The sequence below is a fragment of the Lycium barbarum genome, chromosome 4 (assembly GCF_019175385.1).
Source record: "Lycium barbarum isolate Lr01 chromosome 4, ASM1917538v2, whole genome shotgun sequence".
NCBI lineage: Eukaryota > Viridiplantae > Streptophyta > Magnoliopsida > Solanales > Solanaceae > Lycium > Lycium barbarum.
In genome coordinates, this window is record NC_083340.1 from 29,336,024 (window position 1) to 29,408,112 (window position 72,089).

At 36.9% G+C, this 72,089-nt stretch overlaps 2 protein-coding genes across 2 annotated transcripts; one reads left to right on the plus strand and one right to left on the minus strand.

Moving 5' to 3' along the window:
- Window positions 1-5,883: 5,883 nt before the first annotated feature.
- On the minus strand, window positions 5,884-8,905 carry LOC132635745 (probable WRKY transcription factor 40). Its single transcript, XM_060352248.1, has 4 exons — window positions 8,748-8,905; window positions 8,066-8,374; window positions 7,285-7,401; window positions 5,884-6,370 (listed from the first exon to the last, which is right to left on the minus strand). Exons 1-4 carry the CDS (start codon window positions 8,823-8,825, stop codon window positions 6,095-6,097), a joined length of 780 nt encoding a protein of 259 aa, XP_060208231.1. The 5' UTR covers window positions 8,826-8,905; the 3' UTR covers window positions 5,884-6,094.
- Window positions 8,906-28,566: 19,661 nt separating this feature from the next.
- Window positions 28,567-29,139, plus strand: LOC132637351 (uncharacterized). Its single transcript, XM_060354453.1, has one exon. It carries the CDS (start codon window positions 28,567-28,569, stop codon window positions 29,137-29,139), a length of 573 nt encoding a protein of 190 aa, XP_060210436.1.
- The last annotated feature ends 42,950 nt before the right edge of the window (window positions 29,140-72,089 follow it).

The window sequence follows — 72,089 nt, forward strand, 5'->3', positions numbered from 1 at the left end:
ATAAAAGTCATGAATCGCAAAGCTTGATGTCTATAAACAAAACATATACGAAACTTATGGATGAGTGTGCTGAAGAGATTAAATATGGGTCTTTGATCCATGTAAAGCTTAATAATAATTACGTTCTCTTATGGATGAATGTCTTGAAATTGTATTTTGATATCAACAGTTATGTGTTTTAGTTGTTGTAAATAAGCCATTTTCATTATTATTGGCACATATCACAACTTGGAATTTCTAAGTTACTATCTACCAATATACAGAAGTACTCCTATGACAATCTTATAAATATCTCATATTTGACGATACACTTGAACTCCAGTAGAGTTCATAAGAAATTGACAGCTACCAGAAGTGGCTATATATTTCATATGTCTTCATTATTATTGGCACATAACACAACTTGGAGTTTCTAAGTTACTATCTACCAATATACAGAAGTACTCCTATGACAATCTTATAAATATCTCATATTTGAAGATACACATGAGCTCCAGTAGAGTTCATAAGAAATTGACAGCTACTAGAAGTGGCTATATATTTCATATGTCTTCATGGCTTATTATAATTCTCATGTAAGATATGTTAGAGAAAAATTATCTATGTTATGTGTACCCGTGTACCCTCGATTTTCTTCTCAAGTAGCAATATCTTAAAAGAGGCTTTAAGCTATCACAATTTGATGTGGTTAAGGCACATTCAGATGATTATTCCTGAAGCAAAAGAACTTTTGATGAATGTTACAAATACAGGTTCATTCCCAGAAGTGAATGTGATATATTTAGTAAAGATTATAAATACAGACGTGCGATTAGTTGTGAAGTTATCACGACTCATCTCTAGAAGATGTAGAATAATTGAGAAAGAAAATCTAAATAATCTATGTTTACTCCCGAAGTAGTAAACTCAGAAATCTGCTCCTGAAGTAGCAAACTCATAAATCTGCTCCCGAAATAGAAAACTTAGAAATCTACTCCTGAAGTAGCAAATTTTGAACTCTACTATTGTCTTTACATGTCTATTTCATTATTGTTTACGTTTGACACCATCAGTATTTAACTAAGATTCTTTTTATAATACCAACGATATTTAAGCAATATTTGGTAGTACAAAATGAATGATCAAGGGCTCTAGAAGAGCTAACTACTTATCTAGAAGATCATGACACTAGTAGTGACCAAACAATATTTGATTATGGAGAATAAATTTAAGGCTCCTGAAGTACTTATATAGTATTATATTATTCGTTCGTGATTGTATTATATGAAGTTGTTATGATAGAAATACAAGTTGTAGTAAACCCGAAGTTTACTAAAGTAAATGACTATCATATTGTAGCTATTAATGATGGGATGATCAAATATCTACAAAATCATGGTGGGTAATAAATATCTATCTGAAAGGTTACACGCCTTATTTTCCAACGTATACTACAATATAAGCATGATGAAATCACATGTCACGGTAACCAGAAGTTTATCGATGCAAAAAAGAATTCATGTCATAGTAAATCAAAAGTTTACTAAAACAAATAGCACATGTCATGGTAAATCTGAAGTTTACTAGTATAGATAATTTTATCAGTTGGCATGAGCAATTTAGCCATCCCGAATCATACATGAAGTGCAGATTGAGTATTCGACATATATTGAAGAACTAGAAGTTTCTTAAAGAATTTATTTGTGTGCTTGTTCTCATGATAAGTTGATTATATTGGCTAACGTTGGGATTAAATTCCCTAAATTCTGAAAAAATATAGAAGGTGAATATGGGTCCGTTCACCTGTTATGTGATATCTTAAATAGATGCATCAATGAGATGGTCACATGTACGTTGATTGTCAACCTGCAGTTTGACGTTTATAACTTGCTCAAAATAATTGAGTTAAGAGCACAATTTTCAGATTATGTAATCAAGACAATCTGTCTTGATACTGGTTTATATCCAAGCTGGTTTGGCGTTAAATGCCTCCATTAAATAACCAAATCATTGCTTATGAGAACAAATCTTCATCTGCTGGTTTGAGATATGATATATTGTATACAACATCACTTGTATGCTTCATACCAATAGATTATGATAAATTCTCCCCTCACAATTGGTTCAGGGTTAGGAACCAGATATTTCCATTTAACAGTTTTTTATGTGTGGTATATGATTAATTAATCTACCATGATGCACAAAGATGGATTCCCCCAAAGAAGATGCGATATATATTAGTTTTTCTAACATAAGGGGGAGAGAATAAGCAGCTGAGGAATATGTTATGAATTATCATTAGTATGATCCTCATTAAAAGGATAATTCAACTAAAATGCTAGAAGCATTTGCTGACCAAAAATTAATTTCTAATTTCAGCTGCAAAATGCTCCTATTAAATTCATGTCCCTGAAGGACAGAGTCTACAACATGCATGAAGCGTGGTAGACTAATCAGTTCCAAACGCAATAATCATTGAAAAGAAAGAGGAGCAAATGATCAATGATCATTATAAGGAGGCAATGTGCCCTTGAAGAGCCTACGACATAACACTTCATGAAACCTCATGAGAGGTTTAGGTACCTAAAAATAATGGAAGTGATGAGATCTCAATAAGTTATGTCACATTGCGAACCGATACAAATGATATATCGTTGACGATATCTTTGATACAATATAGTGCAATATTGTAAAAGATTGTGAGGATCTGAATTCTACGTATATAAAGCATGCTAACGTAGAAATTATTATTGAGTGAAATGACGCACCTTGGTTAGCGTAAAAGCTTATTGGATCTGCTGTCCGGACACCAGAAGATGTCACATATTTAAATACAAATAGATGTTGTTACAGCCTATATGAATTACTTGACAAAATTATATGAAAATTCTTGAAGAAATTTAAATGCCTGAAGCATATACAAGTTGTATAAATTTGTTCATAATTCTTATATGAATTAAGTTAAGCAAGGTGAACGCGATTTTATCACCTTAATGAATATTTACTGACTAAGGGTACAAATGACTCTATTTATCCTTTTGTCTTTGTGAAAATCAAAATCTATCATATTGTTGGTGTAAGTTGATTACTTGAATATTATTGAAACTCTTGAAGAGTTCTCAAAAGCAGTATATTATCTGTTGAAAGAAGTTGAAATGAGAAACTTGCAGAATATTTTGGTTCTGAAGTGCCATATCTTTATGCAATTGATGCATTTATATATTTCGCTAGGACTCTAAGGGATTATAGTCATATGATGTTGTTCTACATGACAATCAAATCATATAAAGATAACATTTGTTTATAAAGCAATTCAGGAATGCACTTGGAGTGATTTCAACAATATTATATGTTGATACAACTCTATCCAAAGACTGAAGATGTAGCAACATACATACCCCAACTAAATAGTGGATTCATAAAAGGATAGAGCTTATTTCACAAAAGTTGTTCTTCACACACAAGCTCCAGAAGAATGGTGATATCAACGTGCAAGAGATTTGTTCGAGCGATAATATGACTGATTTATTCACCAAGTCTCTACAAACTACAACTTTCAAGAAGATGGTGCACAAGATTGGAATGCGAAAATTCAAGTTTTAGAGTGATGTACCCATCAGGGGGAGTTAATACGTGTTGTACTCTTTTTCCCTTGGCCAAGGTTTTGTCCCAATTGGGTTTTCCTGGTAAGGTTTTTAATGAGGCAACCAAATGACGTATTATTAGAAATGTGTACTCTTTTTCCTTCACTAGAATTTTTCCCATTGGGTTTTTTCTAGTAAGTTTTTAACGAGGCACATTATCTATCAAATAGACATCCAAGGGGGAGTGTTATAAATATTATTTATTATTATGGATGTCTATCTTTAGGAGAAATATTAGGGTTAGTGACTTTGGGATCAAGTCACTTTTTCCCTATAAATATAGAGGTTTTCCTTCATTGTAAATCAATCCCTAACAAGAGAAATAAAAGAATTCCTCTCTTCTCTCTTTGTCTACAATATTGTTATTGCTTGCTTTATTATTTTATAACACATACCCTTTTCTTTCTTTTGAAGTATACAAAGTATTTTACTAATGTAACAAGCCGGCGCTCATTTTTATTATTTGCAATCCAATTCTGTTTTAAGACTTTGATTAAGTTGGTGTTATCTTTTTTATATGGTTCGGAAATCGGTTAAATTAGAGCATTTCAGTTGTTACTGAAATTGCTTTAGTGTTTGTTGCATCATTATCGCGAGCCCAAACACCATGATCGTGAAGGGTTGTGGGAGTTGATTGGTCAAGGGGACGTTGTTCTCTTCACAATTGCAACGCACAGACCGCGAAGGTGGAAGTCAAATATATTGATCCATCGCTAACGCGAAGACCAAGACACGTTCGCGCGGCATTAGGGAAGGGTTGATGAAAGCTAGGGCCTCCACGATCGGGTTGAGCAGGTTGTGACTACAATGGTTTGTCTAAATTGAACTCCATGATCACAAGGCTAGTGTCGGATAAGCCTGTCAAGTGGGCCGGGCCATATAAATGGAGGTCACATGGGGCCGGGCTGAGCCATAGTTAGTGGGCAGGGTGGGTTGGAGGAGGGAAAGGGTTGTCCGGACCAGCCCCCTACCCAGGTAGGGGTACATAGTGGGCTAAGTGGGACAGGCTGGGTTTTAATTAGTGGGCCACGCCGAATTTTAATTATTTTTTAAAAAAAAATCTAATACTAAAATTTATTAAGTTTGATACATTAAAATCTAGTGTTGTCAAGTTTATTTTAACCATGAAGTTCCTTAAATTATACTTTGGCCCTATTTTCAATCTATAAATACTATTCATTTTTCTCCATATTGTCTCACAATTCCCTACTCTCCTCTTTCCCTAAATTTCCTATTCATCTAAATCTCTCTCTCTCTCTTCCAACTTCCAAGTTCAAATTTCAAAATTTAAATTTAATGGATAATAATAATCCTCCTCCTCTTCCTCCAGTCCGAAGATTAAATTCAAGTCCGGTGTAGTTGCATTTTGAGCGAGTAAACGAGGAACATGTTAAATGTCAACATTGTGGTCAAATATATTTCCATAACTCCGAACCGGTTTTTGGGGGTACCGGTCCGTTACGTAGGCACTTGGACAAAAGGCACAAAATTGAACTTTGAAGTTATCTCTTCTTTAAATTTCTCCATCGATGTTAGCGTTTTGAACTTTTCATTTGTAATGAGTTAACTGTTCAAGTTTGTATGTTTTGAATTTGCAATGTTATCAATTTAAGTTTGAAGTTTTATTTTAAATTACTTATGTAGTCTTGTATCACATTCTCAACTTTTTATAATTTTAGCACTTAAATAGCCTTTGAGAGTCTTCATTCCAACAACATATTCAAGATATACACAAATATATCATTAACCTTATATACATAAATATACCACTTAAATAAAAAAAAAAAATTGAAGTGGGCCAGGCCGGGCCCCGGTGGGCCAAACCCGGGCTACCGGGCTAAATGGCATATCCGGCCCAGCCCCCTAATTTTTTCCACTAGCCCAGCCCACCACCCTCTTACCGGATTGGGGGGACGGGCCGGTTATGGGTCGGGTTAGGTGGACAGGTTATGGGCTGGGTTAGGTGAGTCGGTCCCGGGCCGACCCGGCCCAATTGACAGGCTTAGGGTCGGATCGCGTAGAAAGGCGAACTGAGTATAAACTGATAGGGATGAATTTCAGTCCGTATTTCTTGTCAATCTGGGATAATTGGAGATCCTGGTGATTTCTAATGCGATGATTTTCATCTACAAACATAGACTCTTTATTCATCCTTTCATGATTATAACCAATTTTGGCTAGATTTGAACCATAAAAACATGAGATTTCGTAGGTTAAATTGTGGAATTTTATGTGACTACGGCTAATATTTATGAACTAATTGTAACATCTACTCCCAATATTGTCTTAATCATTCTGTATGTTTTATTATAATATTATGAAATAATTATAAGAGTAAAGAAAACATCGCTATCAAAATAGTAAAATTTACATTTCGCTCATTCCAATCTCAATAAAGAAACAGAAGCCGCTTGAGTAACAATAATTTTTCTTTATTTGAAAGTAATTTTCCAGAGATAGCTTGCGTGCCATTAATCATATTCGTAAATTTTTCCAGAGATGGCTGCAGCAACGGCAGCTGTGAAACTAGGATTACTGGTCAATGAAGACGCCATTTGTTCGACTAAATGTTGTTGTAATGAATTTTTGTCAATGTCTTCCATGAATTTGTTCAAAAATCTTGAATCTGTTGTAATACCTTGGTTAATAAATGGAACCGTTACTTCTATTTGGGATGGATGAGGGTGGTTGTGGTCCCCCTCATATGTAGCTATTAAAACTGATGGATCTTCAACACTTCTTTGCACCTATAAATTGAGTTATATATAGTGTTATTTAGTAAAGACATAAGTAAGAATGTAACAAGAAAATGAACTTAGGGTTCAACTTAGTTTCAAAGGTTCGTTCATGAAGTAAGAATTGCCCAAAAGTATATAAGGAGACTAACTCTTCCATCGCCAGTACCTATGTGGGAAATCTAACAGAGTGTGTTCTCTTTAACAATAAACATTTAGATGGGTCATGGGATGGTCTCAAATTTTCATATGAAATCCATGTAGGAAGAGATCTTAGATTCAAATTCCATTACCACCTATTATAACCAAACAACCAAACAAAAAAATCTACTTATTTGGACTATAAGAAAGAATAAACTGCGTGAAAAGTCGTGTTACAATTATTAATTACGTACACACTTCAGTATTATTATCTGATGTGTGTAATGTAAGTGTGAACGTAGGAGGTATGTGCGAGTGATCATTTGGCTATAAATACTATTCGGTGTTTCCAAATTAATATTGAATATTTGAAAAACTTATTTGAGGAATATTTTAAGTAAAATAATTGTTTTCCATCACAAACTTTTTACTATTTTTATATAAAATTCATATTCAAATACAACTCTAATTTCTAAATACTTGTTTTTTACTCAAATTTTAGATATCTTTTTATTGCGGGCTTCAAGCCTTCAACCCAATATTGTCTCAACGCCTAATAACTAAATTCCTCGTTCAAACTATATAAGTGCAAGTATATACGTACAAACGACCGATCCATCGGTCAAGTTATTCTTTCTCTAACTTTGGAAGAAAGAGTTGTGACGCAAGTTATTTTCTCTCAACTTTGGACGGCCCAAATAATAAAATTAAGGTGCAGCCATGTTTCTTTAAATTCTTGCTATTCGTTTAATTAGTTAAAGAAGACTTGCTTGCATGAAACTGACCTTCTTCTTGACTGGACATGTTGGTGCAAATGAACACTTGTAGTAGGCTCTTGGGTAAGGGTTATCTCTTGTCACTTTTTGACCATATTTTCTCCAGTTATATCCATCCTTCACCACCTGTAAACCATAGCAACAAAACAATAAGAACGATATTTTAACAATCAACACCCAAAAAGAAGTTATTAGCGGAGTTTATACTTGAAATTTGTTAATAAAGCTATGTATATCTTTATGTGATACTGTACTTTACGTTCTAACGCATTCCAAAACTCTTGAGACCGTTATTTAACGTCAATATATACTTTCCTTATGTTTTAATAATTCAAAGAATTAAAGCTAATAATATGTCCTCTCCACTAAATTACATCTCAGCTATTATTTTTATATTTTATTCTACTATTTCATAAAATATATATACATACACACAAATAAACAGTAGTACTACAATGTAAATCAGATACCCGTTAAAATGATGTAACATAAAATAGCACAGAGAAGTATATGAGAAAAGGTTAATATTATGAGGTGGATTAACTCTCATGATTGTTGATTATACATACACACAAATAAACAGTAGTACTACAATGTAAATCAGGAGCCCGTTAAAATGATGTAACATAAAATAACACGGAGAGGTATATGAGAAAAAGTTAATATTATGAGGTGGATTAGCTCTCATGATTGTTGATTATACGTTTTGAGATGCCCCTTTGCCTTTAGATCAATATCTTAAGGTTCATCTCTTTAAGATTTAAAAATGTATTTAAAATTGTTGACTTACTGAGGTTTGATCTGAGGGATTAGTTTTAACACAAACAGTTGAAACATTGGTTGTGATTTCTCTTGGACTCTTTGGTGATGCTTCTTCAAAGTCGATGTCTGAATTATTCACACAACACACGTCTTCAGCCTTTCTTTTCCTTGATAATAATAATTTGGAATTATCCTCTTCATGAGTGGAGTAATTTTGCAGCAACTCAATTATGTGAGCTTGCAAGAAATTGTAGTTCTCACATAAATTTTTTAGCATGGTTAATAGCTTCTTATTCTCTTCTCTCATCCTAATCAATTCTTCATCCAACGTCTCACGCTGCATAAAAATTAAATTATTAGTTTAAAATATATCCAAGAAAATGAATTAGTTGTCCACCAAAGAGCGTCTCTTTACAGTAGTAAGCAAAATTTGTGCAGCAACAACAACAAATAGCAATAATAAACATAGAATTTAATGTATTTACATGGACAATATAAAGAACTTCTTTTCGACAAATATCAAAAGCTTTTACGCGATTAGATTACCATTTACTTGTTGTAGCATATCATTACCTTATTTTCAAGATGATGATGATGATGATAATAATAATAAGTAGTAGTAATTAGAAAAGGACAAAAAAAAAAAAACATTTTTGTAAAAGACTGAAATGTAGATCTAAAAATTAAAAAAGAAATGTAGATCTACTTACCGTACTGCTATTGATGTGCAATGAGGGGTTTGTGTTGAGGTCAATAGTAAAAGTTTTGTTTCCCGAATTTGTATCCATTGAATCTAATTTTTCTTTATCCTTATTCTTGGTTGATGATTGGTGTTTCGATGAAAGGAATGAAGAGACAAAAATAAAAAGATGGCTTATTTATAGATTGAGAAAGTCGAAGTAGTTAAATTGATTTTTGGTTTCATCTGGAAGAGAAATTGCAAGGAAATTGAGCGCCATAAATGTATATTATTGGTAATTGCCTATTCAAAGACTCCACTGTCGGAGTGGCCATTTAGAAAAGACTTGTGAAACTGAATTGTACTTTCAAGGAAGTCTATCTTCAAGTCTTGGTCAATTTTCAATTTAATTGATGAAGAATTGCTTCAATACTAGTCCCAAATTATTTGTTTTTCTTCCTAAAAATGTTCCCTTTTCATCCGAACATATTCTCAGTATTATTGTGTGAAACTTCCTTAGACAAGAAAGATTCTTTGTTACTTTTGATTTCCAAGATTAATTAATTTTTCTTATCTCTGAGTTAATATGAGCCTCTTTTTCAAATTTTTTTTTTTAAATTAAACTTTCCATTAACCGCCAAAGTAGAGAATTATAAATCAGTAGCAAGTTATGCACAACTTGCTATCAGTCCAGAAATTAACACAAGAGCTAAGCTAGAATCTAGACTATGAATCTAGGTGGAGCTCTTAACACATAAAACATAAACAATTTCCTTTGTTGCGCTTGCCCAATTCCTGTTTTGTTTCTCAAAGATTCGCATATTCCTCTCAATCCAGATGGCATGAATAACCTCTGTACATAGCATCTTGACATGGGCTGATGTTAGGTTTTTGAGTTTTTTCTTTCTATGTGGAATTGGATTAATAAAACCCAATCCAATTAGATTTTTGGGTTTTCCCTTCCTATGTGAAATTGGATTAATAAAACCCAATCCAATTTGGACCAGGCCAATTTTGCCCAAAATTTCCTCTATATATAGGATCAATTTAGGTCTTATTTTGAGAACACAAGAGTGAATTCATAGCAGCCATATAGAGAGAAAAACATGAGAGAGAAAACAGATTTTCGTCCAGAAATTTCCTGCTACAGCAGTCCGCTTTAAATTGTGTGTCTTGATTCGTTAACCGTTGGATCGTGCTGACATTTGAACTGGGGTTTATCAACATCTGGTTCTTCGATTTCAACGGTGGAGATCGGATTTTGTGGTCTGTAGCTCCAGTTTTCGAGTACGAACAGTAGCTCTGTTTTGGGGGTGATTTCTCTCCTTTCTTCGCTAGTTTTGGTGCTATCTTTTATGTATTGTTGCTCCGTGCTTGGCTTTGTTGTTGTAGCAATTTGGAGAACATTGTTGTAACTCTTGTTGATTTTAGTGGAGCTTTTATGGGCCGGAGGTCCCGTGAATGTTTCCTCTTCACCTTGAAGGGGTTTTACCACGTAAATTTGGTGTCTCTTCCATTCGATTTATTTTTGCTTGCTTTGCTATTTTATTGTTGGTATAGCTGCTGCCTGGATTTTCATTTGTGCTAGTGTTTATTGTTTTCTCTTGGTTCAAATAGTATGAGAAGTTTCGACTTGGGTATTTCTTCCGCTGTTACCTTATCGTGCAATTTGATTATTGCTTGTTTCTTCCCAACACGTGAGCCTTATGTGATCTACCCTTTGACATGCAATCAGCCACTGTTGATGCTGCTCCCAATTTGCTGGAGAATAAGCCTGCAATTGCATCCACTATAACACACTATTTTACAGAGCTCTAGTATAATCACACTGCTAAAAGAGGTGCTCTCTTGTCTCATCCCAGTTCTGACATAGGCAGCATTTAGGTTCCACCTCAATTCCCCATTTCACTGACCTGTCAATAGTTAACAGCTTAACCAACAAGTGCAACCAAGTAATGAGCAAAGCTTTTGGCCTAGCTGCATTTTGAAACATAATGCACTTCCAAGGAACATTAGAGCTGATAGGAAGAGATTGATGATAAACTTGTCTGATCAAACTCTTGCCTGGATTAAACTGCATCTGACCCACTAAATCCCTAGATTCAAACATTTTCCTGATCATCCAACAGGCTTGTTTTGGCACTGGTACACTTTGCAGAGGCTGTTTTTTTTTTTTTTTTTTTTCCTTTTTCGACTTTAGACACTATGTTGTCAAGTTATTCATTTCGTTAGCTTTATCACCTACTTCCAAAAGAATCTAATAATTAGCTTCCTAAAATTTTTAACTCCTGAAATGTATCATTAGTAACATGTTTTAAACAAAATTTAATCTGAAAAATTTTGGAATTATTTTACGCTAAATTAAATCGAAATTGATTGATTTTGAGTTACGTATTGTTGTACTCCTATTAAATTGGGTAATTGTGTTTCAGAAAATTAATAAACTTTTTCAAGAAGGATATAAACGTCAAAGTTTGGAGTACAAGTCATCAAATCATTACAACACTAGAAAAATGCAAGAAAATGTACGAATGATAATTATGAAAGTGTTTTGAGTTTGAAAGAGCCAACTCAAGTTTCACACTTAAGCTTCTGTATACATGAGCTTTCCTTGAATTTACTAAATCTAGTCTATTTTGCAATTACATTTTACGAAGCCATTTGGTCATGATTTCATCTCATGAAATAAAATTATGAGATGAAATCACGTTTGAACATGTCATTTGGATTTTTTAAGTTATAGTTTTTTTACAAACATAAAAATCTCATAAGTTGTGAAAATCATCAAAATTCTCAATTCTTATACAATCTTACCAAATGAGTAAATCATAATTCATAATAAAATTAATACGCTACTAGAAGGCCTTTCTAAAAAATACAATATCAATTGATCAAACTTTAGTTCATTAAAAAGAAAAATTTCACATCAATAATAATGTAACTACTCTTTAATATAATCCTTCCACATGGTAAATATATTTTACCAACTTGTAGATTAATATTTAATATAAATGGTTGGTAGACATGATTGGTAAATAAATCTTTTAGATGGGATAAAATAATCTTAGGATAAGTGGGATAAAAAAGGATATCCCATCTTTTAAGTTGGGATGCATTTTGTACCATGTTTGGTACAAGGTATAAATTTATCCCGGGATAAATTTATACATTCTATCAAACATGGTACAAAAAATTAGTGCTGGAATATCCCAGTTTATACCATACACCAAACGACCCCTAAGGGTATAAAGTGGGATTTACTCCTGACATAATTTGCAAAATTCTTTTTTGAATAATCGACATCAACTGCCTTTTCTTGTTTCTCTTCTTCTATATGAATGTCTCAACAATTTTCTGCACGCGGCACAAAGAAAAAGTACGTGTGAGTGTAAAACTTTTTTTCTTCACATTTATGGTTTTTGCGGCGTAGACATATTACAAACAAATTACGTATTAAATTTCTATTTCAGCGCATATCTGTTAAAAAATAGATTTTGATCTAATTCAACCCAAAAGCTAGATCATGAGGGAAGTTTGCCTAAGTACATATAAGGAAACCACCCATCTCATTAACTATGCGTAAATTTCATAAATGGTCATATAACTATCACATTTTTTCACCAAAGTTACTTAACTATGTTTTCTAACACAAAAGTTACAAAACTTTGAACTTGCTTACACAAAATTACACTTACCAAAAAATCCAACTACCGATGTGTAATGTTTTTTTAGTTTTCAATTTTTAATATAATAAATACAAACTAAATTAAAAAGAACCAATCTGATCTAAAACTATTATGCATATATCAAAATAATAAAAGGGTGAATAAATTTGAAAAAGTTTATCACAAGATTATTATTTCTTATGCAAATAGTTATAACTTTTACTCTTTAAAATTCAATTTCTTACTATCCAACAAAATGTAACACTTTTTAATATATATTGGATAAAAGGGTCAATATGCGTAAGATTGAAAAAAAAAATTGTTTCAAGTAAATTAACCAAATATACTAATATTTATATCAAGCAATATAATATTTACGACGCTAAGTTTTTTCCAAGAACAACTCTCCAAAAATTTTAGTTCTATTGAGCATATAATTAAATAATCAAGGACAAGCTTATCTACGATCATGCCCTCATCCGATGTATTTTGTTTGCGTACCACAATTATGAAAATTTCACCATCTAACCGTTAGCATTATAAGCCACAACATTTTATTTCCACTCATGAAAATGAATCATATAGAAAAAAAAAATTGTGGGGAAAAAAAGAAATTATCAAATTAACTGAGAAAGTTAATCATAGCTGAATGCGCATTTTATCTCCACATATTTTTGGCTTGAGAGCCCTAGAGAGAAGTATAGTATATTTGGTGGAATGATTGATTCTGTTTCTTTAATATTTTAATTTCTGCATATGGATCTTGAGTCGGATCGGTTCTTTTTAATTGATTTTGCAATTATTAGATTAAAATAAAGAAAGATAAAAAATAAAAATAAAAGTATTACCCATGAAAGATACCATTTTAAGTAATTTTAAAGCTTGCTCGTCCAATTTATTAAAATCTTTTTTTCAACAAACTCTATATGTCAATGGTAGTTATAACATGTTAAATCACTTCGACCAGTTTGGAAATAAGTCGATGACATCAAACCAAACTGACATAAGTCGAGCTGATTTAAGTGAACTTACTACAATATCGAGTTGAGTTAAATTACATCTACATAATCAGGTCGATGGTGAAAATGATTTCACTGAAATGTTAACTATTTTAGTCCTCTTCAATTTATTTTCACCATCCGTTCTTTTCTCTACTTGCAAACTTTAGTCAATCTAGTAATTATTACACGTTTAATAATCAACCATAAAATAATAAATATTATGAAGAATAATCTTATCTAATCGGTTTAGAACTTGAAGAAATTGACCTATACATTAATTTGTAATTGAATCAGTTTGGACTTAAGAATTAGCTCATTTTCAATGTAGCTTGATGACTTAAAAAGCAATTCAGGATTTTTGTAACTTTAAAACAGCGTCAGCATGCACGTTTAACTAATTGCAACTGTATTATTTACTTAATAATATTGGGGAAATAATCCTCCATTAAGGTAAATTTAGGAAAAGAAAAGAAACCAAGTAAACAATAAACAACTTAGCCCCACATGACTCATAAACGAGAGTTGGAAAAGATACAAATTTTATTGTGAGATGGTAAGTATTTCTTTATAAATAATCAAAAGTTTTGGTTCAAATCTTAAGAATATAATATCTTCTATAGAAAAATAGTTAATATAATATCTTCTATAGAAAAATAGTTAATTACAAAATACGATTTTCTGAATTAGACGAACTTGAAAAATAAATATTGAATACGGGTCAGGAAAGAAGTTGGTAAAGATGCAATTTTTTGTGCGGAGTGCCCTTCAAATGCATTGGTTTTTAATTTTTGTTCCTCAAATTAGTGGTCTTTAATTTTTGCCCATTTCGCCTAATATCATGAGGTTTGAGGTTCGAACCCGGCTCAGTAAAAAAAAAAGACAATTTCGCAAAGCAGAATCTGGAGTAAAGTTAGGCTTGTTCGCAAAGTTAGGACTTAAAGTAGAGTTTTGGCATATCTGAAGGCAAAACTATATACCTTAAGGTAGAGTTTGAGTCAAATTCTACCGGATCAGGTAGAGTTTTGAGGCGACAACTGAAGGTAATAAAATTCTGTCTACAAGCAGTTTGGATTCCGCCTGACAGAGTTTTGCAAGCAAAATGCTTTCTGAAGAAACTCTACCTAACTAATTTTTTAAATTTTTAACTAAGCAATGATTCAAACCTGAAATTAAAGAATTCTAGTAAAGAGCAAAAATTAAAGACCATCCCAAAATTAGGACATTCCTGCGAATTGTCCGAAAAGATGTGAAAAGTTCGTGGCAGCCCAACATTTCGAACTCAAATTGTTAGTCAACTACGATTAGATTTTCATGCCACAACATGCTGATGTGTACAAGTACTTGATTGATGGCAATAGTGATAGCAGACACCGCTGACGTTTCATTTTTTGCATCATTGATATGACGTAAACATTGCCGTAATGTAAATGTAATCCTTGGCCCTCTTCTTCTTCTCTTCAAAGTCCTTTCTCGTCGTTTATTAGAAAAAAGGCAAAAAGTATTAAAGTTTTTAATTTATGTGACATTCTTTTTCTTTTAATCACTAAAAAAAATGATATATTGTTATATTTAATAATAATTTAATTTTAATTTTACCTTTTTGCAAGTAATAAAATGATTTCTAATCACATAAATTTTTATAATTTATTTTAGATCACGAATTCCAAAGATCTTTCTTTATATCTTAAATTTTGTGCCTAGTCAAATACCTTCGTATAAAATGAAACAGAGGGAGTAGTAAAAATATCGTTGTGTTTAATAAATTAGCTAATATAATTAATGGAACTAGCCAGTACACTTTCTTTTGTGGGAAAAGGGTCATATTTACCCCTCTATTATTGAAAAAAGGTTTAATATTACCCTCCGTTATATAATCGATCCATATTATACTATCGATCCATAAATGCCCTGAAAGTTATAAAAGTCGCTTAAATTTTTCCTTCCTTTATTAACCCCATCCGTTTTAGCCAAATGACATGCCAACCACCAAATCAACCATTCATTTTCCACCACTACACAGAATCACCAAAACCTTCACCATATATACCGCCACCACTGACGTACTCAAACCATCTACCATTATTAAGATATTTCTTATAAATTCACATGTTCTCCAATCAAAAATAGAAATAAAAGGAGATGATTTTATAACTTTTTTTATAAAAATGGGAAAAGGGTCAAAAATACCCCGAATTATTCGAAATAGGTCAATTTACCCTCCATCACGTTTTTGGCTAAAAAGTACCTTCCAACTAGCTAAGTAGCTCAAAAATACTCTTTCTACTAACGGTTGCTCCAAAAAAAAAAAAAAAAATGAGACAGTTTTGCCCTTATTCCTTTTTTTTTTTGGGAGATGTGGGGGTGTTGAATGTGTGACAGATATAATAACAACATAAGAATATTAGTATAAAAACTTCCTATTTTTAACAAATAAAAATGATGACATAGAATATTTTTTTCTTTGGGACGAGTTATTTTTCTAAACATGATATCGTGTACCTTTTTCTTACATAACTATTTAAAATTTATTTTTATACATTAATAATAATGGATTTATTTTACTAACTCTAAGAATGATATGATGAAACAAATCAAATTCAAATACGTTAGTATGCTAGATTACTTATCAAAATGAACTTTTAAGTCATCCCAAGTTTCAATGGAGGGCTGGTATAATAGTTTTGAAAGGAAACGATAGAGTAAATATTTAGTTGAATAATTAATATTGCAATTTATACTTTATATAAAATACATTGTATAAAAATTGTAATTTAAAATAGTTAAAGTAATCTCATAATCTCCGATATAAGTTTTTGCTCAAGTCCTTACAAGAGTACTTGTCCCAAACTTTAAACGGAAAAGGGCCAAAACCCCTGAACTTTGGGAAATAGTTCATTTATACCCTTCGTTATACTTTAGAGCCAATTATACCCTTACCGTTATACTATGGGGTCAATTATAGCCTTATGTCTAACAGCTGCCACGTGGCATCATCTTAGCCGTTCAAAATAATTTTTTTCCCACTAAAATAACCCAACCCGACCTGAATTGTTTTTTCTTTCCAGCCAAGGGGTATTGGGTTGGGTCCGTATCAGTTTGGTTGGAAAAAAAAATTCGGGTCGGGTTGGGTTATTTTAGTGGGTAAAAAATTATTTGAGGGGAAAATAATTTCGAAGGGCTGGGATGATGCCACGTGGCAGCTGTTAGACGTAAGGGTATAATTGACCCCATAGTATAACGGTAAGGGTATAATTGGCCCTAAAGTATAACGAAGGGTATGGATGAACTATTTTCCAAAGTTCAGGGGTAATTTTGGCCCTTTTCCGAACTTTAAATGGAGGGGAAAACTGGCCCTTTTTTCCTTGTTTTGGAGCAACTTTTAGTAGGAAGGGCATCTTTGAGAAAAAAATGTAACATCGATGGCATTTTTGAGCCAAGAACTTAACGGAGGGAAAAATGAACTTATTTCAAATAAGAGTCGTCCATCTCCTTTTATACTTCTCTTGCTAATTTCTAGGGGTAGATGATTACGCTGGTGGTGATGGTCTATGGTTAAGGTGTTGGTGATTCTGGATAATGGTGGAAGAAGAAGGATTGGTTTGGTAAGTTAACATGCTATTTTGGTTAAAATAAATGGGGTTAACAGAAGAATGACAAACTTGAGACACTTTATAACTTTAAGGGCATACACATAGACCGATAGTATAACATTAAGGGCGTATATGGACTGATAGTATAATATTAAGGGAATATATGTATACTATAACACTAAAAGTATATATGGACCAATAGTATAACGGTGGACAACATTAAACCTTTTTCAAAAGGAGGTGGACAAATCTGACCCTTTTCCCTTCTTTTGTTGAGGTTAACCCCTAATCTTTTAATTTTTTGAAATAAACCCTTTCACCTTAATTTTAAACTGAACAGAAAAATTAACCCTCTATAGCAATTATTTTTGGTTTCAAAATATTTAAATATTTTATATATAATTATATTCATATCACCAATAAGCTACTTAAGCTTAATTTTGTTACTGGATATTTCTAAAATACTTGACAGATGTAATTTTTATTTTTTTTTCAGATTAGAGAAAATTTTAGTGCAAGAAAGACACAAAAGCACGCAAGGTAGTCTAACTACTATTACTAGTTAAAACGTAGATTGTCATATTGTAATAATACGCGCCCATCTATCCAATTTAGTTTACCAGCTGTTACAAAGATTTTTAAACTATAATATTTGATCACTCATTTTGAGTATTTACGTCCCAATTTATATTTTGAGCTTCGCATATGTTGTTTTGTTTTACCATTTGAAACTTATTAATGTGATTCGGATTTAGACTCGAGGGTTTCGAGTGAGTTTGGAACAAACTGAAATAAATAAGCAATTACACATTGCTTTTGTGCTAATGCAACGCTGTCGTGATCGATCACCGGTTGCGATCGTGAAAGGAGAGTTTCTAAGAAGACTCCGATGCAGAAATATAGTACTTCAAGATCAATTATGCGTCCAAGAACTTCGATCCGAACGCCTGCGCCGCCTTCGCTATCGGATGAACTCCTTTTGATACCCTAGCTTAAAAAAAAAAAAAGAAAAAAAAAGAGCAGAACAACCTCAAGAGTCAAAAAGTAAAGTGAAAGAAATAGTATCAAACATGAAATTTGTGCCACGTACAATTGCAAAGACAATTCAACGGTAGTTTAAATTCGTTGTCAAGCTTTTTTCTAATATGTTAAGTTTGAATCGCTATGTGTTTTCCTCATTGTTTGTTGAAATCGTGTCCGGTTGTGATAGTTAAGAATTTTCTAAAGAGCCTTTGAAAAAGACAAAGTCACAGTAGTTGGATCTTCTCTGACACCAGTGTGCAAGTGATGTAGAAGAGTGACGTGGATATTGAATACGTCATCATATGCGTACCTTCTAGCTCATGTCCTTTGTTTCCTTTTGTTGCTGGATAATACTACAAGTCTATAGTATTTCTAGGTCCCTTTTGGATATGAATTGAAATCAGGTTGATTTAAAATTAAAGCTTTAATTTATTTGGATATGTAGTTTCGATTTTCTAAATTGTATTTTTTCTCATAAACATGAAAATCACAAGTTGTGAAAACTATAAAAAAATTCTCAATTTTTATACAATATTACCAATGAGCAAACCGTAGTTCATAATACAACATCTATTGATCGAGTTTTAGTTTAATAAAAAAAAATTGAAATAATTATACTGTAACTACTCTTTAATATAATCCTCCCACATAATACGGACAATCTCTTCATATTGAGCATGCATTTCCAATCAGATGACCGAGAAGATGAACCAACATTGTTACTTTGAGTCAAGTTTTACATTAAAAAAAAATATCTACCATTTTAAAACAAAATATAAACTTATGAGTCAAGTTTTATATTTTTTATAAAAAAAATTGAAATCACAATTTGGATCCCAAATCCTACTTTATGGAGAATTTGAAATTTAAAATCATGATATGAAGTTAAAGTTGAAATTTTATAAAAAATTCATAAATAAACACTGATTTAAAATTAAAATATGAAATCATGTTTTCAAATCCTACGACCAAAACACCAACCTAAAGTAAATTTGAAATTAAGTTTGTATATTCGAAGAAGGGTGACATTAGTATAGTGACGTTTCCTTGGGACATGATGACATGCCAGTCTTTTTATAATGTCCGTCCATTACAATTTGTTGTTGTAAATACTTGTTGGTACGGAATATTTATATTAGTTACCAAATCATATTATTTAATCGTAACAGTATAAAATAAATGGTAAACTACATATTATTTTATCATGATTATGAATAAATGTGTAAATGAAAAATATATGTATTTTACATTAATTAATGTAATGTAATTCCCTAAGTTTTTACCATTTTTTTATTTGATGAAATAACTGCAAAAGCTTGTTGCTAATAGCGCTATCTCAACATTAACATATATATATTAGGCTTTTGGTTTTAAATAAGCCCAGATGATGTTTAATTTTGTTCTAATTAAGAAGCTCAAAGCAGCTCCTTCTATAATCCATGTCTTTCAACCCCTCAATACTCTAAATAATATGAATTGATCATAAAACTTACCTTATATGGTGTAGGAATAAGCCTTGAGTGGTATTACTCTTTTTGCACCAAAACCCTAGTTCACTTCTATTGATATTCCTTGGCTTGGATGAACTTTAATGTGCTTCTTACACTTAATTTTGTGGGTTTGATGAAGTGGATCTTTAGTTTCACTTGGATTCTTTCATATGAAGTGTTTGGAAGGTTCTAGAGAACTCTTGAGTCGTGGAGGAGAAATGAGAATGAAAATAATGAACTTGGGTCTCTTATTTAAAAACTTAAAATCTGATCCGTCAAGCAATTCTACGCCAATTTTGACGGGCCGTCAAAATGGCCCGTAGAACTGCCCAGTCAAATATGGGTCACTGTGACCATTTGACGGAGCGTCAAAATTTTGACGGGCCGTCAAAATTTCTGCGGGCCGTCAAATGGTCCGTAGAAATTTTCTGCCAGACAGTCTGGCGTAGAATGGCCATAACCTTTGATACCGATATCATGTGAGGGCCCACAACCTATGGTTGGAAAGCTCTTTCAATTATCTACAACTTTCATTCTTAGAGTTTTTCCAAATTCCAAACTTATAATGGCGTTTTGGGCCCCACAAGTCAGATCATCCGAAAATGTTTTCTTAAATCGCCCTTTTGGATGGCTTATGCTCATATTTGGCTTATGGGTCCTTCTTATAACTTGCTCAACTTTCCACGTACTACTCATATATCTCTTCATATGTCCTTTATAAAACTTCTACTTGTGGGCCCCACCTGGCTTACAGCAACGAGGGCTTTTCGGCAAATGACATATGAACCAATTCAACCCATATGGTTTGCCAAATGTCATATGTATGTCATTATTACACTCTTATACTATAACTTTTCTCCTTAATCCTCGCATAACTTTGCTCTTCCTCCAGCCCATACTAAGTTGGCTACGACCTTGGTAGCGCGAAATTTTTCAAGGTGTAACAAGTATACTATCCGGGGCAAATCTACATAGAGCGGACGGGATTCATCCGAACCCCCGTAGTTAGGAAATTACACTAAATACATAGGGTCAAACTTTTATTTTATGTGTGTATATTAAAATTTGGAACCTCCTTAACACAAATCAAAAGCTTAGCTCAGTGGTAAAGAGGGTTCAATTTTTTTTGTGGCGTAAGTCATCGACAACCCCTTAAAGTAGTCCACGTAATTCACTTAGACACCTCAATTGACCCTTGCTCCTATTAGACATTTCAACCTTCAAAAATTTGTTCTTATCAAGTACAAAATGACAATCAGTCCTATTAGTTTGTGATATCATTTTTAATAAGCTTAGTGAGTTTGGATTTTAATTTGAGTTTGATCGGGGGTAGCCGGAAATGGATGGACAGAGATGGTCCACAAACTTGTGGTGGTGGAATGGTAGCAGGAACGCGGCAAAATTATAAAGGAAAATAAGGAAAAAGTTTAATTCAGAAATCAGTTTTGTGTAAACAATCAAAGAAAAAAAAAAGCAAAAGAACAAAAAGAGGAGAAGTTTAATGCCGGAAGGGATCTGTTGAACGGATGAGATGACTGGTGCGGGCAGTGGGAGATTAGTTTTCTTCCAAAGTTAATTTTTTTCTTGTCTAATTTTTTAATTAAAGTCATGTGTCAAAAAAAAAAAAAAAGGATCTAACCATTTGCATGATTTTTCATTATTATTTATGACTTGTTTACGCGTCGAAGGGAAGTGAGGAACACTTTTTTCACCACATCAGCATTTTGTGTTTAGTAGATACACGGTTTGAATAGTTTAGGTGTTCAATAGGTACTAGTTCTAGTTGAGGTTTCTAAGTAAATTCTAGGTACTAGTTCTAGACACGTAGTTCGACTCTCACTGACAATAATTTCTTTTAATTTTTAATCACAAAAATTTTTGTCTACGCCACTATATATTATATATACTATTCCGTTAGTAAGCACGTGAAAAATGAAGTATCATATATTTTTAAAGATCCTAGCAGGTATGGAAATGGAAATCAAATCAAAGTCCTTACTCAGAACGGATTATTCAAATTGTGTCTTTCAAACAATAACCCCAATAATACGAAATTTATATCCAACTCAAATAATATGAAAAGATGTTGTAAATATCCTACAAAATATTGTATGAATAATAGAGGAGAAATATACATATATTCTTTTATATAATTTTCTTAAAGCCCCGTTTGTCCATAGATACCAAAAAAAAAAATCACTTTTTTTTTTGAAATTTTGGAGTTGTATTTGGCCATGGTTTTTGAAATTGTAGTTTTTGGTGAAATGTAATTGTAAAAAAGTGAAAATTTTTGGAAAATAAGTTTTTTGAGTTTTTGGTATTCCGGAATACAATTTCAAATTATATTCGGAATTCTCATGGCCAAACGTTGATTCCGGAAAAAAGTAAAAAAAAATTCCGAAATAAAGTGAATAATTTTTATGGCCAAACCGGGGTTAAGTATTTCGGCACAAGAGCTTAACACATATACACTTTTCACCTTGTAAGACAAGCAAAAATGACCAGATTCTTAGCACAATTTTTTCAGAGAGCACATCGTGCTTGTTAATCATGAAAAGACATTAATCTCAACAAGCTTCTTACTTTTGATGATCACAAACAAATGTACTTGTATTCTTTTTTTTCTTTATCACAAAAAACGACGTTGTTCATATTTCACACATACAAGTCGATTTCATTTATTTAGAAAATAGTAGAAATTTTAATGTTTTCAAATATTTTTGGCACAAGTACATCCCAAAATTTTCTCTCTTCTTTACATCATCCAAAAGTTACAAAGATGAATTTGATAGATATCCATGAGATAAGTAATGCAATGCTCATGGCTGCTAAGGCAACAACACAAACACAAATAAGACATGTTAATTAAGCATTTGTGTTATGTGCATTTTGAACATTTTACTCTTGTTCGTACATTTCCGAGACTCGGAGCGAGTCTAGTGAGAATTTAAAAATTCAGAATTCTAAAGAAAAGGCATTTGATTGTAAATGTGCACTTGAGTGACAACTTGTTTTATTTCTGTTGGGGGGTTGAATTAGTAAATTAGACCTCCGTTGCGAATTTCGAGGCCATGGGTGAGTCCGTAGCATGTTTTTACATATATGTGCATGTCTAGTTTGTGTATGTAGGGCCTCAAATTGATGTTGGGATTTTGGGTGGAAACTAAGTGAAAACCCAGAGCTTATTGGTTCTGATGCGACTGCTGCAGTGGATGGGACCACCAGGTTCACCTCAGATGAAATTTGTCCTCCCTTATTTATATGTAAAAAGAATTGCGCGACTTGATGTCCCAAGGAAGGATACGCAGGAAGCCCCTATCGGGTCTGGTCACGGGTAGGTTTTAAGTTAGGAAGTCTTATTTTGTGTAAACCGAACTACGAATGGGCCTAATTTCCCGGGAGGGATACATAGACAGTCTACGTAAGACTCGGTCCGTATATATTATAAATATTATTCCTCCACTTAACAAAGCCAAAATACCTGAAACTCGGTACAAGTGATCAATCAAGCATTTAAGTCAAACATATGATTATTTATGTGGTACGTGTTTTAACTACCAATTATGTGCGATATTCTACTTATCTTTAATTGCCTAATAAACTAATATTGTTTGCTTTTGAGTTATTCTTTTCTTATAGAAGAGAAAGTTGATTTGTGTTCACACTGGCATACTTCACATGATCAAAAGCTGCAATAGCATCCCTACCCCTACAAGATCTAGGCAAAGCGAAAATGACTGTACTTTCGAGAATAAGCTAGACTGCTCCAACTGGCATCGCTCTTAGGGATTCACCTCTTCGAGAATTACTTGAGTTCTCACCTACTGAGGATGTTATGAAGATGATGTTTGACAAAATCGCCGACCTTTAAGAAGAAGTAGCGCGGAACAAAGTCGTTAATGCTTCCCGAGAAGCACCTATTGAAACAAGAAGGCCTCCGCCGCCTTTTCCGTCTCTAAGCTCACCACTACCTGATCACTTTCCCACTCAGTCCACTGTAACCACTCTATCATTTACCCTGAATGCGGTCACTGATGGACACATTGGTACCTCGTACCATACTCCACCACCACTTAACAATACCTAAATTTCCGGAACCACTCACTCCGTTCCCTCTTACCCAGCGCCACAAAATATCCATCCCGGCATCACTATACAACCAAGTATCGTCTCACTACCGACTGCCAAGACTACACATATCCACTAAAATCGCGTTACACACCTAACAGTTTCCTGCCACACACTCGTCACCCCAAACACTTTCTCCCCTGATCACTAAGAAATTGATCACTACGAAGAGATGGAAAAGGCATGGAATGCCGAGCTAGAAAAACATGAAGAAAGGCTCGAAAAAAAGATGACTGCAATGTTGGAACGGTCCATGGGAACTACTCTCACTGGCACAGGCTTAAGCCATGTCGATCTATCCATGCATCCAAATTTGGACTTGTGGAAGGTTTCAAGGTGCCTCGTTTTGAATTGTTCAATAGAACGGGTAACCCCAAAGCCCATTAGCGGGCCTATTGTGACCAACTAGTCGGTGTCCGAGATAATCAGGCGCACATTATGAGGCTATTCAGCCGGAGTTTGACTGAAGAAGCCTCCAAGTGGTTCACAACGTAAGACATACGCCGCTGGGTCACATGGAAAGACATGGCTGCGACCTTCATGGAAAGATTCCGTTTTAATATGGAAACAGTATCGGACCGGTACTACTTGGAGAAAGTAAAAAATAAATCCACCAAAAACTTCCGCGAATATGCAAGTAGGTGGAGAATGGAAGCCGCCCAAGTACAACCACCACTGGGGAAGAAGAATTAGTCTCGGTTTTCATCCGTTCTCAAGAAACGTATTTCTATGACCGAATGTTGTCAATGGCGGGCAGGGCATTTTCTGAACTCGTCAAAATAGGAGAGGCCATAGAGGATGGTCTCAAAACAGGACGGATCATAAGCGTAGCTAAAAAAGCTGCTGAATCAAGCTCGACCGGGTTTGTAATAAAGTAGAAGGAAGACGTGGCAATCATCTTCCATACTTCTAGCCCTAGATCCAAAAGAAGGCAAGAATTTCATTTCCCGACGATAGTTTATGCTTCACCACCTCCAAACACCTACATACCCGCCCAATATAATATGGTGCTCGTATATTACACGCAACCGACGTTCCAAACACCACCCCCAAATTACCAAGCCCTACAAAGTACCTTCCAAACACCACCCTCAAATTACCCATCTCCACAAAATACCTTCCAAACCCTACCACCTCACCAAACTCCTGCGCCCGTTTACCGACCTATACAAAGTAATCCATCCGCTAATTACCAAATATAACCACCACCAAATGCCTACAACGCACCATATCAGAACTTTGAGAAAAATCCTACCTGCATGTTCACTCCGTTAATGGAAATACAAACAGATCTTTTCAAAAAGGTTGAGCGCCTCCGGAATGATTCAAACGCTTCCTCTGAATATCATTGATCCAAAGAACCGGGTCTACCGAGCTGATCAAACATGTGCCTACCATTCCAACGGAGTAGGACGTAGTACAGAGGATTGGATTAATCTAAAGTACAAGATACAAGATATGATTGACAGAAAGGAGATCGTGCTCCAAACAGCTCCGCCCAATGTGAAAACCAATCCTCTACCTAACCAAGAAAACAACGTGATTCATATGATTAAAAGAGAAGAGGACTGGGTCGCAGGCAGGCCCGTAATCCTAGATTTCATGGAAGAACTCGAGCGCACAATGGCGTCACTTTCTCTACAGGAACGTCCACAATTTAAGGTATTAATCCCTGTGTCGATTGTTGCGTACGTGGCTCAAGTAACAACGACACCTCCACAAAAAGAGTTTGTGGTACAAGTAGCTACTGCTCATGGTATTACAAGGTCGGAAGGATGTTATGCTCTCCCGAAGATCTAGCCCAAGGGGCACCTCGAAAAGAGGGAAATCAAAGGAGTGCAATTACTTAAGGTGAAGCCAAGGACTTCTAGCATCGAATACAGCCAAAAGAATACTATATTGTGGAGCACTTGAAGAAAAGACCGACTCAAATCTCGGTATTAGCACTCTTGCTAAGTTCACCCCGACACCGCTTGGCCTTGATAAAGGTGTTTGAGGAAGCCAACGTCCTGGCTGGGACAAGCACAGAAAATTCGGCAGAAATGGTCGCCCATGTTATGGAGGAACATCAGATTGCCTTCATATCACTGTCATGTGTCCCAAAAAAAATAGTCACGCGGGCTCTGATCTATAATGGGGCTGGACTAAATGTTTGTCCCAAGTCTACTTTGGTACAGTTGGGATATAACCTCTGAAAGGTTCACCAAAGCCGCACCAATATACGAGCATTTGACGGAGGCCGATGCGATGCCACCGGAGAAGTTGACCTTAATATCCAAATAGGTCTGGAAGAGTTCATTACTAAGTTCCAAGTTATGGAAATACCCGCCAATTTAAATTTGCTCTTGCGAAGGCCGTGGATCCACATGATAGGAGCTGGCCATCTTCGCTCCATTAGTCTCTGAAATTTGTCTGGGAAGGCCATGAAGTGGTGATCCACGGGAAAGGAAGTATGCATAATTACCCAGATAATTCCGTGTCTATTATAGAGGAAGCACCCAAAGGAATGGACTTCTATGTGACGGAGCTAGTGGTAGCTGCCCACAAGATAGACTCCCCAGAGGTCCCCATGCCTGCGGTTTATAAAATGATTGCTTCAACTATGCTCCAAAAGGGGTTCGAACCCGAAAAAGGTCTAGGAAAGAGTTTACATGGCATCACTGAGCCGATTCCCATTCCCTAAGACAATTTTCATTTTAGACTCGGTTATATCCCAATTGAAGATGAAATACCTACCAAAAAGAGACAGGATGTTATGGATCTCTGCAAGCCTATTCCAGATCTGTATCAGTCATGTTCGGTTAGAATGCCTATGCCGGTTGATGTATACATAGAAGAGGGGATAGGGATGCTATTCCAAGAGGAAGATTTCTCGGTAATTCTGGAGGAATGTGCAGAAGCTCCCACTATCCGAGATGCTGATCTGGGCGAGCAGCTGTCCAATTGGACCTCTACCCCGCTTTTATCTCTTTGATAGAGAAATGATGAATTTATTTTTTTGAACATGGAGAGAATCGGTTGAGGCTCGATTGCTCACCTTTTTATCATTTTATGTACCTCGTAATGTTTCCAAAAACGAAAATAGTTTGATGTTGATCCAAGCTAGGACCACAGTTTGTACTTTTAAAATCAAATCAATGAAAGCCTCAGTTTCATCAAAAATGATTTTTATTACTCACTTTGCATGCATGTTTTATACTAACCTTGCTTTGCCCTGAATTTTCAGTAATAAAAAAAATAAAGAAACCCTAAGTGTCATGACATGTTGCGAAACGAATGAGTCGGGTAGTATAGAAGAAGAGGAGTACGAGGAATATGAAGAAGAAACAATGCTACCCGAGGGTCTTGTGGAAGAAGTAGAGTACTTAGAGAATGAACAGAAACCAAACATGGATAAAACAGAAGCAATCAATCTAGGTGACGAAGAGAACGTTACGAAAACTAGGATAAGTGCGCACCTGGAAGCACCACAAAAGGAGGAATTGATAACCCTACTGAAAGAATATGTGGATATTTTCACATGGTCATATGGTGACATGCCGGGATTAAGCACTAACGTAGTGTCCTACCAATTGCCCATTGATGCGGGCTTCGCTCCCGTGAAATACAAAACCCTACAATTCAAATCGGACTTCAGTATTCGCATGGAGGATGAGGTAAAAAATCAAATCAAATCAGGGGTGGTAGAAGTAACCTCGTACCCCACGTAGTTTGCCAACATAGTGTCGGTACCTAAAAAAGACGGGAGATACGGATATGTGTGGATTATCGAGACCTCAAAAAAGCTAGTCCAAAGGATAACTTTCCGCTGCCAAATATCCACATACTCATAGATAACGGTGCTAAGCAAGAGCTACAGTCATTTATGGAATGTTTCAACGGCTATCACTAAATCCTGATGAACAAAGAAGATACGGAAAAAATAGCTTTCATCACTCCATGTGGAGTGTATCAGTACCGGGTAATGCTATTTGGCCTCAAGAATGCAGGCGCAACTTACATGAGAGCTATGACTACTATCTTCCCTGACATGATTCATAAAGAGATTGAAGTGTACATGGATGATGTCATCATCAAGTGGAAGGAAAGTTCGGAGCATACTACATATCTGAGAAAATTCTTCGACAGGCTCCAAAAGTTCAACCTGAAACTAAACCTGGCTAAATGTGAATTTGGAGTACCTGCCAAAAAATATCTAGGATTCATAGTCAGCCGAAGGGACATAGAGATAGATACAACCAAGATTAAAGCGATCCAAGAACTACCTCCTCCCAAAATAAAAAAGGAAGTCATGAGTTTCCTGGGAAGACTAAACCGCATTGGACAATTCATAGCTCAGTCCACCATAATTGTGGAGCCTATAATTAAGCTCCTAAAGAAAGACGCACCCACAAAATGGACAGAAGAATGTCAAGAGGCATTTTACTATTAAGAGATACCTGTCCAATCATGTCTGTTGCCGAAAATGCTTTCGAGTACGTGTTAGGATAACACTATGAAGCAAGAAATTCACCGCTTGCGAGGCGAGATACACACTGGTAGAGAAAACCTGTTGCGCCTTGACTTGGGTGGCCCAGAAGCTGAGGCATTACTTGTCTTCATATACCACTCACCTCATATCGAAGATGGATCCTTTGAGGTATATCTTTCGCCAGCCCATGCCCAACGGGAAATTGGCCAAACGGCAAATGCTATTAAGTGAATTTTATATTATGTATATAGCACAAAAGGCCCTTTAAAGGACAAGCTTTGACCAACCTGCTAGCTGAAAGTCCAGTGGACGAGGATCTTGAACCCCTTCGCACTCCCTTCCCAGACGAATGAGTACTAGCCATAGAAGAGGAAATGGTGGAGCCATACATAGGTTGGAGATTGTTCCTCGACAGAGTAGTCAATTCTAAGGGTTCCGGGATCAGAGCGGTTCTAATATCAAAAAATGGGTAATACTACCCAATGGCCGCAAAGCTCAAATTCTGTTGTACCAACAACTTGGCTGAATACGAAGCTTGCATTCTAGGCCTCAGGATGGCACTGGCCATGGATATAAATGAATTATTGGTCATCGGAGATTTTGACTTACTGATCCACCAAGTACAAGGCGAAAGGGCCACTAAAAATGACAAAATCCTGCCATATGTAAATTTGGCACAAGGGTTGTGCAAGAAACTCAAAAAAGTTGAGTTCCGAAACACCCCAAGAGTTCAGAATGAGTTTGCTGATGCATTGACCACATTAACATTAATTATCCAGCACCCCGAAAATAGTCACATTGACCCGTTTGAGATAAGTCTGAAAGAAGAACATGCCTACTGTTCCCACGTGGAAGTAGAGCCAGATGGCAAGCCATGGTACAATGACATCAAGATGTATTTGGAGAAACAGGAATATCCCGAGGGTGTCACAAGTGGGAAAAAGAAAACCCTCAGGATGATAGCTAATGGTTTCTTTCTAAACAAAGAAGTGTTGTACAAACGGACGCTGGATTTGAGTTTACTTCGATGCGTGGACGCCATTAAAGCCACATAACTCTTGGAAGAAGTACATGCTAGGACTTGTGGACCCCATATGAATGGATTCATGCTAGCCTAGAAAATCCTCCGAGCCGGATACTACCAGATGACGATGGAAAATTATTGCTAAAAATTTATGCAAAAGTGCCATCAGTGCCAAATTCATGGCGATTTAATCAAAGTTCTGCCGAGTGAGCTCAATGCTATGAGTTCACCATAGACCTTCGTGGCTTGGGGAATGAATGTCATTGGACCCATCGAACCCTCCGCTTAAAATGGACATCGATTCATTCTAGTATTTATTGATTACTTCACAAAGTGGGTAGAAGTAACGTCACATAAATCTATGACAAAGAAAGTGGTGGCTAACTTTGTGAGGAACAATATCCTATGCCGATTCGACATACTTGAGTTCATCATAACTGACAATGGAGCAAATTTGAATAGCCACTTGATGAAAGACATCTTTGGGAAATTCAAAATCACTCATAGAAATTTAACAGGTTACTGGTCGGAGATGAATAGAACCATAGAAGCAGCCAACAAGAATGTCAAGAGGATATTGAGAAAGATGACAGATAACTACAAAGGGTGGCATGAACAATTGTTATACGCTTTATTGGGATACCGTACCATGACCTGGACTTCAACAGGGGCAACTATGTACTTACTAGTTTATGGCACTGAAGCAGTCATACAGGCCGTGGTCAAGATACCGTCATTAAGAATCATTCAAGAGGTAGAATTGGACAATACAGAATGGGTCCAAACTCAATATGAATAACTGGATTTAATTGATGAGAAGAGTATGGTCGTCGTATTCCATGGCCAACTATACTGACAAAAGATGGCGAGAGCCTTCAACAAACATGTTAGAACTCGAGTTTTTCAAATCGGGCAAATGGTGCTCAAAAGAATTTTCCCACACCAGGACAAATACAAAGGGAAATTTTCCCCCAACTGGAAAGGCCCCTACGTGGTCCGCGAAGTACTCTCCAGAGGAGCAGTAGTACTAGGTGAAATGGATGGGCAAGAGTGGCCCAAACCAATCAACTCAAACGCAATCAAACGCTACTACGCGTGAAGACAAGTTTTAATTGTAATAGTATCTTTTGCTTGTAATCATTATTTTATTCTCTTGTATTAGTTATTTCTTTTGCTTGTAATCGTTTTGTAATAGATAGAAAAAACAAAAACAACTATCGTAATATGAACTACGCAACGACCTGACTTCCCCATAGTGGGATACGTAGGCACTTCATTTGGGACCCGATCGCATTATTAGTAAAACCAAAAATTATTTATTCCAAACTACGTTACACCTGATTCCTGCTGTGACAGGATGCGTAGGCACTCTTTGAGCTCAGTCGCACCAAAAGAAAATCCCAAGAAACCCTTAGGAAGCCTCAGAGATAAGACTTCGAGAGGAATGCAAACATTGCCACACCTAACTGGGGTAGAATTTTTGAGAGGGTCTCAAAAATTCGTGCTGCCATCCCGCTTTAAGAGTCAGCCTACCCAGAGTCTCAAGCTAGGGCAGAAATTTTGAGAGGACCTTTTCAACACTAAACTAAGGCATAAATTTCAAGGAAACCTTAAAATTTTCTACATCTTAAAAGATTCGGCACGAGAGTTCGCCAGATAAATTTAAACTGGGATAGAATTTTTGAGAGGATTTCAAAATTCTGTACAATGAAAATGAGAAAGCCTCAACCAGCAAACAATATGAAAAGACTGCTCCTCAGTCAAAAGCACATGTCATGACAACTAATTTTTCAGCTTTAAAAACAACGAATTTATTCATAAGTAGATAATTCCGTACTAATTTTTACAAAAATTATTTTCCTGCATAATGAAAAATAAATTCATCTTTCAAACACCGAGCCCGAGGGGGTTTTTGAGTCCAAGAAAAAAAAAAGATGCAGCAGCCCCAACAACACGAATCAACTTTAGTAGGGAACTAACCCTTTTTCTGATGCAGGTTCCCCAGGTCGTCAAGAGAACGACCTATATTTGTAAAATCGTTTCATGTGCAGGTAAAATGGTTCACTAGAAGAGATTGGGGCCACTACCAAAGATTGGGTTTTCAAAAACTGTAAGCTAAGAGGGCTATAAAGGATTTGAATGCCACAAGGGCAAACATCTAGCCGCGAGGGCTGTAAAGATTTGAATGCCACAAGGGCAAACATCTGGCCACGAGGGCTGTTGAAGGACGTAAATGCCATAAGGGCAAATATCCGACCAAGAGGGTCATCGCAAAGCAATACGACATGTTTGACCACGAGGGTCACAATTTCCATAAAGGATGAAAGAAAGACGATTTAGCCGAATGGGCCATATCTGTGATTGCATCATGTTTTCTTAGCTGCCATAAGGGCCATTACATATTTGTTTTGTTGCCATGAGGGCCAATCATATTTTCTTATTTGCCATGAGGGCCATTGCATATTTTTCTTGTTTCCATGAGGGCCATTGCATATTTTTCTTGTTGTCATGAGGGCCATTATATTTCTTATTTGCCATGAGGGTCATTACATATTTTTCTTGTTGCCATGACGGCCATTCATATTTTCTTATTTTCCATGAGGGCCATTTGCATATTTCCTTTATGTTACTGTGAGCGCCATTCATATTTTCTTATTTGCCATGAGGGCCATTTGCATATTTCTTTTCTGTTGCTGTAAGGGCCATTCATATTTTTTTATTTGCCATGAAGGCCATTTTCATATTTCTTTTCTGTTGCCGTGAGGGCCATTCATATTTTCTTATTTGCCATGAGAGCCATTTGCATATTTCTTTTTGTTGCCGTGAGGGCCATTTTATACAAACATGCCGATAGGGCCATTCATGCATACAAATTATCAAATATAATCAATGGATCAAAGCAATGTAAAACCAGTTAGATGATCGCAGTATTCGCTCCAAGGGTAAAGAGATGTAAAATCGGTCAGATGACTGCAGTGTTCGCTACAAAGATTAAAACGATGTAAATTCGGTCGGATGGCCGCAATATTCCTCACTAAAATCAACCAATGTTACTCAGCAGGTGGAAGCAGATTTACAGCCGCCAGATGGAGCAAGCTGATCAAATCAAATCCAAATATATGCAGAGCAAATGTGGAACTTTTTCTTACGCAGCCTGTCGAGATAGGGTGCCCATGAGAGTCAAGCTCTCAGGACAAGACTTGGAAGATCACTCCACTCCATACTTAGCCACCTAAATGTGTTTACTTGCTTATTTGCCTTATTTGATTTATTTGCTTTTCTTTAATTTTTTTGTGATCGATCAGGTACACACCGGCACACACACAAAGGCATTCCCGCATAAGGGATATCCTTTCCCTCCAATCGAGTCGAACTACAAGTGGTCTGATTTCTCATGTAACCTGAGATATGTAGGAAACCCAGAAATCAAGGTCCGGCTATATATTTATAAAACACATAAAATTGAGAGGTAATATGGAGATGGGTCAGTCAAAAATCAGGGTTAATTAAATTTCGTTGCTCAGAGATGGTCCTGCCATACCCGAACACCGATGAGGCAATTGTTGACACCTAATTTTTTACCTCCTATAATTTATTTAAATTTCCCATAGTCTTTGGATGTCAAACGGAGTAAAGTATGTGTTGTTCTGCAAGTTGAAATGATTTTATAAAACTATCTAGGTAATATTTTGCCATATGTTTTTTGGCAAAATAACTTCTATAATACTATGAATCATTTGGAAATTAATTTACATATTTTACAACAATTATGATACATTTGCTAAACTTAATCAGGGCAATAGTTTAAAATAATTTTTTATTTAATTGTTTAAATTATCAAAAATCAATTAGCATGCATTTTACTCTGTTTAATTCAAGGAATTTGACTAATTAAACGAATTAATAATTTACCCCTCAATTCTTAATTTTGCATGTTCAATTTATTAGAATTTATCATAATTAATTGAGTGTTTAATTGTGATTAATTTCATAATAGTATTTATTATGTGTGACCAATAGTGGCTACAATTGAAATGATCAATCGATGGTTAACTCTGACTCTGATTGAAATAGGCAATTCTCATGGTTTAAGTCGGTTGAGGCCATTATTGCAAACCTGGCCCTTAATTGTTTGATTAATTTTTGTTTTGGCCATAATTGAAACAACCAAATTCATGGTTGAAATTTAATTAAGGTCATTAATGCATGATTAGATTTAATTGTTTAATTGAGCGGAATGTGGCCATAATTGAAATTTCCTATTACATAGGTCAAAGTCAATTAAGGCTACATTCGCCATTTAAATTCTCTGCTTAATTAACCATAATTCTTAATTGGTTGATTAGTCTTAAGTTGACCATAATTGAGGTTTAAATTAATTAATCTTTTCTTAATTATGGTCATTTGTTAAAATAATTATCGATTTCCTGTGTATATACGCATAAATACACGGATATACATGTGTATACATGTATATCACGTGTATATATACATATATGAGAGACCTCCTCCTTTTCTTTTAATTTCAGCCAAGGTCCAGCCCAATACAAGGCCAGACCAGGCTTAGTTAGTAATTAAAGAGGGGTGTTATATCCCGCCTCTTCCCATTTTCACACCAAATGACCCCTTAGGGGCTTCTGCCTCTCTTCTCTATCTCAAAAACCCTAAAAGCTCCGCACTCCCCTTCCCTCTCTTTGACGTCATCAATGCTAAAAATTGTAAAAAGATGGGCCCACGTCGTTGTTTTAGCTGTTGTGTGGTCAAGAATGGAAAGAGAATTAAATGCTCTCTCATTTCTCAACCATTTCCACCGATACTCAACCCAAACAAGGTATTAACCTTCCTTTTTTCTTACTTTTCTGTGAATCAATGGTCAAAAGCTCTGTAAAACTTTCATTGGTTTTGTTTGCACTTGTTTGAAATTGAGGGTTTGATTGGTTCATGAAGAACCAAGCGGATTTACCTAAGGATGTTGAAATCCGACCTTCCTTTGCCTATTTACATCGATTGTGGACCGTAGCTTACATTATTGTGAGATGCAATTCTCAAAATTGCAACAATCCCACATCGAAATTTATCTAGGGTTTCAAAGATTTGGGAACCCCTAATCCACATTCAACACACACCGAATATGACCATATATTCATAAAAACTCGAAATACCTATGTTTTTAGCGCTTTGCTTTAAAAACTTTAATAGTTTGAGTAGTTAAATTTTAAAGTACTTTTTGTGTTCTTGTGTGGGTTTTGTGGCTGAGTTGAGGAGAAAGGAGATTAAGAGTTGTCCAAGTTCGAGTCTCGACTTAAGGTTGCGCCAAAGAAAGGTAAACGCCCTACCCTTTTTCTGTCTAGTTCTATTTAATCTCTGTTTGTTTGTTTTGTTGCTATTTTGGTTTATTTGTGTTTAGTTTAGCATATGGTTACTGTTAGTAGTTAGTTTAATATGATTTAGCATGCTTTGTGTATTTGCTGTTGGTTATTCTTTGATAGAGCTTAGTATGGCTTAATGATCTTGTAGGTTGATTTGCATGGTTAAGTTATTGATATCTAGCATGTTAGGTTTATTTTGAGATGCTGTGGATATGGTTAGACTGAAAATATGCTAATAAGGTCTATGATTAAGGTTATAAGAATGGTTAAAAGTCTTCTGCATGCTAGTTAAGTAAACTTATTACTAAGATGCTTTCTTTAAATAGTCTTATGGTTGATTAATTAGAATATGCGTGATTTGAGAGCCCTGTTGGTATCTGTTAGCATGTTTGTTAGATCCCATGTTTTCATGCATTGGAAAGCATACGAGTTAAATGATATTAGTAACGGAATCGAGGTTATCCCCCAAGCTTATAGGTAGTTAGAGTGATGGTACAGATGTGTTGTAAATATTAGAAGTTAAACAATCAAAGAAAATAAGCTTCGTTGAGGTTTGAAATTTATTTGAATGAAATACCGTCCAAGCTATAATACCCGTATTTTTGGACTAGGAAATTGAACCGTCCAACATGAGCGATTTTACGGAGGACGTAGGATTTGGTCATATTCAAGTATGCAAATTAAGAGCTCGGTATATCCAAGGATGAGGTCCTGAAATAATTTAGGACTTAACAAGTGTGACGACGGTGATCGAAAATGATATTTGGTGTATGTGTAAACAGGCTATGGACTAAAGTCCTACCACATGATTATGGTAATAAATATATGATATGTGTTAAAAGTGGTTCATGTTTAAGTGGACTGAGATCAAGAAATTAGTTATGTGGGTAATTGATTAATAGTGGAATAAAGTGGGAGAGTATGGAATTAATTGTGGTGTTAATAAAAAAAATTAGTGAGCTAATGTTGGCAATGGGCTGCCACGTGGCACCACGTAGGCTGCCACGTGGCATCAATTGGTCCAAATAATAACATTAACGTGCCAAGTAAATGGATGAATCAAGGGTCACCTAAAGGGAGGTTCTTACACGTATGTAAAGCACACTTTCCACATTTGAATGTTAACATTCATTGTTGCAAGAATTCATTTGATTTAGTTCAACTGTGTGTTAACATAAGAAATCAATTCGGTCAAATTTTACTTGGAGGAAAACGTTCACAAGGGTATTAGACATTCAGGAACATATTCGTTGAAGATATATGTACATTCTCAGCAACGCCATTCAATCGTGTTACGGGTTTTGCTCACCACTTTGATCTCTTTGTACCACTTTATCGTATTGTTAGACCCGGACTTTCTTCAAAGTGAAGTAAAGAGGAAGGAGAGGAGTTTTTGGAAAATAAGGTGAGAATTCTCCTCTACTAGATATATTTAAATTCGTCCAGGTCATAGTTAAATTGAGAGACGGGAGTTACAGAATTAATTGCGGGAAATCGGATAAATTGTTATTGTCATCATGTGAACTGTTTGGTGGTTGTTATAAATTGTTTGGTGTGCGGGAATATCGTGGGATTGGCTGTTATTGTTGTTATGTTTGTTGTTATACTATGTATATACGGAAATAAGGAAGTGTATACAAGCATCGGTGTAGGAATTTGTATTGGGCTGTTTTGGAAGTGATTTAGGAATGGAATTGATTCTATTTGAATATGTATTTGTTAATATTGTTATTGGTATTGTGATTAATATTTTGGCTAAATTGTGGGAATTGATGAAATAAACCCGAACTTGAGAATAAAATCGTCACTTGGAAAGAGTTGAGTTGGTGGGCTATTTTCTCATTATAATCATATGATATAAGGATAGAATTTGTCGTAAACAACTTCCTTATCTTATTGAGAATGTTATTAAGTTAAGAAAGAAGCATGCAAAAGGTGACGTAGGTTGTACAGATCCTACTTCAAGCTTGACGATCATTATAAAGTATTATGAGGTCATTATGGATATATACATGTTGTGTTGTGGAGATCTATTTTTGTCATTTTGGCTGTTATTGTGATATATGGAATTAGGGAAAAGCTACCTGTTTCGTTTTAGGATCAAATTATCAATTGATATACACGACATACGAAAGCTATCTAAAGTCTTACATGTATTTCCTTGTTATAGGATTAGCATCAGCATTACGACGAGTTCGTTTTGGGTTATATTGGCAGCCAAAGGTATGTAAAGCTAAACCTTCTTTCTTTTTGTCATGATCTTATGAAACGAACAGATGACGTGTATATGATTCCAAAGAAGCTCCATTCTTAGAGGCACTAGGATGGCTAATGTCTTTGATTTCCAGAACCTTTTTCATTATGTCTTGATATGTGTCTATGATTTCAGGCGTCCTATTTTGATATGATCCATAGTAACATTCGAAGGGTACTTGATATGACTATTGTCTAGATTTTCAAATGATGGTTCATTTTGATTATTCTATTGAGTCTCAGATATGATTTAGTATGCATATGGTTGCTCACTACTCTGCTCATGCATGCCTCAATATATCTTTCACTGAGTCCCGGGCCAGGATACGTTTTCGTGCACAGTTTCACTGCATTGTTCACCGAGTCCCTCACTAGAGGCCCGGGATACGGTATATATATATATATATATATATATATATGATAAGATGATGTGATGATATCATCATATGATGATGTGATTATGGCGCCAAGGATGACTTTATTCATCGAGTCCCATAATGGGCCTGGTATGATATATGATATTGATATGCATGATTTACATTTCATAAGGCAAATGCATTGGTATTTTTAATGTCTTACTTGTCTCCTGTGACCTCTATTTCAGTTATGATCCTCTTTACTGTATCACATGCTTTATATACTCAGTACATATTCCGTAATGACCCCCTTTCTTCGGGGGACTACGTTTCGTGCCCGCAGGTACAAATACTCGATTTGGTGATCCTCCAGCTTAGGATTTGTACTCAGCTGTCTTGGAAAGCTCCATTGTTCCGGAGCCTAGACTTTTAGTACAGATCTTTCGATAAATATGTATATATGTTTATCCAGGGGTACGGCGGGGCCCTGTCCCGTCACATTTCACCATTGATACTCTTAGAGGTCAGTAGACATGCGTGTGGGTTGTATATAAGTTCTGTTCAGCTATGTCTATACGATGTGCTTTGGATATGTTCGGCTGTAGTGGCAGCCTTGTCGGCTTGCGTATGGTATTGATATGTCGTGACAGCCTTGTCGGCTTGCGTATGGTATTGACATGTAATGCCAGCCTTGTCGTCTTGCGTATCATACTATATTTTGATTAGTTGTGACTCTTCAGGAGACAGGTTATCTGGATACATATATATGATGACGTTATCAACCTTTGGAGTTCTTTTGCAAGTTTCCATATTGTTCTTAAATTCGGTTGACTATATCTAACAGGTATGTGTACGGGTGTCCAGCTTGGGCACTAGTCATGGCCCACGGGATTGGGTCGTGACAAAAGTGGTATCAGAACAGTTCATCCTCGGAGTGTCTACAGACCGTGTCTAGTACAGTCTTGTTTATCGGTGTGTTGTGCACCACATCTATAAAAGGAAGCTACAGGACATTTAGGATGTTACCTTTCTTTCTTACTCTAGATCGTGCGATAGAGCCAAGAGATAGGAAATGATATCCTTTATATACTGACCTTTGATTTCAGTAGGAGAGTGGTGTTGACAAGAGAAGGTAAATAATGCTACTGGGAGTTACAGAGGTAAGATATTTCATCGAGGTTATGTTATCAGAAGTTGTATATACAGAATGGCAAACTGGCCATCATCAAGGTGAGTTATTGTAAGTATAGTAAGAAAATGGATTGAATGTACATATATTGTTGATAAGTTCAGTTATAAGGTGTGAACAGAAAAAGCTGAACGAATCTGTAAAAAGATAAGTAAGCAGGGTACATGTCAGATACGGTATGAATGTTGCAGGTATGATTGAAACCTGTAGTTAAAGATTGAAAGGGAAAGTACACAGGAAAGTGTAACAGGTACAGTTCGAGTTGGACATACGAGGTAAGTTCGTCATTTTCATACTGATATAGATATGGAGAGCCCTGTGCGGCTACGATACGATATAATATATACATATATATGTTGGCCCTGTGAGGCATTGTTGGTATTTCCTGCGTGTAGGTTTTGGGATAGTAAGAAATACAGAGGAAACTCTGCCAAAAAATTTTCTGGAAATAGAACGGGAATGAGATATAAGTTCGTAATATGTCTTGAGAGGTCATGACAACAGTAATGATAAGATTTGACTAAGTTACAAGTACGTCTGACTTCGAGAAATAAAGTTAATGGTTGAATTGATGGTAATAGTAATTATGAGGTCGATATCAATATGGAAAAAGGGAAATACTAGGATAATTTAGAAGGGCCTGTGATAACAAAAGATGATTTAGAAAAGGCTGGCAAGTCTTAATAGGGTGTTATATTGAGATATCAACTGAATTGATCAGCAGGGACAAATTATGCCGAGTTTATAGTTAAAAGGAGTAATAATGTGATTGAGACAAGAGTACAGAAGAGAAAGAATTGTGATGAATACGAATGTATTGATAAGACAGCCTGTAAGGTATTAAGGCTAAGATTAATCAGAAAGGGAAAAAGGTTAAGTACGCCTACTCCACGGAATGAAATTAAACCATAGTGAGAATCGTGAATCTTTAAGATTAAGAAGTGTTACTCTATAGGATTGATTACGAACAGGAGATAATGTGAATATAATAAGGATGGTGATGAAAATGAGTAAAGCCTAGCGAGGAAGTGACTAAAAGATATGACGTGATTTATGTGATTAAAGTATTAAGGCTAATGTGAAATGGAAAGGCAAGGTATAGAACGAATGGGAAAGACTTATAAAGTTCTATAGGGAAAGTTCGAAATAAAGATTATGCGATAACGGAAATGAAAGCGAGCACAAGAGAAGAAGGAATTAATTAAAAAGAAGGAAATAAGAAGAAAGTGAGATGATAGTGCAGTAATAGGTTATGACATGTATAGCCAAGAACTCGAGTAATATAAGTGACGGAACTATGAAAGACCGAGTTATAGAAGGATGAGCAATGAGGTAAAATGGGTGCCAGAAAATGACTGGGATGATAAGAATAAATAGGGATGAACGAAATACGTTATGAAAATGAGAAAGGGATTATGCAGAAGTAGTGTTCTCCGGAGGATACAGAGGTAGCATGAGATTCCTCGTGCATAGAATAAAAGATGGACATAGACTGGAGGAATGGTAAGGAAATACTAAAGAAATAGACGTAATTAATTGAGTACGAGTGTAAAAATTAAAGGGAAATACATAGTTACCAACTTAAGGGTGTAGTACGACGACAAGGTGGTAAGATTAGACCATTATTAATACAAACTTGATATGATTTTGAGTAAGTTAGAAGTCAGCGTTGGGTACACAACAAGGGTAAAAGGGCATAAGGCATAAAGGGGTACTGCGTGTATATGACTCCACCTCGGAAATAGTGAAATCCTTAAAGGATAAGGACTATAGGCCTGAGGAACAAATGAGGTATTGTGAATTTATTAGAGGAAATAGATGATATAGGTTGGGGTAAAGATAATGTTACAAGAGAGCTTTGGACACTTATCATCAGAATATAAGTGCTTCTTAATTGAGAATTTGGGACGACTGCAAGTACTAAATAATTATTGAATGGAGTAAGTAGAATGTGGCCTTGCATGAGTTGCTACATTGGTTGTATTACTCGATTACGGATTATCAGATGAGATTTTGTACTATACATAGAAAGGTTCTCGTCGCTTTGAGATTTTGAGAAGGTTTCGTTTGTGGATAATCAAAGTTATAAATTATAAAGAAAGACGTGGGAATGGTGCAGTATACCAAGTGAATTGGAAAAAGGATCGGGTGAACTTGAGATTAGAAATAGGGACGTAGAGCGGAATATAAATAGATAATGGTATAAGTACGCCCTTAAGGGGGGAAACTGGTGAGAGAAATGCAAGTATAAGATAGAAACAATTGACACTGCAACATATTTGATATGGATGCTTAAACTTCAAGTGAGATCCCTTGCTGAAACAAGTTAGTAAGATCTGAAGGCCAGCGATAAACGGATAGCAGTTAGGATAGTAGTTGAGACGAGACCAAGGATCATTTGTGAAGATCTTGTATGATATGACATTAGGAAGTAGGTGAATGGTAAAAGAAAGAGTACGACAAGAGAATGGTAACGAGTAACTCAAGAGATATTATAAAGGATAGCCACGCTATACGGGGTTAAAGGCTAAGATGTTCGTAATAGAGTTGTTCGCTAATGATATTACGACTTATAAGTAGTAAGGAGAAGGGATAGAGAATCTCCTATAGTAAAATACGAGAAAATCAAAGGGTAAATGAAGGAAGGGAAAGGAATATGACAAGATAAGCTCCAAGCGAGCTTTAGTACGGATGAGTTATATAAAGCATAATGAACCAGGAAATGGATAACTAAGATTGGATATATTTTATACAAGTTGTACAAGAATAGTTATGCAACTTACGGATGTTTGTATGCTAAGAATGAGACCAAGTGAGCACTTGATAAGAAGAGTAAGGATTTAGTAGTATCAGTGTGGTTATGATATTTGGGGTACATTAAGGAAGGATGCAAAGATGGTTTAAGCTAAATTACCAATAAAGGATTAGTATGGAGGGCAAATACGACATAGCCATAGTTGGGCCCTGATACTGATTGAAAGATACAAGAGGAGAAGGCGAGGTTAATCATGAAGACTAGTAAGACAATGCTAAGGTATTCTGGGGCTAGTTTGAGAACCCACGTATATTCATGTAAGATTGCAACATGATGCGTGATAGGAAAACTAAGAGCAAAATCTGAAAGAAGAGGCAATAGAAGAATTCAAATTAGAGATAAAGAAACGACACGAGATGATATGTCTAAAGTATTACAAGTTGGATCAAGGGAAATTGCGAAGTGGTAGAAGCAAGACGAACAGAACGAGTTGGTTACTAGAAGACAGTGAATTTATGTGTCCAATCTAGAACTCTTTTAGAATTATACCAGTTAATAATAGACAGATCATAGAGCAGCTATGTAAAGTTATAATATGAGGAAACCCCCGCGCTACTTGATAGCTAACTCTAAGGATTGAGATTAAGAGCAAAAAAGTAGAGTGACAGTTAAAGTCTTTAAGAGAAGTCGAGGAGTAATACATGAGGCTGAAGATTCCAGACAGTAAAGCAATGTAAGATTATTGAAGTAAAATAATGTAAATTTCATTTTATCCGTAGAGTCTGTGGAGGGTCTACATGTTACCAAAGGTATGAAATACTCCAGGGATTGTAAAGTCTGATAAATCGATGAGGGACGTCTACGCGTGAGAGGTAAGATGAAGTGAACGATATGTCTTAAAGGGTAACTATAGAAGAAGAAGGAGTCGAGTTAAGACTAAGTGCACCAGGGAAAGTAACATTTCAGTGGAAGAGCTCACAATACAACCGTCAATCAACTGCGAAATGAAAAGGAGAGTAAAGACAACGACGTGGAATTACCATCTCGAGAGGCAAGAGCAAGAACAAATATTATGAAAATGGTTACTGAGAGAACTGGAATACATGATAATATAGTGAAAGGATCGACTAATAAAATAGGCATGTGAAGGGCATAATTCAGTAAAAGAACGTTTAAGGAAGTATTGGGAGTGCAAAACTAATTTAACATTCGAGGACGAATGTTCTAAAGGGGGGAAGGATGTTAGATCCCGTGTTTTCATGCGTTGGAAAGCATGCGAGTTAAATAATATTAGTAACGGAAACGAGGTTATCCCCCAAGCTTATAGGTAGTTAGAGTGATGGTACAGATGTGTTGTAAATATTAGAAATTAAACAATCAAAGAAAATAAGCTTTGTCGAGGTTTGAAATTTATTTGAATGAAATACAGTCCAAGCTATAATACCCCGTATTTTTGGACTAGGAAATTGAACCATCCAACATGAGGGATTTTACGGAGGACGTAGGATTTGGTCATATTCAAGTATGCAAATTAAGAGCTCGGTGTATCCAAGGATGAGGTCCTGAAATAATTTAGGACTTAACAAGTGTGACGACGGTGATCGGAAATGATATTTGGTGTATGTGTAAATAGGCTATGGACTAAAGTCCTACCACATGATTATGGTAATAAATATATGAGATGTGTTAAAACTGGTTCATGTTTAAGTGGACTGAGATCAAAAAATTAGTTATCTGGGTAATTGATTAATAGTGGAATAAAGTGGGAGAGTATGGAATTAATTGTGGTGTTAATAAAAAAAATTAGTGAGCTAATGTTGGCAATGGGCTGCCACGTGGCACCACGTAGGCTGCCACGTGGCATCAATTGGTCCAAATAATAACATTAACGTGCCAAGTAAATGGATGAATCAAGGGTCACCTAAAGGGAGGTTCTTACACGTATGTAAAGCACACTTTCCACATTTGAATGTTAACATTCATTGTTGCAAGAATTCATTTGATTTAGTTCAACTGTGTGTTAACATAAGAAATCAATTCGGTCAAATTGTACTTGGAGGAAAACGTTCACAAGGGTATTAGACATTCAGGAACATATTCGTTGAAGATATATGTACATTCTCAGCAACGCCATTCAATTGTATTACGGGTTTTGCACACCGCTTTGATCTCGTTGTACCACTTTATCGTAATTTTAGACCCGGACTTTCTTCAAAATGAAGTAAAGAGGAAGGAGAGGATTTTTTGGAAAATAAGTTAATAATTCTCCTCTACTAGATATATTTAAATTCGTCCAGGTCATAGTTAAATTGAGAGACGGGAATTATAGAATTAATTGCGGGAAATCGGATAAATTGTTATTGTCATCATGTGGACTGTTTGGTGGTTGTTATAAATTGTTTGGTGTGCGGGAATATTGTGGGATTGGCTGTGGTCGTTGTTGTTATGTTTGTTGTTATACTATGTATATACGGAAATAAGGAAGTGTATACAAACATCGGTGTAGGAATTTGTATTAGGTTGTTTTGGAAGTGATTTAGGAATGGAATTGATTCTATTTGAATATGTATTTGTTAATGTTGTTATTGGTATTGTGATTGATATTTTGGCTAAATTGTGGGAATTGATGAAATAAACCCGAACTTGAGAATAAAATCGTCACTTGCAAAGAGTTGAGTTGGTGGGCTGTTTTTTCGTTATAATCATATGATATAAGGATATAATTTGTCGTAAACAACTTCCTTATCTTATTGAGAATGTTATTAAGCTAAGAAAGAAGCATGCAAAAGGTGACGTGGGTTGTACATATCCTACTTCAAGCTTAACGATCATTATAAAGTATTATGAGGTCATTATGGATATATACATGTTGTGTTGTGGAGATCTATTTTTGTCATTTTGGCTGTTATTATGATATATGGAATTGGGGAAAAGCTACCTGTTTCGTTTTAGGATCAAATTATCAATTGATATACAGGATATACGAAAGCCATCTAAAGTTGTACATGTATTTCCTTGTTATAGGATTAGCATCAGCATTAAGACGAGTTAGTTTTGGGTTATATTGGCAACCAATGGTATGTAAAGCTAACCCTTCTTTCTTTTTCGCATGATCTTATGAAACGAACAACCGACGTATATATGATTCCAAAGAAGCTCCATTCTTAGAGACACTAGGATGACTAATGTCTTTGATTTCCATAACCTATTTCATTATGTCTTGATACGTGTCTATGATTTCAGGCGTCCTATTTTGATATGATCCATAGTAACATTCGAAGGGTACTTGATATGACTATTGTCTTGATTTTTAAATGATGGTTCATTTTGATTATTCTATTGAGTCTCAGATATGATTTAGTATGCATATGGTTGCTTACTACTCTGCTCGTGCATGCCACAATATATCTTTCACTGAGTCCCGTGCCAGGATATGATGATGTGATTATGGCGCCAAGGATGACTTTATTCACTGAGTCCCATAATGGGCCGGGTATGATATATGATATTGATATGCATGATTTACATTTCATAAGGCAAATGTATTGGTATTTTGAATGTCATACTTGTCTCCCGTGACCTCTATTTCAGTTATGATCCTCTTTACTGTATCACATGCTTTATATACTCAGTACATATTCTGTACTGACCCTCTTTCTTCGGGGGGCTGCGTTTCGTGCCCGCAGGTACAGATACTCGATTTGGTGATCCTCTAGCTTAGGATTTCTACTCAGCTGTCTTGGAAAGTTCCATTGTTCTGGAGCCTAGACTTTTGGTACAAATCTTTCGATGAATATGTATATATGTTTATCCAGGGGTACGGCGGGGCCCTGTCCCGTCACATTTCACTATTGATACTCTTAGAGGTCTGTAGACATGTGTATGGGTTGTGTATAAGTTATGTTCAGCTATGTGTATACGATGTGCTTTGGATATGTTCGGCTGTAATGGCAGCCTTATCGGTTTGCGTATGGTATTGATATATCGTGACAGCCTTGTCGGCTTGCGTATGGTATTGACATGTAATGGCAGCCTTGTCGGCTTGCGTATCATACTATATTTTGATTAGTTGTGACTCCTCAGGAGACCGGTTATCTAGATACATATATATGATGACGTTATCAACCTTTGGAGTTCTTTTGCAAGTTTCCATATTGTTCTTAAATTCGGTTGACTATATCTACCAGTTATGTATACGAGTGTCCAGCTTGGGCACTAGTCATGGCCCATGGGGTTGGGTCGCGACAATGTTTAACCCTTAATTGATTATTGATGGATAGGTTTAACTTTAAGCGTGTGTTGGGACTGATTTCACGTTAATAGGTTTAACTATAAAAACTGATGTCATTTTGAAATGTCTTGAATGCTGTCTATATGTCCCCACTATCAAACATGATGTTTAATTGCATTAAGGTTGTTTGGGTTTGTCTAGGCTTAAACTGTATTCACAAAGACTGGAATGACATTTGACCATATTCATTAAGTAAACAAGACCATTTGTATGTTCTCCTAATGACTCTGCTCAAACTATGAAGCTTGTGCAATTAGCTTGCTTTTAGTTTTAGTATTATAGATCTCATAATATGTTTAATAAGGTTTAACAACATTTTAGATTCAGTTTCAATATCTTTTAAATGTTCGTTAGTGTTCTGTTTAATCCTGTAGGGATGTTTGAGGTTCCCTATTGATAAAACATGCTAATTGTATGTTATATGATCACTCCCTGCTAAGTTTGAGTATGTTTAAACTCACTTAAAAACACTGTAAGAATCATATGAGTATACATCCCTATATAATATTTGTTTGAACCTGTCACACCCCAATCCTGATAGGGTATGATGGGCACCCGACCCCTTACTCGGAGCCGAGCGAACCCGCTGGTCCTTGTTATGTTCATAACCTCACTGGACTCTTAAATCACGAAATGAAATGCATAATGAAAACTTGTCGAAAACATTCTTTTTGTCGTTCTCAAATCAAGTAAAATCTGTAATCGTATGAAATTTGTAACATAATGCATAATGGTACGTTGGCTTGCAGAGCCGCTTACAAGACTGACATGCTATATACGTGACTCTGTCTGCAAAGTCTCTAAGATGCTATATACCACAACATAGATACTCTGACTCGGCAACACTCCGGAAGGAAATGGAGCTCGCCAATCCAGGTGGAATATCTTCTAGCAATATCCTCTACTCATCTGTATACACCTGCGTGGCATGAAACGCAACGTCCACAAGAAGGGACGTCAGTACGAGCAATGTATTGAGTATGTAAGGCATGAATGATAACATGATAATATGGACAGAACATGAACAACAACATAATAAGGAAATATGGAAGATATAAGAAAAGGTATGACTGTAACTGCTTGCCTCTTAAGGCGGAATCATGCATGCTCACTTTTACCTTCATGCATACATAAACTGTCTGAATCAAATAACATCATTAGCCCGCGTCCGGGGTAGTCACCTCACGCGGCCCACTAGTGGTGCTGCCCGTGCCATATAGACACGGTGTAATCATCCATAAGCCGCCCGCCTTAGCGGTGCTGCCCGGCCGTATAGGCGCGGTGTAATCATCCATAAGCCGCCCGCCTTAGCGGTGCTGCTCGGCCGTATAGGCACGGTGTAATCATCCATAAGCATGCATAAGAGCCCAATCAAAAGCTATAACTCCATCGGAGTGACGTAAGGTCGGTAACCTCCGATTACATTATGGAATAATCATGATCGTTATGTCTTAACTTGAAGGGACTAGTATTATAAGGCAAGACTATCAATGAAAAATATCATCAAGAGAAAACATAGAATAAGATCATAACTCTCATAAGGCGTCAATTCATATACTTTGAAGTCTTTAGAAAATAGAGTCATAATCAAGGAATAAAATTGAGGATCAAGAGATAGCTCAATATTCTCATATTCATATTGAATCCACAACTTGAGACTTTCAAACATGAAATTATTCTTATCATAATCATCGTATACATATTCTCATCTTTGATATCATCGTTGTCATTACAAAAACATGTCCGTCGTTGTGGGCATAAAGGCTTACAAAATCATAAACCTTTGTTTTGGAAAAAATACGGACATTTTGAAAAACATTTATGGGTTATCAGGAAGGGAATCATGCCTTGGAATTATAAACATCTAACTTTTGGAAATAAGAAAGATATGGAAACATTTATGAAGCCATAACATCGGAATCATGCCTTTGAAAGAAAGGGATGAGCCTTAACATACCTGTTCAATCTCCTATTGGCTATGCTTATGCGTCTGAGATCGTAAGTCTACATTTAAGAGGATTTATACCAACGTTAGCCTCTTCACCGTACACTTATTCCAAGTTTCACACCAAACTATTCTATATTCTGCCAAAAATCGAGCAGCATCTCCCTTGTTTATATGCCTAGCCCGAATTCTCAATTCAATAACCAACAACAATCACAACAATACCAACATTAACAATAAGATTACCCACTCCAAAATATTTCATAAACATCTCATATGGTGTTTGTCCTATATTTTCATCACAGAATCATTTTATAACAATTTTACAGCTCCTTCTCCGTAAATAAATTAAGATTAACGTTAATAGCAAGAGATTAATACCTTTATCTCGATAATAATGCTATATATTCACTCCTCCACCTTGACCTTAAGCAACAGTGCATTAATACACAATTTTGTAGTTGTAACTAGACGCCGTCTGGACCGAAATTTGAGAATTATACCTGGTTTAGGCTAAAATTTGGTTTGGGAAGTTGGGGAGAACTCTACAGAATTTTGGAGAGGTTTTTTGTGAAGAAAATGGGGGCTTGGACCCTTTAAATAGAGCTCCAGAATCTGCCTGCACCGACCCTGAAATCGTTCAGCGCGATCACGCCACCTTTGGGCGCGTTCGCGCTGGCTTACTTTTTTCTGCTGGACCTTCGTTCAGTAAAAAATGTCATAACTCTTGATCCCGATATCGTGTGAGGGATCACGACCTATGGTTGGAAAGCTCTTTCCATTATCTACAACTTTTATTCTTGGCGTTTTTTCAAATTCTAAATTTATAATATCGTTTTGGCCCCTCCAAGTCGGATTATCCGAAAACGTTTCCTTAAATCGTCCTTTTAGAGGGCTTATGCCCATTTTTGGCTTATGGGTCCTTCTTAGGACTTGCTCAACTTTCCATGTACTACTCGTATGTCTCCTCATATGTCCTTTATGAAATTCCGATATGTGGGCCCCACTTAGCTTGCAGCAACGAGGGCTTTTCATCAAGTGCCATATGAACCAATTCACCCCATATGGTCTCCAAATGTCATATATATGTTACCATTACATTCTTATAATATAACATCCATCCTGACTCTGAGCCTCAACTTTTGTTCAGCGCGTTCGCGCCTCGTAGTGGCGCGTTTGCGCTGTATTGGCCCCTTGGCCTTCTGCGCATTCGCGCCACTCCCTGGCGCGTTCGCGCTGACTATTTTCCTGGTTTTCCAGACCGACTTGTAACGTCCATATCTCCTTACCCCGATGTCCGATTGAGGAGCGGTTTGTTGCGTTTGAAACTAGACTTCTCGAACTGCACTTTGAACTTTTGTTTTACTTCAAAACTCTTAATATACTAGAACATATTCTTTCTTCCATTTAGACCAAAATTTCCATACCAAACCTCGCCCAACTTTCCTTCAAGGCCTCGGAAGCTCAATCTCCTTAGTTTACTGGTTTTCTAATCTTCCTATAACCTGTTACGCGAACTCGCAGTCTTATAATCATAACACGAGCACCTGTGATCTTGTATCTTCTCGACAATAACTCCGATGTTTGCAATTGAATAGCTAATACCTCACGAATCTCAACGTACAGAAGTTACGGGGTGTAACAGAACCTGTATGAATGGTGGGGCTGTTGTATCTTGTTAATATGTTAGAACTGGAATGCCAAATACGCATGTTCACCAAATTAAATGCCATATCTGATGTCTGCTTGTTTATGCTTATATTCACAATGCCATGTCTACTAGTTGTAACAATACATGCTACTGCCCTCTCTATGTGTCTGTTAAGTTGAGATTGAGATAAATATTGAGTCACATATATGGTTTGAAATTCAGTGCATGAGCCTAAGTATTGAAAGTTTAAATTAAAAAGAGGTTGGCACTTAGTATATGGATGATTATGAGAGTGACTTACCTAGGACTAAAGGAGAAGGGAATACAACTTTGAATTTTCGGCTAACTCGGTTTAATTCCCCTATTCCAGGTTGTTGAGGTTCCCTCATAAGAGTCCACATCCTATGGGACCTTCCAATATTAAAAACAAGTGAAATTTATGTGTATTTGTATCCAGGATTCCTATTTCTTAGGCTCAGATAAGTAAACATGTGTTCTCCCAAAAAATGCTCCAGTTTCTGTTGATTTTGAACTTGTGAACACAATATATATTGATTAGTTCCCTTGTATATTACTTACCCTTGCTTTGATTCTATTTGTTTCTGCCTAAATGAAATCTCAAGTGTTTAAATGCCTTGGTATGACTTCTTTGCTGGTTTTTTCTTTAATTTGTTGGTTTTCTTCATGCTATGCAAAAGGGATATACCCAGATATACATGGTATATCCAATTCTGTATATTCACAAGTGTATATAAGTTGGTATAAATGGGGTATATCAATCATATAAATCTGTTAGTGTTAACTGTTGTTGAGTCTGTTTGGTTTTTAGGCCTGTTTCTTTCCATCTAGTTGTTGGGCCTCCTTTTATGTGCTAAGTGTAATTTGTACTTGGCCAATCTGTTTGATCCTATAAAAAAAAACAATTTGGGCCTTGAACTTTCCTTGTTGTTATTTGATTTGGGCCTAAGATTTTTCTCAAAATGTTTCTACTTTCTTTTGTTGTATATGTCTACTTGGTCTATGCCCTTAATTTACTTAAGCATGAATATTTATGCGTTAGTTTTAAATACTTAGACCTTTACTAATCCTTATCCCCTTTATGTTCAATGTGATTCAATCCCAGGCCATTTGGGTTGTTTCCTTGCATCAAACCTGTTGGGCCAAAACAGAGGCCCAACATCATTTTCTTGATCGAGTCTGATTAGACAATGACAGGGAAGCTAATATATTGAACGCCCAACCATGGGTAAAAATGGTGAAGGCCCAACTATTGGTGAAAATAGTAACTAGTGGGCTTAGGTAGGCCCACCAGCCTAACTTTTCTCTTTTTACCCATTTTTTGTATGTATGTATGTGTAAACACCTGAAAAACATATTGAAACCCTATGGATGTTAGAACTTAGGAAAACACTTAGTATTATAAGAAAGTTGCTCAAAAAATGCTTTTCAAACTCACCTAATCTAACACTAGCCTGAAATTGGTATTGATTAGTTTTCTTTAAGTTTGAAACTAGTTTAAATATGGTTGATTCTAAATAACTTCTAAAAATTAGAACTAAATGGTATTTTTGGGCCTTCCGCCCTTGTAAAAAATCTGAAAATAAAAGGATGAGTTTTGGGCCTCAAGCCTGTTGCAATGTGTTGCAATTACTTTTTCAGAACTCGGTATAATCTGGATTGAATCGAAAAATATTAGTTTAAGGACTGCTTAGGTTTATAATGTAACAACCCATTTGGTCGTTATAGTCTTTCGATAATTTCGCCCCTTCCCGAGCATTGATTAGCTCATTTTTGAACCGAGAGGACGGTTGACATGCTTCCCGAGGTGTCTAGACTAGATTCGGGCGACTTTTTGTGAAATATGAGCTTTAAGAGAAAAAGAGTTAACCCAAAGTTGACTTTTGGGTAAACGGATCTTTTTCGAAAATCCGTCGATTGGTTCCCATTTTTCGAAAACGGATGGTCGTTTAGAACTTGTGTGCACATCTGGTTTGCTTCCCAACACACTCGGATACATTTTGGGACTTGGGTTGGGAAATTAAAAATGAGATATTGGGGTTGACTCAGTCAACGATACCTCCGTTGGAAATTTCGAGGCCACGAGTGCGTTCGTAGCGTGTTTTTATATGAGTCTGTGTATGTGGTTTATGAACAGATGGCCTTGGGAGTGGTTCGGGATTTCGATTGGGATTTAGAAAATTTATTAGGCTCTGGTACCTGGTGTTCGCATTGGCAACACCAGTGCCGTCCCAGCGGTGCCGCTATTGCGGCGGGATGACCGCTGGGGCGGCCAATTGTTACTGGCCCAGACCATCCCAACAATATGTAGGGGCGCTGGGGCGGTGTTGCTATTGCGGCCTTAGTCTATCATTTATTCCCATTACGAAAATTGAGCTCTTGGGGACTGTTTTAGAAGATTATTGGAGAAAACTCTTCGTGATCCCTACGAAGGCTGATAGGATCAGGCGTTTTGTTGGTAGGCTCGTAGGCTCTCTACAGATTCCTTATATTCAGATGGAGTCCATGGGGGCTTATTTCCAAGTCCATCATCGAGCATGCTTCTATGGTTGAGGGTGCTAAGGCTCGTGCATTTGGTTGTGGTGACAAGAGACCGCATCAGATTGGGAATTATGGTGGTTCTACTTCGAGGGGCGCCGGTCAGTTTTCTAGGCCGCATCAGCCATATTCCAGTCGTCATGTACATTCATCTTTACAGGCTTCCCCCAGTGAGCCACCCAAGCAGAGAGCTTCTGAGAGTTCATTTCCAGACCAATAGAAAGGGTTGTTTCCTTCGGGTCTTTAGCTTCAGTTTATCAGCCTTCGTCCCCTCTGATTTGTTTTTCTTGTGGAGAGGTTGGTCATACTGCCAAGAGGTGCTTCCAACCTAGACGAGATTATCAGCCACAGAGGACTCTGACACCTTCTAGTAGTGAGGTGGTGCTTCTCAGAAGGGTGGTGTCACGACCTGACACCGTGGGCCATGACTAGTGTCCGAGCTGGACACCCATATGTAGTTGTTAGACATAATCAGACTGACACTATAGACAGCATGGGAGCTGTCATAGACCAGAAGGTTCTCGATCAATCACAACGTAATAAAATCCGCAAGCCGACGGGGCTGCCACTATATATCATTATAACACGCAAGCCGACAAGGCAGCCACAACAAACAGAAACATCCACAAGAACTATATAGACATAGCTGATCGTAATCTATACACAACCCACACACATGTCTACAGACCTCCAAGAGTATCAATAGTGAAATATGACGGGACAGGGCCCCGTCGTACCCCTGGACAAATATATATAGACATCAGAAGGTCTGTACCAAAAATCTAGGCTCCGGAACAACGGAGCTCACCAAGACAGTTGAATGGAAATCCTAAGTTGGGGGATCACCGAATCGAGCGTCTGTACCTGCGGGCATGAAACGCAGCCCCCCGAAGAAAGGGGGTCAGTACGGAATATGTATTGAGTATATAAAGCATGAAATACAGTAAAAGGGATCATAACTGAAATAGGGGGTACAGGAAACAAGTATAACATCCAGAATACCAAAACACTTGCCTTTTGAAACATATATCATGCATGTCAATATCATGTATCATACCCGGCCCATTATGGGACTCGGTGAATAAGGTCGCCACATACTATCCTTGGCGCCATAAACACATCATAACACCATCACATCATAACATCATCACATCATAACACCATTATATATATATATATATATATATATATATATATATATATATCATATCTCGGCCCTCTAGTGAGGGACTCGGTGAACAATGCAGTAAAACTGTGCACGAAAACGTATCCTGACCCGGGACTCAGTGAAAGACACATTGAGGCATGCACGAGTAGAGTAGTGAGCAACCATATGCAAATTAAATCATATTTGAGACTCAATAGTATAAGCAAAACGAACTATCATTTGAAAATCAAGACAATAGTCATATCGAGTACCTTTCGAATATCGCTATGGTCTATATCAAATAGAACTTCTGGAATCGCATACACATATCAAGACATAATAAAATAGCTTCTGGAAATCAAGAACATTAGCCATCCTAGTGGCTCTTATAATAGGAACTTCTTTGGAATCATATACACATCGTCTGTTTTTTTCATAAAGATCATGCCAAAAGAAAGAAAGGATGACTTTACATACCTTTAACGCTTATCCGTAACACAATATGTATACGATGCCCGAAGTGTCTCAACCTATATTAAGACATCAAGAGCTATGGTTAAGCTACAGGAAGGTTCAAAACGTATCCCAACGTTAGTAGTTTATTTCTAGAAAATTAGACGACGTTTCCCTTATATTCAAACCAACCACATAACAACCAAGTCAATATCAACAACCACACGTGCAAGTACTATATCAAGACCAATCAAGACAAGATTCGAGAATACTCCGAACAGCCCACACGACGTTCCAATCGGCCCACATATTACATCATTCGATAATAAGCTACATACGATTACGACCTATTCAGGTTATCCTTAATGGTCTATGGTCATAACATTTTATCGAAACAATCTTATAACAGCCCAACCAACACAACAAGACAATGTATAATTTTAACTATACTTAATCTTCCAATTCAACAAGAATAACAACCTTAAGATCACCATAAATCCTTTCAACAACCCATAAAACAAATACAATTCCGACTTTAACCATTTCATTCCTTCATTCTCATCATATAATTCATGATAACAACAACCACAATGCTAATTAGGATATATTCACCATTTCCAAATAAAACACGTAGGAAAGAGGATTGAATCTTACCTTAAGCTATAACGACACAACGTTGCTTGAAATTTGAGGACCCGATCAACAAATGTTATTTTTTTGCTGCCCCAATGATCCAATTTACGTTGCTATCACCTTGAATATTTACCACAACTTGAAACCTTAATTTTTCTCCATCAACACCTCAAGTTCGGCTAGGAGTAGCCATGGCCGAGAGCCTCCCTCTCACTAAATCATCACCTCTCTCTATAACTTGTCTTTGTGGAAGATGAAATGAATGTAAGATTAAATGTATTAATCATCAATCCACTATTTATATAGTTTCCAAGGGCTGGACACGTGCCCCACTTATGGTATGGGCCAATCAAATTTGGCCATGCCATGGTGGGGTCCACTTGGCCCACAAATTGCCTAATTAATGATAATTAGCCTCTAATCTCCACTTAATAATCTAATCATGGTTAATTAATCCCTAATATCCACTAATATTTCTATACCAAATAAAATTTATAAGCAATCCGTGCATTAATTTAAAAATCGGGGATTAAAAGTTCCTATTTCATTTCCAAAAATAATACCGTTCTTAACTTATATCGATTAGCTTGCGAATAATTCGATGTATAAAAATTACGGGATATAACAGGCGGCGCTCAGTCAGGCCTCGGTGGTTCTCAGGGTTCCAGAGGTGGGTCCCAATGTACTAGAGGGGGATCTATGATTGGATATGATGGGGTCCGTTATTACTCATTTTCGGGTAGACCCGAGGCAGAGGCCTCAGATGTTATGATTTCAAGTGCCATTTTTATCTGTCGTAGAGCAACATCTGTGTTATTTGATCCTGGATCCATCTATTCATATGTATCTGCATATCAAGCCGTTGGTTGGGATTTGCCTTGTGATCGCATAGATATACTTGTTCATGTGTCTACTCTGGTTGGAGATTCTGTGATCGTTGATCGAGTCTTCCAGTCTTGTTTGGTTACTTTTATGGGGTTTGACACTTGGGTGGATTTGATGATTCTCGGTATGGTAGACTTTGATATTACATTGGGGATGTCCTAGCTTTCTCCTTATCACGCGATCTTGGACTGTTAGGCCAAGACAGTCACCTTATCCGTGTCGGATATTCCCAGGCTCGAGTGGAGGGGCACTCCTAGTCCCGCTCCGAAGAAGATTTTTTCCTTCCTCCAGGCGAAGAAGTTAGTCAGTAAGGGGTGTTTAGCCTATTTGGCTCATGCTCGTGATACGACTATTGCATCTCCACCCTTTGAGTCTATTCCTATAGTGAGCGAGTTCACGGAAGTATTCCCATCAGTTCTGCCAGGTATGCCACCCGATTGTGACATTGATTTCTGAGTTGAAAGAGCTTAAGGAGCAGTTACAGGATTTATTGAGCAAGGGGTTCATTAGACTGAGCGTCTCCCCTTGAGGTGCTCTTGTGTTATTTGTGAAGAAGAAAGATGGGACCATGAGGATGTGCATTGATTATCACCAGCTGAACAAGGTTACTATTCAGAACAAGTGCCCTATGCCTCATATTGATGATCTGTTTGACCAGCTTCAGGGTGCTTCGGTATTTTTTAAGATTGATTTGCATTCAAGTTACCACCAGTTGAAGATCAGAGCGGAGGAATTATGACTTTGATGAATTGCATTATTGATGATATCTTGGTGTATTCTAAGAGTAGAAAGAAGCATGAGAGCCATCTTTGTTCTGTTCTTGGGCTGTTGAAGAAGCATAGCCTGTTTGCTAAATTTTCTAAGTGTGAGTTCTGGTTGGAGTCTGTGGAATTCTTGTGCCATGTTATGTCTAAGGATGGCATTATGGTTGAACCACAGAAGATTGACGCTGTGAGGGGTTGGGCAAGGCCCACTACTATTATTGAGATTAGTAGTTTTGTGGGTTTGGCCAGCTATTACCATCGCTTTGTGAAAGGTTTTGCTGCTATCGCTTCATCTTTGACCAGATTGACTCAGAAGGATGGTCCCTTCCAGTAGTCAGATGATTATTGTTGACACCCAATTTTGTCCCTCCTTTATTCCAATTTATTTCGTTGGGCTTCTAAATTTATTAACAATCTAAATACTTTAGTTTCACCACTATTTTTTATTGCTACTACTATTAATATTGTTATCCTTTTATTACTTTCATCCTCACTATTTTACTATCAACATTACTAGCATTATTTTATCACAATTTTTAATGGTTCGTCAGCATTTCATTTTCGAATTTGTACTCGTTAAATTAATTATAAGTCAATACTTTGGTAAGTCCTTTACTTTCTACATATTAATTTCACATAGTATATATTGTACTAGTTATTAAGCTAGCAACCCGAACCATAAGAAGTAGCCCAATTAGTGTGAGACCAGTCCATTTGGTCCATCTAATTACCCCAAAATTATTCAACAACCCAGCCCATACTTTCTTTAACCCGACCAGCCCACTTCTCTATACAATCCAATATTTTCCAACCCTAATCAGAAGAAACAACGATGTCGCACCCCCTTTTGCCCTTCTCTTTCTCTCCCTCCACAATTTGTTTTTACGATACATCTCTCTTTAACCACGAACAGTCGTGTGTACCCCATTTTTACACAAAAACTCATCTGTTTTACCTGCGGTGTTCTGTCGTTGAAAGGGAAAAGGCTTTCCCATTCTTGCTTCGAGACGCAGCGTAATCCTCAAAGACCAGAGTGGTCGAACCATTTTGGTGGAATACTCGAGTCAAAATCACGTGAAGAAGCCCCAACGTTCAGATTAGCACGGGTTTTTGACTCGACTTTGAATCTTCGTTTCAAATCCCGCCCAATTTTGAACCCAGCAAACCCTAAGATCATCCTATAAATACTCGCTTCTTGATTCATTCGGGGAGTTTCTTTGGAGCTGCCTCAATCCCCTGAAAATATCAATCAGTCTCATTGTTTCTTGATATTGATTTGAAATACAAAACATTTTTGGTTTGTTTTGCTCTGTTACTATTTCGAATCCGAGTGCATGCAAACTCGGAGATATTAATATTCGAGTGTGGATCCAAGACCCCGCACCCTGATCACTACACCACGAACAGGTAAAATCTGATGCTATTTCGACTTATTGTTTTGTTAGAATTCTGTTAGTATAGAAAATCATGTTTTAATGTTTTGTTATTACCATTTATGATTCAAAAAACATGTTTGCATTTCTTATTTTGTGTAGCTGTTATAGCTGACTAATGGCCTAATTAAATCTTGAGTCTGGTTTATGTATAAAGGTGAAAAGCGATGCAAATAGATTTCATGAACTCATGTATGTAGCATTGTCCATCTTGTTTTTTTTTTTAAATGTGTATAAGCAATTTGGTAATGAATTAAAACTGGTATTATATGTCTTTGAATAAAGATAAAACATTGCAAGTTCTCCTTACATGGCCTTACAGTTTAAAATTTTGTGATAAATTGTCTGTTCCTATGAAAAGAGTTTAGGATATGATGTGTTGGCCTTGGGAAATGCCTATAGTGAAGAGATTTCACTCTTTTCAAACAAAAGAGCTAATTTGGTTCTGTCTTTAAACAATTAAGTTGTGAGTGAATTTTAAACCTGTTTAGACTATTTGGTTGTGTATGACTAGGTCCTGAACAGTTTTTTTTGTAAAACTAAAGAAAGGAATCTACAGACAATCTTGTTGTTGTTGTGAATTGGCTTTGAAGTCTGTAGTTAATTTGGTTCTGTCCATATATGTGACTTGTTTCTCTGTTGAATGTATCCCATGCTCAGTCTTGTGTAGATGTTCTAAGAATGCTTTCACACTCTGTGTAATCTTGTGTATGGAGTCTGACCTTGAGAGTAAATGTTTGAGATGCTTCGATGTCAAGATGTTCTGTATGGATCTGTCTTCACCTAAGTCTATATCTTAGATTTTAGATGGCAGGGGTCCTATCTCTTTTATTTATTTCTCAATATAATTGAAAGTTTGTTTAGCTCAAGACAGAGGTCTAGTGATTGTTTAACACATGCCCTTTTTAGCATTATATGGGGTTTACCTGAAATAAAATGGGGATTAGTTTAGTAATCATAAATAGGATAGGCTTGGAGGATTAACTTAGTGCCCATTTAATAGCAACTTAGGATGTATGATAGGTTTACTCAGTTAATTGTTCTTTAAGTTTCTTCATAATGAGTGTATCCTTAGCTAAATGACTTTGTGGATTAACAACTCTCAGTTTAGCTCAAGTGTTGATTAGTTAAAACTTCAGTTTATTTCAAAAAGAAGTAAATAACTACTAGTCCTATTCAAGATTTCCTAAAGTTAAGCTCTAATTCCTTTTTATTTTGGTGAATGTTATGGAAAACTATGTGTGATTCTCTATATTAGTTTGATGGTTCAGTGTGTCTAATGTTAAAAATCTTAAAATAGTGACTGTTTTCCTGGGATGTGATCTATGAAATTATGCCACCTTCAAACAATTTTTCTCTCTAAATTTGTTCAGTCAAAGGTAAATAAGAATGACTAAATGTGTTCATCCCAACTTCAATTTGTTTGTGATCTGTTGGGATCATGTTAAGTGATTAACAAATCACCTTGGAGTTTAGACAGTTAATGGTGTTTTCGATCCTTTTGATTATGTTCTTTTCCCTGAAATATTAAAGGTGTGAACAGAGGCCTATCTTCTAGTGTTTGAATCGGTAAAATTAAGAGTATGCTAAAAGATAGGGGAATCTGCTTTTGTTATAATCTGCATTCAGTTTCAATCACATGCACTCCTATCTGAAGCTCAATGTTGAATTTTGAAATCTTTTCCATAAACTTAAGGTTTTATTCATTCATATCTGAAGCTTAAAGATTGAATCTTTAAACCATTAACATGGGTATTAATGAGCAAAGATGGAAAATCTCTTTCCACAAATCTCCATCAAAATACCCTCCTATTCTTATAGAAATACCTACTTCTCTATAACAGATATGAAAAATGTAATAGTTCATATCTTTACCCGGTCTATTGTCTGCATACATTTTCCTTGTCTATCTTTACAGTTCAATTGTTTGCATACATTTCCCTTGTCTATTTTTACCTATTTTCTCACTCGATCATGTCCCATAAGTTTTGCATTTTCATATCTGTTATAGTTGGTCGTATCTGGTATCAGAATCTGTTTGAGTATACAAAATATATGCTAAGGTCTTCATATATATTCTTATATGAAAATCATGGTATGGTTTACTGCTTGGTTCTTTAATACCTTTTGACAGTAAGATTTCTCTCTAAGTTCGTCATTTCTTTCATTGTTAGACATGTACACCGGAGCCGAAGAGTTTCATTTTGAGACTCAATGATACCAGTTACGAAAGCCCGCACATCATTCATTATCTTTTCTCTTACTCTCTTGAGCGAAAAATTGCAGAACATTGTCATCTGGCGAAAGCCAAAATGGCGCTTATCATTTACATCACTTTGGCCTACTCATTACAGTGTTTAAAATTTCCTCTGTGACTAATCTTTTATTCTGTTTTGTGATTGATTGTTAAGATCTACGCTAATTTATAATTTATAATTAAGTTTCCTTTAAGGTTTCACTTTAGCTAATAATAGACTAATTAGTTCTTACATGTGATATGTCATTAGACGTAAGGGACTTGAAACCAGTAATCAAGTTATGTCTATCTAGCAATATTTGGACGATAGGCAAATCATATTTTTCAAGATCCGAACATAAAACAAGAGTCTAAAACTTTTCCCAGTTCTTTTCTATTTAGGTCCGCTTCAAATTGTTCTAGTTATGAATTTGGTCTTTGGAATTTGAAACAGTGGCATCGTCTTGTCACGTGCTCTTTAAAAATAAACAAATTCTTCAGGTTTTGGTCGTTAGTTACAATTGCCTACAAATCAACTTTTGCAAACTCAAAGGATTTGACCTTTTACAATTTGAAACCAACTCTCTAAAGTTTCTTTTAGTAGTGTCTTAGTTGCTTTACACTTTAAATTTATTTTTTAAAATTCTAATTAATTAAGATAAGTCCGGTCGGTTAACCATTGTTAATGGATCTTAAAGGATGCCTAATACCTTCCTTTTAGATTAGTTGAACCCTTACCTAGATCTTTTGGTTTAGTAGACTTTAAAATAGAGTTAACTTTAGAAAATAACTTTAATTAATCTTAGGTGCCCTAATTCACCATAAATAATTAGGTGGTGACTCCCTAATTTTAATTAACCCCAGAATTACCGGAATGTTATAAATCATTTTGACTCCGATTAAAATGGGGTATAACAATTGTGACGCGAGCTTTCAAAAGCTCAAGCTTCTTTTGACTTCAGCCCCGATCTTAGCATTACCCGTGGAGGGTAAGGATTTTTCGATCTATTGTGATGCCTTCCGCGTGGGTTTAGGTGCTGCGTTGATGCAAAAGGGTAAATTGATAGCTTTTGCTTCCCGTCAGTTGAAGATTCATGAGAAGAATTACCCTACCCATGATTTAGAGTGATTGGTTGTGGTCTTTTCTTTGAAGATTTAGAGGCATTATTTGTACGATGGCAATTGTGAGGTTTTCACCGATCACCGTAGTCTTCAACATATGTTTACCCAAAGAGATCTTAATTCCAGACAGCACCAATGGATGGAGCTCCTGAAGGACTATGAGATCTCTATTCTGTACCATCCCGATAAGGCCAATGTGATGGATGATGGTTTGAGTCGCAAGGCAGTGAGCATGAGAAGTTTAGCTCGATTGATTGTCTCCGAGCATCCGTTGGCCATGGAGGTTCAGACTCTGGCCAACAGTTTCGTTCGCCTTGATATTTCAGCTCGAGGCAGGATTTTAGCTTGTGTAGAGGCGAGGTCGTCTTTATTGGATAGGATCAAAACTTACTAGTTTGAGGATGCTCAGTTGAGCAACATTCGAGATGGAGTTTTGAGGGGTGAGGCCAAGGAGGCCCTGATTGATTCTGAGGGCATTTTGAGGATTAGAGGACGTGTGTACGTTCCTCGTGTTGGTGATTTGATTAAGTTGATATTGTCTAAGGCTCATTGCTCTCATTATTCCATTCATCCGGGGGCGACTAAGATGTATCGTGATTTGAGACAGCACTATTGGTGGCATCAGATGAAGACATTTATAATTAATTTCATGGCTAAGTGTGGTAATTGTCAACACGAAAAATATGAGCACCAACGATCCGGTGGTATGCTTCAGAGGGTGCCCATTCCCGAGTGAAAGTGGGAGAGGATTACCGTGGATTTTGTTGTGGGTCTTCCGAAGACCCTGAGCAAGTTTGACTCTGTTTGGGTGATAGTTGATCGGTTGACTAAGTCTGCTCACTTTGTTCCAGTTCAAGTTGCCTATACCACGAAGATGTTAGCCAAGTTGTACATTCGGGATATTATGAGATTGTATGGAGTTCCTATTTCTGTTGTATCTGATCGGGATACTATCTTCACTTCCCGATTTTGGAGGGATTTTCATGAGGAGTTGGGTACCCAGTTGGATCTTAGAACAGCTTTTCATCCCCAGACCGATGGCCAGTCCAAGCGGACCATTCTGGTGCTCGAAGACATGTTAAGAGCGTGTGTTATTGATTTTGGCTGTCATTAGGATCAACATTTACCATTGGTGGAGTTTGCGTACAATAATAGTTATTGTTCGTGTTATATCCCGTACTTTCGCGTATTTGGGAAAATGCGAAATAATTTTGATTTGTAAGGAACAAGGTCATATGTTGATTTGAATTGATATATATGGGTGTTGTTCATGAAAAATATTGATGTGGAACCACGGAGGAAGGCCAAGGGCAAAATTGGAATTTTGGAAATTAGTTTCGGGAATTACAAAACGAGAATTTTAGCCAATTGGGCTCCCAAAATAAGAATTAAAAATTTGGCCCAAAATGAGAAGGGTGGCCGGCTAACATGCTTGGCCCAACCCCTCATTTTAATTAATTTTCCATGTGCCATAATTCATATAAGTGGTCTTTATCCCTTTGAAGCTTCAAGAAACATAAGAGGTGAAAGAACAAAACAAGAAGAGCAAAAAAAAGAGCATATTCGGCCATGACCATGGCCTATTAGCCCTTTGAAATCTCCCTCCAAAAATTATTTTCTTGTGGTATTTCTACTATATTAAGGGTCCTCTACAACATGGTGCAATTGTTTGGGAAGAAAGAGCCATTGATTCTTCAATATGACAACATGTTTGAGTGAAGAAGATTGGAGAAAAAGGTAAGAATTCATTCCATGTTAGTATGTTATGAAGGTTTGTTTGTGTTGTAGTATATGGAAATGAGTAGAATTCATGAAAACATGGAAGTTTGCAAAGTGAGTGTGCATGTGTGCATGTGGTCGTGTGTATGCTATGTTGTATGCATATAATGAGTTGAATTTTGTGTTGTATTCTAGTTAGGAGTATGGTGGAATTCATATTGAGAATGAAAGTTGAATGAATTTGATGGAAGTTGGAAGAATGGAATGTAGCTGTGTGGCATATAGAAATTATAATGGGAATGAATTACTTTTGTTTAACATGTTAGTAGTATGGTTGTGATCCTTGCAATGTAAATGAAGATAAAATGATATAAGTTTGCATTGAAACGGAATGTAGAAGTTTATGTTGTTTAGGTATGATCTTTTGACAATATGAAAATGAAGTTGTTAAGGTGCAAATTATGATGATTGTTGATGAACTTGGAAGATGGAAACATGTTATGAATATGTATGTTAAAGATTAGAAGCTTTGGATGAATTATGACTTTGGCGGAAAGTTTGTATATTTGGTATATCTTGTGAATAGTTTGTAGAAACGATATGAAATGCTTCTAAATTGCATTGTAATGGTCTTGATTAATGATGAATATGAAAACATTGAGCTTGGTTTGGAAGTGTGAAGTCGGAATGAAAGTTATCGTATTATGTCGGAAAGAAGGCTAGTTGTGCCATATTGTGTGTTTTGTAGTTATGGTTATTGTTGTTAGTGTTGTTGTTGGGTTGTTGATGATTATTTTGGCCGAGTTGAATTCTCGGGGATGTTATATGTATAGGGGAAATGCTGCCCAAATTTTTGTAGAAAAGTGTTGACTTGAGATTTAATCCTAAAGCCTTATGGTTAACATTTGGTAAACGTGACCATTTGCAGATTTTGGACGAAACGGGAAGTGAGCTTGGAAAGGCGTAAAGAGCGTAAAAGGTATGTAAAGCTAACCCGATTCTTCTTTTGGCATGTCCTAGGTGTACTAGGATTGGATTTGAACCTCGGAAGACATTCTGTCCATCGGAATCCGCATTTGAAAATACTCCTTTTTCGTTCAATAGAATTGAACCCTTTAAGTATGCTTTATTGAAAAATTACGCAAACTTCTCCAAATTGCCTAGAAAGTTATGGTATGTCCCTAAGACCTCTGTAGGTGACCCCATAATCTTAATATATGTAATTTGAGCCCGCCGCTTTGTTTGTCCCGAGGTGGGCCCACTATTTCCGATTTTACCCTTACGGTCGTTTGTAACTTGATTTCAAGCAATTTTTAAGGAAACGTCTTAACTACTTTTCCAACTACTAATGATACTTATTCTGAATACTATATTGAATCTCTGTAAAGGTACGATATTCTGTATTGAATTTAGTTTCCACTATCCCTGCTTTGCTCTCTTGTTGTACTATTGCCTTATTTTCGAATAATATAAAATGAAATGTTTTAACTATCCTTTCAACTACTAAGGAAAATTGTTTTAGTGATTCCCTCGAGGTTGGTAAGCTATTTTGGAATATGAAAATGATTTCAGGAGGATTATTCTTCCGTAACTCATTATGACATATGACATACACTTACTATGATTCTGTCCGACCTCATCAATTTGATTTGTCCTTCGATATGCCTCATTGAGTCTCTCGGAATCTATGATATTTTTATTGCATTTAGTTTCTCACTACTCCATTCGTGGATGCCTCAATGTTTCCCACAGTGAGCCCGGGCCAGGATATGTTGTCAAGGGTATTCCACTGCATTGTTCGTCGTGCCTCGATGTGAGGGGGCAGGTATATATGTACATGGGTTTTGGAGTATGTTGTGCTATGTACACACATTCTGATATGATATGATCTGATATGGCCATCTGATATGTTATGTTATGTTACGGGGTTATCCCCTACTCTGTTCCGTATGTATGGTGGCACCAGCGTCGGGGGGTGGCCACGTTCTGTTTGTCGAGCCCCTTGACAGGGGCCGGATATGATATGGTATATGTTTCTGAACACACTCCTCATGTTTTGAAAATATGCATTTGATACTTCGGATGTCACACTCACTCCTCTGTAAGTTCTGTTTCGGCTATGATCTTGTTCCGTAATGGGACCAGGTACGACATATGTTTTCAGCGAATAGTATTTATGCTATATGATCAGCATTTTGCTAATCTGGATATTCAGTTCATTTTCTGTATCTTCTGCTTCGATTATGACTTTGTTTACTACGTTCTGTGTTTTACATACTCAGTACATATTTCGTACTGACCCCCTTTCTTCGGGGGCTGCGTTTTCATGCCGCGCAGGTACAGAAGACAGATTTGCTGACCGCCTGCCTAGGACATCTATTCTGCTATGTTGGGAGCGCTCTTTTGTCCAGAGCCTATATGTTGGTATAGTCTGTCGCTATTATATATATGTATGCTATTCAAGGGTATGACGGGGCCCTGTCCCGTCTTATGATCTGTAGAGGTCTGTAGACATACTTGTGTGGGTTCTGTATATGTTTTGATATGATATGATCTGTGACAGCCTCATCGGCGTCCATGTACTATGTCGGTTCATTCGTGATAAGTACCAACTCTAATTGGCTTTTATATTGAAAACATTATGTCGTTATGCTAATTTGGGTTATTGGGTGCGTTTGGGTGTCCAGCACGGACACTAGTCGCGGCCTACGGAGTTGGGTCGTGACAGTTCGAGTATTGGCATGGCCCTTTCAAGGCTTTTATGGTAGGAGATGTAGATCTTCGATCGGTTCATTTGATAGATCCGAGGCTCGACTTTGGACTATGAATCAATTGAGAGTCTCTCTTAATAGAGTGAGAGTTATTCAGGACAAGCTTTTGGTAGCTCAGAGTTAGCAAAAGGTGTATGCGGACCGGAAGGTCAGAGATTTAGAGTTTGTTGTTGGTGACCAGGTTCTATTGAAGGTTTCACCCATGAAGGGTGTTATGAGATTTGGTAAGAGGGGCAAGTTGAGCCCCTGGTATATTGGTCCATTTGAGATTGTTGATCGTGTGGGTGATGTAGCTTATGAGTTGGCATTGCCGCCAGGCTTGGCAGGATTTCATCCAGTTTTTCATGTTTCGATGCTGAAGAAGTACCATGCCGACGGTACCAACACTGTTCATTGGGATTCTATATTACTTGATGAAAATTTGACTTATGAGGAGAAGCCTATTGCGATCTTCGATAAGTAGGTTCGGAAGTTGAGGTCGAAAGAGATTGTTTCTGTGAAGGTGCAATAGAAGCACCGCCTTATTGGGGGGAAGAGGGGCTACTTGGGAGACCGAGTCTGACATGCGTAGCCGATATCTCCAGTTATTTACCAATTCAGGTATTTTCGCTCTATTTTCTCTTATTCTTTTAAGGACGAGCGATGGTTCAATTGGTATCTGATGTAATGACCCGTTTGGTCATTATAGTCTTTAGGCAATTCTGCACCTTCCCGAGCAGTGATTAGCTCACTTTTGACCAGAGAGGACCATTGACACGCTTCTCGAGGTGTCTAGACTTGATTCAAGCAACCTTTTGTGAAATATAAGCTTTAAGTGAAAAAGAGTTGATCAAAAGTTGACTTTTAGATAAACAGATCTTTTTTGAAAATTTGTCGATTCCGAGAGGTCTGGATGGTTGTTTAGAACTTGTGTGCATATCTAGTTCGGTTCCCAATGCACTTGAATGCATTTTGGGACTTGGGATGGGAAATTGTAAATGAGGTATTAGGGGTTGACTCGGTCAACGAGGCCTCCGTTAGAAATTTCGAGGCCACGAGTGCGGTCGTAGCGTGTTATTATGTGGGTCTGTGTATGTGGTTTGTGAGTAGATGGCCTCAGGAGTGGTTCGGGATTTCAATTGGGACTTAGAAAATTTATTGGGTTCTGGTACCTGGTGTCCACATTGGCGGCGCCAGTGCCTTCCTAGCGGCACTGCTGTTGTGGCGGGATGATCGCTAGGGCGGCCAAGTTTATTGGCCCAGACAGTCCCAGCGGTCTGTGGGGGCGCTGGGGTGGCATCGCTGTTGCAGCCCCGTTATCGCCGTGGCGTTAACGGGCCTTTTATTTCATTAAGTGTGTATTAAATAATCCCTTAGTCTATCATTTATTCCTGTTACGAAAATTGAGCTCTTGGGGACTGTTTTAGAAGATTATTGGAAAAAACTCTTGGTGGTAAGTCTTGCTAATCTCTTTGCTAATTCCTTGTTCCTAATCATCATAGATTCCTCTTTCCCATAGTAATTTCTTAGTAATAGGAGATAAAAGTGGAGTTAATGAATGTTCTATCTAGGTTTGTTAATGATGAAATTGATGGAATTTATGCTAGATTTTGATGAATTTAAGGTTGTTAATCAATTATCTTCCATTATTAGTGTTGAATTTCTGAATCAAAGAGTTAGGTTTTATACCCAAAATTGGGGGTTTTGCTTCAAATCCATAATTTGGTAAATCCATGAGTTAAATCAACAATTAGTTGTTTAGTTATAATCACGTAGCACTAAATTTCATATTTTACTCCTGAATTTCCTGTTTTAACTTTGTGGGCCCCGTTTCTCCAATTTCTAGGGTTAGATTTGACCTAAATTGAATGATAGCAATATTAGTATCGTTCTTCCTGATTTCTAATCTAGATTTCGAATGTGCCTAGACTTCTTTAGTTTTGAGGCTCAGCGATCGGGCAAGGCAAAAGAGTGATTTGTTGGCGTTTGCTGTTCGGCCATCCAGGTAAGTTATGGCTTACCCTTGGTAAGACTTCGTATAGCGAAGCATATATTTATATTATATTGTCGGAGAAAGCATGTAAACCTTCGGGTATGAATTTGGGTTGGATATTGTCTTAGGTTGGGCCCCGTTGCGTGATTGGGGCTAGCCACCCCGTTGTGTTATGACTTGATTGTTCTATTGTGTTGGCTTGATGCCACAAACCGTTAGAAGATATTGGAATTTGGTGTTCCTTCTTGATTGTGATATTGTAGAATCCTACGGATGACGTTGATATGAGGATAAAGATCTATATAACTTGTGACATTGATTATATTGTTGGCGTACCCATGTTGGTACTTGTGATGTTGAGCTGATTCCTGATGTTGACACATGCATTTCACTCATTCTCATTATTCATGATATACTTTTGAGACACTGTTGGTACTTGGTTAAACATTCTGATGAGCTTGGCTTTTTTTTTAAATGAGAGTGATCCGAGAGTTCGACATCCGATATTAGTCCCAATATCGTGGATTGAGTGAGTGCATGGACTCCACGGGTCCCCCAATGTGGTGCTGGTGAGAACCCCCTGAGAAAAGATCCGGGTCTCATCAGTTTGTTGGGCAAAGATCCGGGACGAGATGCATTTAGACTTCGCGAGTCACCTTGGGTTGTGCTACCGAGATGTCAATATGTCCGTTCGAAGTACATGTGTACAAAGCATTGCATGGCATTGCATTGCATTCATACACATTTGCATTGCATTGCATTCACGGTATACTTTCGGATGATTGGTGTTGTTACTTATGATGTTGGTTTCGGATTGGACCTATTGAGGCTTTGGCACATTTGGGATTAGATGTTATACTTAGGCTATGATGTGTACTTGGTTGATTATGTTTGACTAATACTTGTTGGTTTATCTTCCTATCTTGCTTTATTATTTGAATTATGTTAGCTATATTTAGTTGGCCTATAATACTACCAGTACTGTGGTTTTGCACTGCATTTGCTGCATTCTCTTATGAATACAGAGTACCAGGCTGGGTCATCCTGCGTCTCCCATACCTGACAGTCGCTTCAGCATTAGCACCGAGTTTCCAGGGTGAGCACGAGACGTTCGCAGCCTTGAAGACTCTTCCTACTTTATGTCTTGTTATTCCTACTCTGAGACACAGACACATTTATGTATTTTTATTCCAGACTTATATATTTTCATAGATGCTCTTGTATGGCTTAGATCAGAACCTGGGGGTGTTTCCTTATTCCGCACTAGTTCTATTATATATTATTGTGAGACTTACATATTTATCTTTTTCCGCTTGCTCAATTTAATTATTCATGTCTTTACTTATCGATGGGTTGAGGGTTCGCTAATCGAGTGGGAAAGGTAAGTGCTACACGACTTAATCCAAATGGGTCGTGACATATAACTTAGACCCATTTTTTTTAAGAAGGGATAATAAGTGAAGAATCTAATTTTCAGAAATGGAAATGGACTTTTATGTGTAAACTTGGACAAATTTTCAAAAAGGAGAAACATTTGTGGGTCAAAAGCCTAACCTAAAGGGACAAAATCAAAGAGAATTATACGTTGACCAAAATTTAGAATAAGATGGCTTTGGTGTGGACTAGTTTTGACATATTGAGCTTCAATGGGACGGAATTGGACTTAATGAAAACTTTTCATCTTTCTATTATATACTTATATAATAAAAATAAGAGATATACTCTATACTTTCTTATATATGCATAATTAAAACCAATAAGAAGTAAACTCACACCATTAGGACAAAAATAGAAGTGACTCTAGTTGGGAAAAAATTTGAGTGTGTCTTGGTCCGAAAATGAAGTGAATTGAACACTTATACGGATTTTGAAACCAAAAATTCCCTTTCCCAAGGGGACATTTTGTCGAAATTTTGGATTTATGATAAATTAATGATAATTTTTTGTGGAAAATTAAACACTTAAGCAAAAAAAATACATTAATCACACATTAAAGCTCGTAGGTCAACGGTAGTCTACGGATCCTTAATACTATGGTGCTTAAAACCTTCCCTAGGGGATCACCAGAACCCTTACTTCGAACTCTGATCCAAAAGGGATTTTTCTCTTGCTTGATAAACTCTTTCAAACTCGATTTTCCTAATTTCCCTCAATTAATTAGGTGGCGACTCTAAAAATACTAAAATTAAATTAAAACACCAACAACCTCCTACTGGCTTTTATGCGCCCGCGTGAAAGTGAACCGTAACACCTTGCATTTATTGATATTGAATTTATTGACAGATCATATTCCATATTGACTGTTGGACTAAAAATACATTGAGATGCATATTGTGATCAGATACAGAAATATTTATAAAGGCACATTTGATAAGGGTGAGGATGTGGCCTAAATAAGGGCTCATGATCAGAGGTCCATTCCGGAATGAGCGGTACATGAACAGCCTGGGTCCCCTACAGGTCATGAATTAAGAGTGAAAATATCCGTTGGCATGTGTGTACGGTTGAGATACTATCATTGGTTGGATTATATTGGACTTAGAGGTTCATTGTTGATTTTTTAATGATTGACTTTTGATATTGTTGTGTTGTTCTGCCTATCTGCCAATTCTATTGATTTTATGAACGTATGCATGATACTGACCTTAAACCTCCTATGATATCTACCAGTACATAGTGTTTGTACTGATACTACTTTGTTGCACCCTTTTTTAGTGCAGATTGTGTGCCAGAGACTTCTTCCAGACCTCACATCTAGCTTGAGGCTATTTCCTGTCCAGATCAGAGGGTGAGATCCTATCCATGCCATGTCGCCTGAAGATATTTCCTATCTTGATGTCTACTTTATTTCAAACATTTATGTTATTTCAGACAGCTATTATTTCTTAGACAACTTTATGTTTTAGAGTCCTTGTAAGATTACTTTCGAATTTTGGGGTTGTAATAGTTAGACTTTCACATCTTTATTTTATTTATGGCATGACTAGACAGTTTTATGGTTTCATTTCTTGTTATGGATTTATAATTGTTGAATGAATAATTGGTTAAGGGGATGGTTCGTTCACAAGAGGGATTAGTGTAGGTGTCATCACGACGGGTTGGGTCATGATAAAGTTGGTATCAGAGCCCTAGGTTCGTCGATCTCGTTGTACAAGGACATGTCTAGTAGAGTCTTTCGGATCAGTACAAAGACGTATGTACTTATCTTTGAGAGGCCACAGGACATTCGTAAAATTCAAGTTCTTTCTCTCTTGCGTGATACTTGACTCCAATTGGTGTCTAGATGATTCAAATTAGTATCTGACTTTTCTTTCTATTCTCTCACAAATAGTGAGGACTCATGCTAGGGCAACCGTGGATGAGGTACTCGGGCCAGCCGCTAGGGTTGTAGCTCGTGGCAAAGGTCTGGTTAGAAGTAGTGGTCTAGGTAGAGGTCGGGGAGTAGCACCAGCCAGGGGCAGGGCTGTTATAGCTGGTCAGGCTCGTGCTGGATCCCTTGTGTCTCAGGTAGTTCCAAATGAGGCAGCAAAGTTTGCAGCAGTACCAGCTCAGCCAGACATTATGGCTGCTCCAGTGTTGACATATGTTATGGGTGGAGTGTTGAACCGATTGAATGGTTTGACCGAGGCAGGTGTGTTACTAGCCGTTCCAGTTGGCTAGGGTGTGAGATTGAGTGATCAGGCTCCAGACAGAGTCTGCGCTCTAAGGGCACAGCATGCTGCAGCTGTGGCCCCACATTCAGATGAGGCTCCAGGACCTGAGGTATTTCCTAGTCCAGTGGCAGGGCCGGTGATGACTGGTAAGGAGCATGATTTGTTTTGGAGGTTTAACAAGACGAAGCCTCCAATTTTCTATGACACTGAGACTGAGGATGCTTACGAGGTTATTATTGATTGTCATGAGAAGCTCCATAAATTGGGGATGGTTGATAAGCATGGTGTTGAGTTCGTGACCTTCCAGCTCTTGGGTGATGTTAAGTTGTGGTGGAGGGCTTATATGGAGTGTAGACCAGGTGGGATGCCTCCGTCGTCTTGGACTCAGTTCTATCCATTATTCTTAGAGAAGTACATCCTTCCTACTATGAGGGATAGGAGACGTGATAAGTTCAGTAACATTGAGCAGGGTAATTCGTCAGTTGCTGCTTATGAGGCTCGGTTCCATTCTTTGTCTCGTTATGCTCTCCAACTATTACCTACTGAGGAGGAGAGAGTTAGGAGATTTGTGAAAGGCTTGAACACTGCTATTCAGTTGTCAGCTCTTCAGCTTGTAACTTCAGGTTCTTCCTTCCAGGAGATGGTGGATCATGTTAGGACCATCGAAGGTGTTAGGCTGGATGGTTATAATAAGTACGCAGAGAAGAAGGCCCGCAAGGGTGGTAGTTTCAGTGGTTCATTCTCCCAAGGACAAAGTTCCCAGGTTTATTCGGGATGTCCCACGCAATTAGTTATGCAGGTTTCTGCTGGAGACCCATCAGGGGCCATTCAGTACTCTTCTACTCAACCAGGGGTTCAGGGGCTAAATTTTCAGACCATGGTCATTATTCTGCTTCTTCGGTTTCTGTTCAGCGGCTTATGCTACACCGTAGATACTTTGAGTGTAGTAAGCAGGGGAATTTCAAGAGAAATTGTCCCAGACGTAGATTGGGCGGCCAGGGTGCTCAGCATCAGTCTCCCAATGCTTCAGTTTCATCAGCTGAAGGAGGAAGGTCTTATGCTGGGAACCGTACTCAGACTGGGCTTGGTAGTCACACAGTGATTAGAGGTGGCACCCAGTCCAGCAGAGGCGGATCCCATTCAAGAAGAAGTGGACATCAGCTCAGTTGTAGCGGAGCTCAGACAAGACAGGTTGATCATGAAAGTTCGCAAGCTAGTGGCGAATGGGTTCATTACAATGCCTTTCCTGGCATATCAGAGTCTGAGGGTTCAGATGCAGTCATTATAGGTAACATCTCAGTGTGTTACCGGATGGCTTCTGTGTTGTTTGATCTAGGCTCCACATTCTCTTATGTGTCTATATACTTATCTATGGGTCTTGATATAGTTTGTGATCTGCTTAATGCCCCTATTCATGTATCTACTCCAGTTAGAGACTCTGTTGTTGTAGATAGAGTATACCAGTCTTATACTTTCACATTTATGGGGTATGGTACATGGGTTGATTTAGTGATTCTTGACATGGTAGATTTTGATGTTATTTTGGGTATGAGGAGGCTAGCTCCTTATCATGTGATTCTGGACTGTCATGCCAAGACAATCACTTTAGCTATGCCGGGCATGTCTAGATTTGAGTGGAAGGGTACCCCTAGTCCCTCCCCAAAGAATATCATTTCTTTTCGTCGTGCCAAATATCTAGTTAATAGAGGGTGCTTGGCTTATTTGGTGCATATTCGTTATACTAGTGCTGGCGTTTCATCTCTTGAGTCAGTTCTTGTGGTGTGTGAGTTTGCGAAGGTGCTTTCCGCGGACTTGATAGGTATGCCAC

Bases quoted from the DNA above. Each gene is read 5' to 3' on its own strand.
- LOC132637351 (XM_060354453.1), top strand. From the start codon at position 28,567: ATGGCCGCAAAGCTCAAATTCTGTTGTACCAACAACTTGGCTGAATAC.
- LOC132635745 (XM_060352248.1), bottom strand. From the start codon at position 8,825: ATGGATACAAATTCGGGAAACAAAACTTTTACTATTGACCTCAACACA. The intron at 8,375-8,747 runs GTAAGTAGATCT...ATTTTTATGCAG, and splicing joins TGCACATCAATAGCAGTACG to CGTGAGACGTTGGATGAAGA. The intron at 7,402-8,065 runs GTAAGTCAACAA...TATGGTTTACAG, and splicing joins ATCCCTCAGATCAAACCTCA to GTGGTGAAGGATGGATATAA.